Source organism: Xenopus tropicalis, chromosome 1 (assembly GCF_000004195.4).
Source record: "Xenopus tropicalis strain Nigerian chromosome 1, UCB_Xtro_10.0, whole genome shotgun sequence".
Lineage (NCBI taxonomy): Eukaryota > Metazoa > Chordata > Amphibia > Anura > Pipidae > Xenopus > Xenopus tropicalis.
This window is the reverse complement of record NC_030677.2, coordinates 175,647,069-175,719,157: the sequence shown is the minus strand read 5'-3', so window position 1 is coordinate 175,719,157 and position 72,089 is coordinate 175,647,069. Positions and strand designations below refer to the sequence as shown.

At 39.7% G+C, this 72,089-nt stretch overlaps 1 protein-coding gene across 1 annotated transcript; it reads right to left on the bottom strand.

Annotated features, from left to right (window-relative positions):
• Positions 1-26,034: 26,034 nt before the first annotated feature.
• slco4c1 (solute carrier organic anion transporter family member 4C1) lies at positions 26,035-61,721 on the bottom strand. The gene is made up of 13 exons (XM_002933444.5): positions 61,118-61,721; positions 48,118-48,381; positions 47,377-47,565; positions 38,879-38,975; positions 37,541-37,662; positions 36,928-37,043; positions 35,977-36,121; positions 35,014-35,209; positions 32,581-32,734; positions 30,774-30,958; positions 30,561-30,625; positions 29,650-29,787; positions 26,035-28,172 (listed from the first exon to the last, which is right to left on the bottom strand). Exons 1-13 carry the CDS (start codon positions 61,677-61,679, stop codon positions 28,054-28,056), a joined length of 2,352 nt encoding a protein of 783 aa, XP_002933490.4. The 5' UTR covers positions 61,680-61,721; the 3' UTR covers positions 26,035-28,053.
• Positions 61,722-72,089: the final 10,368 nt, after the last annotated feature.

Here is a 72,089-nt window from a genome sequence, read left to right as displayed (position 1 = left end):
GTATGGTTTGGATCAAGGACCACATCTGCATGTTGATTCTGCCCTCAATCTGACAGCCTGCATAGGAGTAGTTATGAGTTGATCATTGGCCCTAGGGCCAAATGATCAGATCAGCCTACTATTGCCCATCTCAAAGTGGGCAAATCAGTGAAAGGTCTGCTCCTTTGGTGTTAAGACATTAAGGTAAAGTTATGGTTCTGCCAGCAATAGAGTTACATTTAATAAAGCAATATGAGAATGAATAGCTCTGCCCTGCCCTTACAGTGGAAAATTCCCTGTAAGATTTAACCCAAGCTGTTGTTGTGGGTCTGCCGGCAGTGCAGATGGGAAGAGGTGCAGGTGACACAAGCCCTAATTCCCTATTAGCTGAGGGGCATCATGGTGCATTTCTCTGGAGCAGGGAGCCAAAAGCAAGGGAATCTTTATAAAGAAGAAGTCTTGGAAGGGGGACAAGCTAGTGTGAGATGTAAAACCTGTAATTGATCACTCTAGGGGGCTGATTTACTAATCCATGAATCCAAATAGGAAAAAATCGGATTTTTTCGTAAATTGTCGCGACTTTTTCGTAGCCATTACGACTTGCTCGTAAATTGTCGCAACTTTTTCGTAGCCATTACGACTTGCTCGTAAATTGTCGCAACTTTTTCGTAGCCATTACAACTTGCTCGTATATTGTCGCGACTTTTTCGTATTGAGCGCTCGTAAACGGCGGGCAAACCTTTGCGACTTTGCATGATTTTGGAAGCCTCCCATAGGACTCAGTGGCACTCTGCAGCTCCAACCCGGCCCAAGGAAAGTCTCCCATAGGGCTCAATGGCACTCTGCAGCTCCAACCTGGCCCAAGGAAAGTCTCCCATAGGGCTCAATGGCACTCTGCAGCTCCAACCTGGCCCAAGGAAAGTCTCCCATAGGGCTCAATGGCACTCTGCAGCTCCAACCTGGCCCAAGGAAAGTCTCCCATAGGGCTCAATGGCACTCTGCAGCTCCAACCCGGCCCAAGGAAAGTCTCCCATAGGACTCAATGGCACTCTGCAGCTCCAACCTGGCCCAAGGAAAGTCTCCCATAGGGCTCAATGGCACTCTGCAGCTCCAACCTGGCCCAAGTAAAGTCACGATACTGAAGCTTGAATGAATCCGAAACTTTTGTACTCGGCATGACGGCTACGAAAAAGTTGCGACAATTTACGAGCAAGTCGTAATGGCTACGAAAAAGTCGCGACAATTTACGAGCAAGTCGTAACGGCTACGAAAAAGTTGCAACAATTTACGGAAAAATCGCAAAATACCGATCATTACAGAAAAACCGCATTCGGACGCTTTTCGGATGTTCGTGAATTAGTAAATGTGCCCCTAGGAGTAAAAATAAGGATTTGGGTAGAAAGCAGAGTTGTCAGAGACTCCACCAAGTAGAGGAGAGGAGATCACCAATACCCTCCTCCAGTATAGGTACTCGGGTGGCTAGATTAAGTAAAGAGAGATTTTTATTTTTAGAGGTTTTCAGATTCGTAGGAAAAAAGTAAAAAACACAAAAAATGTATGGTTTTCATGTCCTTTTCATTTTTGTTCTGCAAATTAATTCATTCATACTTTTTCAATTCAGATCTTTTAATAAACAACTAGGCATTTGTGGTTGTAGTGGAAATTACTTTATTTGAGATTTCAAAAACCTCTAAAATCACAAAAATCTAAATGTTGATGTAGGGACCCATAGGGTTAAGCTCCCTATGGCTTTACTTCCCTACTTTTCCTTATCTGTACTGTTATAGGGCAGACCCCTCTATACTCAGGTTACAGTTTCTAAAGCTATCCCTTACAGGTTTAGCTCATTTAACCACTCCCCTTGGCAGACTATATAGTGTCTTGCACAAGGAAGTGTTTTCCTCTTTGGCTGCTGATCTGCTACCTGAAGCAGAGCTCCATCGAGCCTGGGTTCAGATCCGGCCCAGTAAGCCACTATCCATCCAAATTAAGTCGGGGACAGGGCCCCGTGAACGAGGAAAAGACAGTATAGCAGCATATTTCATAGCACCCTCTAGAAGTGGTGAGTTCAGACAGAATTATACAGAAAGAGCAGCCATTTGCTCCATCCAGGATAATAGCAAAGGAGTAGTCTTCCTAACAGGCATTACTGGCCTTAGATTAGGGACACAGAAGTGCTAGGGAAATAGGTTAGCAAATATGCCTTGCCCTAACCTCCAAAAGAGCATGGGACTATGCCGGTGAGCTTTCCTACCTACCACGCTGTTGTTGTTCTACCTGCCCAATCCTCTTGATGAGAAGGGATACACAGGGGAACATCATATTTCTGCTATTAATCCATTTTACATCAACTGTATAACTGCATACTGCATAACATCTATTAAGTGAGTATACTGAAATACCCTGATTACCTTTGTCTTGGACAAATAAAGTACTATCCAGTTATTCTGCAAGAGCTCCTGGCGTCCTATTACTTTAATCTATTGCATAACACCAGTGTGAGTTGTAGTTCAACAACATCATCTAGCCCTGACATAGCTCCCATATAGCGGAGGCCCATTCCTGTGCATTAAGGTCGCATGTAACACATGCTCTACAGCACGCTACTAGCCTGGGTTGGCCATTTTATAGCCAAATAGGTGTTACATTTGGCGCCCAACGTATTTGTGGGGCTAGGAAACACTGTGTGCACTGTGCCTTTAAAAATCGCTGACAGGCACTGCCGGACCCGAGAGGCAAAAGGCTAGCCTGCATCGCAAAATCTAAATTGTAATTGGCCGTGGGTTCGGTTTCTGGAGCTCTTAGACCGTTTCCCATTGGTTCCCTGCGCTGTCACTCAAAGCTATTACTGTCTTGGCGCCTTTCTAAGTGACGCGAGAAGTAATTGGCGCGCAGGGGGAGTTCTCGCGTGAAGGAAAGACCCAGACGCGAGACCTCAAAGGGCGGGTCAAGGGACGCACGTCACCGCCGCCATTTTGTGAGGAACTTTGGTAGGAGTCGGTCGCATCTGAATCTGCTCCTGACTGATTGCGAATCTACTGTAAGCGGCTGCTAAAGTAGTAATAGCGCATACTCCTCACTTATCCAGCTACGCACCACCGGTACAGGGGATCCTTCCGGAACACCGTGCGGGCTGAAGGTAAAGGACATCACCTCAGTGGGTCCGCGGCTGCGACCAAATAGGTGCTTGAACTTTACAAATAATTTACCGATACCCTGCCTAGACCCCGCGGCTGCGGGCTAGTGTACCAGGGAACAGCAATTAACCCACTGCGCCCAGCCAAGCCACATAGTGGGGCGGCTCTATTGGAGCGAGTGGGGCTGCTGTTATTTTGTAAAATTGTACCGGACTTGCGGCTGCATCCGGATTACTTGTACAGCACTTGGCTGTTATTTTGCTGCATTTACCATCTACCATGGCTGATAAAGGATGGGATGGATGGGAAGACCCGGAGGAGGGACCCTCCAAAGGTTTTACCCTTAAAGACCCCCCAATAATTGATGCCGATGCCCGCTACATCTGGGCTGGCACATATGGGGAACGATTAAACGGTGAGGGGGACAAAGTGATAGTTCCTTTCTGTGGGAGGTGTGGTAGCACTCTTATTGAGGAGGCTAAGGACTTACAGAGCTACTGCAGCCACTGCTACTATGAGTGTTGGGTGGGCCCATACCAAGAAAAAAGGCCACCCAGAGGTCGTCCAGTACCTGAGCCTATGATATTAGGGATCAGGAAGTTGTCAGTAAAATCTGATCTCTCCGCGGAGGCAGAGCCATTTACCCCCACATCTTCACCAGGAGCACGCAGCACTCCTTCTTCAAAGGCCCTAACTGAGGGACCTACCTCCCCACCTATGGGAGGCGTGAGAGATAGCCCTCGTGGTACCAGCTCGGGGGAGGAACCTCCAGCCATTTTGGAGCGAAAGTCTGTTGCTAGGGGGAGGGGCCGAGTACGGGCTTTAGCAAACAAGCCTTCCTCTCCACCCACAGAGAGCCCTCCAGAGGAGAGCGAGGAGTGGATCACAGATGGGTCCACTGCCACCTGGGTGGATCCCATAGATAACCCTAAACCAATACCAGAGCCAGAAAACTTCCCACAGGGAAGGGAGCTTAAGGTACCAAAAGTACCTCTCCGCGGAGCAGCGCCTGGATTGGATCAGAGCTTCTGGGTCTTACCCGGCCGGGGAGACCCCACAAAGATGAGGACCCTATCGAGGGTGCAAAGACTCATAAATACCCGCGTGAGAGAACTCTGGGGCTACTGCATGCCCTATGCCCCAGAGTGGATCTATGACGAGGTGGAAAAGAAGGTCCACGAGTGGGTATATGGTGAGGTTACTAGAAAAAATTACCTAGGACTCACCGGAGTTTTCAGCAATGATGTTGGAAAACAGACCCGAGATGTGGAGTTCATTGGAAATGTCATCCACGAGTGGTGGTACGGCCGTACCACATTAAAGCACTTCGTGAAGAGTTGCGGGAAGTTCCAGGAACCCAAGCTTTTCACCATAAGCGCAAGGCTTCCTGAAGGGGGGAGAACGGACAAACCGCACCCCAACTACTACCTATCCTACGAGGAGACCCTCAAGAGGTTTGGGGTACGTAAGTGACTTTCCACAGTGGCACCGGCTGGGCACTGTGAGAACTTCCCCTAGGGACTGAGCAACTGGCCAGTACCCTCATTCTGTTTTGGGATACATTCCCTATCTCTGGACTCACGTTATTTGAGCAAACAGAGAAAATTCTTTTGTTACCCCTCAGCGGTGGGTTGGTTCGCCTCCAAAGGAGGCACTGCTGAGAACTAGTTTTTGTTGTAAATAGTTGGGTGTAACCAAAAAGACTGCTGCGCCCCACCCCACTACAACTTCTATTTTCATCTGCCTGAGGGTAGGACCCCTTGCCTAATCCACACCACGAAGTGCATGTCGAGAGATCCATGAACACTGGGTTTGGGTGGAGGGCATGGACTTAATAAAGTTGATGGGTGGGATTGTGTCACAGTTTGAATGTTAACCCAATGCAACATTTCTTTACAGCCAAGTATGTGCCTGGGAACCTGGAACAACAGGAGTATTTCCCATGTGTGCACCGGAGTGATCCAACCGGACACTCAAGGTGTATGTAAGTCAGTAAAAGTTGCTGTATGTGCCTAACTTTTTCTTTACAGTTATCCAATGTACCCAGGTATACCTTTGGATAGGATACCAGAAGCGGATGTTGGTACTGTTTACATTTTTGCACTAAATTCTTGCACTATGTTTATTGCTTGAAAGTGTACTTATTGGTGTTTACCATTGCCGGGTCGGAATGGATTCTTCCCCCGGGTGAATGTAGGGACCCATAGGGTTAAGCTCCCTATGGCTTTACTTCCCTACTTTTCCTTATCTGTACTGTTATAGGGCAGACCCCTCTATACTCAGGTTACAGTTTCTAAAGCTATCCCTTACAGGTTTAGCTCATTTAACCACTCCCCTTGGCAGACTATATAGTGTCTTGCACAAGGAAGTGTTTTCCTCTTTGGCTGCTGATCTGCTACCTGAAGCAGAGCTCCATCGAGCCTGGGTTCAGATCCGGCCCAGTAAGCCACTATCCATCCAAATTAAGTCGGGGACAGGGCCCCGTGAACGAGGAAAAGACAGTATAGCAGCATATTTCATAGCACCCTCTAGAAGTCCCTCTAGAAGTGGTGAGTTCAGACAGAATTATACAGAAAGAGCAGCCATTTGCTCCATCCAGGATAATAGCAAAGGAGTAGTCTTCCTAACAGGCATTACTGGCCTTAGATTAGGGACACAGAAGTGCTAGGGAAATAGGTTAGCAAATATGCCTTGTCCTAACCTCCAAAAGAGCATGGGACTATGCCGGTGAGCTTTCCTACCTACCACGCTGTTGTTGTTCTACCTGCCCAATCCTCTTGATGAGAAGGGATACACAGGGGAACATCATATTTCTGCTATTAATCCATTTTACATCAACTGTATAACTGCATACTGCATAACATCTATTAAGTGAGTATACTGAAATACCCTGATTACCTTTGTCTTGGACAAATAAAGTACTATCCAGTTATTCTGCAAGAGCTCCTGGCGTCCTATTACTTTAATCTATTGCATAACACCAGTGTGAGTTGTAGTTCAACAACATCATCTAGCCCTGACATAGCTCCCATATAGCGGAGGCCCATTCCTGTGCATTAAGGTCGCATGTAACACATGCTCTACAGCACGCTACTAGCCTGGGTTGGCCATTTTATAGCCAAATAGGTGTTACATTGATTTATTACATAACCTTGTACTTTGGGGCTGGACCCCTGTGTGAGAGTACTACCGTTGACTGTAAAGCTGTCCAACATTAAGCAGATTTATCTTCTTTGGTAAAATGATAACTTAGCAGCTGACAATAACAGACCTTTTGCTACGTATGACAATTATATGAGTCTCTTTTTAGCGCAAGATTTTGAAGCCAAGTAGACAACTGCACATTTAGCCTTTGTCAGTTAGATGTTACCTTGCATGCTTCAGTGATTACATTGCCTTCTGATAATTGGCAGGCCGATGTCCCTATAAAATGATGAAAATCCTTCCCCGGTCATATTTTTAAATCACTAACTCACTGTGATTTAGCATGGAGTTTTTCATAGCAAAATTCTTTTAATGTTAGTGTTATAAAGTGGCATTAAATCGTTTTATCTATAAGTATGTACTGAAACATCAAAAATTCCACGAATCATGAAGTGTTTATACATTTTCAATTAAAACATCAGTAGAAAATATTTATCTGCAATGTCCATAGCACAAAAAACACACCGCTCTGTAGTATCATAAAAGATTATTGAGTTGGCTGCCTTAATTCCTTTCAGTATATGGCTATAAGATTTATTGGGGCCCTTGTGCAGCCTGATTTTCCATTTCCTTATTTTAAATGAGGTAGGGACTACACTGATTATAATACGCTCTGGTTTAGAATAGAATTATTGCGTGGAGGTACTGTACAGCTTTATTGAACTGCATTTACATTTTACACTAGGGCAAAGTCTATTCATACATAAACTATATGTAGTACAGAGTATTAGGTATTAAGGAATGTATTGCTGCATGTTTTCCAGTTTAATTGAACTCAGTTAATATGTTTTGTAAATGAATTTAGGATTACTAATTAATATTTCCTACAAGAAGTCCTCTAGAAAGTGAGAAGGTGCTCTAGAATCCTTAGGGGAATGCAAACTTCCAAACCAACATTTAATTTATACAATCTGCAATCCAGCTGCAAAAGAGTTCTTCACTTTCTCCATCATTTAAAATCCTGGCAGGGAGGAGGGGCTAAAACATTGATGTTACAAATTGTAACAACTTCTCCACAGCTTACAGACAGCATGCAGGAGCTATAGTACATAACCCACAATGCATTGCACTGTGATGTTTCTTTCCTTATTGACATTATGTGTGCAGGTAATTGTGGGATTTGGAGGATGAAGGCTGAAGGCAGGATAAAGGTTAGCATACCCTTTAAGCTTAGAAGCCTCTTCTGGTTCTAAGCTACAGAATGGCTTTAGGATTTCTCATAGGATTTCCCAGTAAAAGACAAAAATCACTAGAGCAGTGACCAAAATGTTTGGAAAGGGTTATATAATTCCTGGGAGAATTATCTTGAGAACCTCTGATTATTATTTTTTTTAAATCAAATGAATAGTTGTACAAAGTTAAGCTGCACCTGCGTCTGTCTCCTATACACAGGCCTAGTCTCACTTCTTCCTACCGAGGGACCTAGGGGCCCAGTAACCTTTTTCCTGTACCAAATGATTCATGTTGATTCCCCTTAGAAATAACCTCTGAGAAGTTATAAACATCAAGCAGTAGAAATATCCTATGTATATCTTTAGATTATATAATATCTTCCATTTCACAAAATAAACCTGTTTTTACTAATTTGCTGCCTTTTAAAAATGATACTTATCCTCATAAGATTGTATAAGACAGATCTCAGCATACAAAGCAATTCTCAGGCATAAGTCATTATTTTCTAGCTCAGCTTTGTTATCTAAATGGAGGCTGCTATCCCAGAATGAAGAAAACATTAGCTTACAATACTGCTGGAAAAAAATGTAATCATATTTAGCCGTGTATACACTTTAGGCATATTTTATAAATAATTTCTATGAGCCAGACGGTACTCCTGGAACACATCAACAGAAAATATGCAGTGGAGCTAGTATCCAGCTCAGAGAATAATGTATTACTTTACTGTTTGTTTAATATTTCATCTATGCCGCGCATAACTATATTTTGATATGCAGTCATATACAGTATGTTTTTCATGTACAAATAGGAATATAGTCCTGCTGAAACACATAATATTTCAATATCTGCTAGTAAAAAGGAGACAGGCAGTTTCCCTGCAAGAAAATGGAATAATATTTTAGAAATTAGAACTTTTTCTGCCCATAATTATAATGTAACCGTTTGCAGATATTAAAAATATATATCAAATACGGAAAATGAGATAAACATTTGGCATTAAAATACTTTGATAACTTAATTGGCTTCTTAATACTCAGATGAGAAATTGTAGGATATTGCTTCTCAGAATTTGCTGGGAGAATAACAAAGATAACCCGTGTTTTAGATGTCCTCAGGGGCAATATATCATCAGCCAATGGGCTTACTGTACATTGGAGAAATGTCCCAAAAATTAGCTTTTTTTTTACAATCCCCCTTCTGTATAATATAACTGCAGAATGTGCTCGCAACATAGTTTTGTAGTCAATAACTTTATTCTTTCTCATTGTAAATGGTATATACAGTATTGTATTACACAGAAACCCATTTACAAACACAGCCCATGGGGCTAAGTGCACTTTTTGGAGGCAAATCACCGTGCTTTCTCCCCCTGATGCAGAGTGCCAGCATACGCGAGTGGGCATTTACTAAGCCGCAACTTTTTCAGGTCGTGCTGTTTGTCACCGGAAAAGTTTCGGAAAAAAGTTGCGACCTTTCAAGTCAATGGCAGATGTCCCTTTAACAACTGTAAGCTCTTTCTTTGCTTCATGGTTTTAAAGGTTTTGGGTTTTTTTTAATGCAAAAATATGAAAAAATTGCAGTTTTTACAACTGTTCTGCAACTTTTTTTGGTTTCTGCTTTTTCAGTTCAGATCTTTTGATAAATGACTGTCATTCGTAATACAGGTATGGGACCCGTTTTCCAGAATGCTCGGGACCTGGGGTTTTCCAGATAAGGGGTCTTTCCGTAATTCGGATCTCCTACATTCAGTCTGCTAAAAAAAATATTTATACAGTGATTAAACCCAATAGGATTGTTTTGCCTCCAATAAGGATTAATTATATCTTAGTTTCGATCAAGTACAAAGTACTGTTTTATTATTACAGAGAAAAAGGAAATCATTTTTAAAAATGTGAATTATTTAATTAAAATGGAGTGTATGGGAGACATCCTTTCCGTAATTTGGAACTTTCTGGATAACGGATTTCCATATAAGGCATCCTATGCCTGTATATCTGTTCTTATGTCTGGCCTAACAACAGAGATTTATATGCCTCTTTGATGGTTAAACTTGCTGGCATAATGTTATAATTTTTTTTTTCAAAGGGTTTTCGTGTTTGTTTTAGTCCATTACAAAAGTCTATGGGAGATGACCTTTCCGTAATTCTGAACTTTCTGGGTAATGGGTTTCCGGATAAGGGGTCTGATACCTGTAATTAGTTTTTTGTAGTTTCTTGAAAATAAAAATGAGAAAATTTTGACTTTTAGTAGATCTGCCCTTAAGGCTTATTTTTAAAAATTCATTTTTATGTATGTTTTTTACTACTTTTATTAATTTTAATTAAAAAAAAAAAACGTTACCTTTTTAATAAAAAATCCGAATGAAAAAAACCTGATAAAAAAAAAAGCTAAAAAAACTTGAAAAACTCAAATTGACTACATAGTTATTTTTAAATAGTACAACTCCTTGCAAGCTTTTAGATGCGGAAGTTTTACATTCCCCCTTTCACATTTTTGTTGCTTAATAAATATCAACCATTCACATTTTTTATCGTTATTTAAATTCCTGATTTTTAGTAAAAAAACACAATTCGCAGGAAAAAAAATGCAAACGTTGCTAAATCTGCCCCTAATGGTGGCCATACACATTATAATTCTGATCTTTCCTGCGATCAATGGTTGCAGACTTGCCCTAACAGGGTGAAGCTAGGGAAGGGGAAGGATTAGTTTGTGCAATGGACTTCTTAGTGGGCTGCAGATTTGGTTTGGTTCATATACAGTAGCTAAAAATGTTTTAGATGCCCAGCTCCCAGGCCAAGACTAAATGGCATTGGCTAAGAAGTGGGACGCATATCTGAGAATGTTAGTCTTTCTGACTTTCTGGCTTTACATCTCCTCTTCAGATAGAACCAATTGCTGGCCTGAACACATACATGCAGATGGTGTACCATTTGGTGGTAAATGGGCCACACCGGCCTACATTTATCTGCCCCTGAATATCATGCTTTAGACTTTCACATGAAATATTATTATCATTATTATACTTTACTTATTTTGCTCCAATATATTGAAATATTGTACTAACTGAAAAATAAAAACAGTCTCAATGGTGAAACTATATGGTGGGATTCAATAGTAGGGTAAAAATTTAATGCTATCTCTATCCTTTCTTTTATACCATCCATTCCTATGATGTCATTCATAGAAGTTAATGGAACCCCTGGGCAGTCCTGGGATGGGAAGGGGGACATACCAATATATATACTGTATTTGGTCTTTGGGTCCCCATAGCCATATTAACCAAACAAACAATATGATGGCTGACCAAATACCTCTGGAACTGACAAACTATTATCATCTTTCTGCTCTAAAGGTAAAGTCATGACTGACAATCTAGGAAAATACATTTTGTAAAATGGTATGCGTTACAGATTAGTTTTCATACGGTTCTTGTTGTAAAAGAATGAGATGGCAGCTTTAAAGCTACTGAGAAAATCATATTTTCCACTGTGCTCTGTTTTGTTGTTTTGCTTTTGACATCAAACAAAATCACATACATATTGCCAGTAGCAATAATGGCACTATTAGTTGGTTAGTATTTCTTTGATTGTATCTGTTTTATTTTATTTCTTCTTTTTTTTTAGAGTAAGAGAGAAATAGAATGGGGTGTATAACAGGAGTGACCATTAGCTACATAAACCCACTCATTTACCCAGTACTCAGTCTGATTGGACCAGTTCATTTATACTGCATATTGAAACCCATTATTTGAAATGCAACCCATGGAGCCTACAGTAGCTGGCACTCCCTTCTCTGGTTAGATACTGTGCTGCCAAATGCAGGCAATCTTGTATTCATGGAATGAATATAGGTCTGTGCCTCATTCTGCTACTTGTAACCTACCATCCATACCCAAGAAGGCTAGACCTCATTCTGGATGGAGGGTCTTTAGCCAACCTGCAAAACTGCTGGATCCAAATTTCGGTGTATCCATGCATTGTCACTGCTTCTCCACTGACCACATCTTGGGAAAATCTACACCCTTACATTCTTACTTGGAGAGAACGGGATGGTAATTCCTTTCCTTACTAACCTCATCAATATTTCTTTTTTTTCAGCTATTTGACACCAACAACAGCCTTCCAGCGACATCAGTGCAAACAGATTTTAGTAAACAGCTTTAGAAGCTTAAGATAGCAGCTGCCATTTTAAGTAGCTTCCTGCCTGCAGTATAGCCATTAGAGCTCAGATCACACATTCCTATGGCGGGGGGGGGGGTGTTCTTAGCATTCTTATGGGAGGGGGGGAGTGAGTTTTATGAATTCTTATGGGAGGGGTGAGCAGGAGAGGGGAGAGAAAAGAGAACTCTGCAGACTCTGGCCATGGGAATTAAGGATGTTTCTGAAAGAGAAAGTCAGACACTGGAACATCATGTTTATAAAAAAAGAGAGAAGAAATCCTGTGATTCTTTTGATAGGGGACTCGGTGCAAAAATACTATAAGTGCTTATGGCTGTATTTACATACACCTTTCTGATAAAGCTTACTTAGTTTTTACCTTTCCTTCTCCAATAATAATAATGATAACAACAATAACATCACGCCCAATAAAGCCCACACAATTGCAGCCTTCCCCTTAATTGTCTAATGCCAGTATTTTTTAAATTAAAAGACCAAAAGGCTATAGGCACACCTTCACAACAATGGTGTATTTTCTGTTGCATAAATTAATGGCCCTACAGCAACAAATGTCAATAATGATAATGAGCATTATTCTTGTGTCTCTGAATATCATTTGGCTGCCTAACTATGTATGAAACCTGCACACACTGAGCAATTTGAAAAAGCAATTTTGAAAAAGCAATGTTGGTATGGGATCTGTTATCCAGAAACCAGTTCTAATCTAGAAAGAGACATATAACGCCAAGGGTCAGGGTCCAGAAAATGTATTTCTGAAGAGAAATAAATAATTAACAGGTACAGTACATTATGTATGTATGTAAGTATGTATGTATGTATGTATGTATGTATGTAAGTATGTATGTACTGTATATCTTACATTGTGTATTTATTTGATGCAAATAGGGCTTCGTGTTGGACCCCTGATTCATATGTATATGAGCCTTGGAGCCAAGAATTTCTTGCTTGGTTACACACTGTTTCCTTCTATGCAGCAGTGCAGAATATGCTGGCAGCTTAAACATTTTAATAATAATTATTATAACTAGAGAGGGAAACTTGAGAGCAAACTTAATGTTGGGTTGAAATCTGTTGTTGACTCCGCCCACTTTTTCTAACCTTCGACCCCAGTTATATAGTAAAAACCACTGTGCAAAGTATGAGGACCCTGGTTTAATAGTGTCTGAATGGCAGCAATTTAAATTTCCCCACTGAAAGGCAACGAGTGACATCTGATTGGCAGTTGGTGGCTCCGCCCACGTTTTCTAACCGCAGTTACCTAGTGACTAACTCTGCCAAGTTTAGGGACCCTAGGATTAATAGTTAAAGAATGGCAGCAGTTTAAATTTAAACCAATAAAAGTCAGACATAAGGCCAGACATAAGAACAGATATACTATACTATAATAAAGTACAGATATGGGATCCCTTATCCAGAAACCCGTTATCCAGAAAACTCCAAATTACAGAAAGCCTGTCTCCCATAGACTTCATTTTAATCAAATTATTCAGAATTTTAAAACTGATTTCCTTTTCTCTTTAGTAATAAACCAGTACCTTGTAAGTGATCCCAACTAAGGTATAAATAATCATTATTAGATACAAAACAATCTTGTTGGGTTAATGTTTTATTGATTTTTTAGTAGACTTAAGGTATGGAGATCCAAATTAGGGAAAGACCCCTTATCCAGAATACCCTTGCTCCTGAGCATTCTGGATAACAATGCTTTTGACAATGCTAGTTAATATTTTTATTTAAGAAGCATTTAAAATGATATTATAATTGAGATTACCCCGGATAAATCAGCTGGCCATGTAGGTTAAAGTGAGTGTAGCACTGGGTAGACTTTTACATAGTTGGCCAGCTTGAATATATTGTAATATATATTTAAACAAAACCCTGTTTTGTTTAAATGGGAGGGCATTTTTTCAGTAGCTTAATGATATAACATATTGATAATGGATGAGTACAGAGGCTTGTCTGTATCAATCAGGAATAGTCAGAAACAGGGAGTCAATAAACAAGCAGACAATAATATAGTGCACACAGGATTTCATTGGATGGAGCCAACAAAAAAGGTCCTTAGTCAAGACAGGGCTATAATTACAGCTCTGGGACCTGTTTTCCAGAATGCTCGGGACCTGGGGTTTCCGGATAAGGGATCTTTCCATAATTTGGATATCCATACCTTAAATCTACTAAAAAGTCATTTAAAGATTAAATAAACCCAGTAGGACTGTTTTGCCTCCAATAAAGATTACTGATATCTTAGTTAGAATCAAGTACAAGGTACTGTTTTATTACTACAGAGAAAACGGAAATCGTTTTTAAAAATTAGATTATTTGCTTATAATAGAGTCTACGGGAGATGGTCTTTACGTATTTCGGAACTTTCTGGATAACGGGTTTCCGGATAACAGATCCCATGCCTGTATTTGAATGTGGGGAAATGTGGCTCCATGAAGTACACTACTATCTCATGTCATGGCACTGCATTTTACGCCAAATTCAAATATTTATACTGCAGGGAAAGAAATCATGTGGCATTAGGATTTCCATTAAAGAGAGCAGAATTTGTGTGGCTATCATGGTATAAAAGCATAATGTATTTTCTGGGATCATGATGACACTATATTATAAAATATTCCACTTTTATAAATAGGTGAAACAGTAATTCAAGTTGGATGATGATCAAATCGAGCAAACTTCAGTGCTTCTTATTCATGTCAATGGGAAAGGGATCCATGGAGGTTAGAAGCATTTTACCACAAGTAACAGCAGTTAAAATGCCCACCGTGTGTCATTGCCTACATCCCTAGACTCAAATATTAAAACAGTAATTCCGGTGCTTGCACTTTATTCATGATAAGAGTGGCAGCCACTACTCACCGGCAATCCTTAAGCATGATGGGCGGGGGGGGGGGGTGTGCAATGCAGCCTCGCATTACTTCTGAATATTCGCAATTTACATTTTTCTTTCCTTCTTCCTATGACATTTTTATTGCCCTCATTTTTACCTCCTTTTGTTTATGTTAGTGGAATGAAAACGCTGCTGAACTAATATATAACCAGCATGTATCCATTACAACCGTAAAAGCAGAGTAATATAAATTAAGAGACTATGAAAGTGTTACAATAATAAGTTTTACTGCTGTATTGCCTTGCATATAAAACATTAATGTGACTGCTGGATGGGGCTGGTGGGTAAAGATTTATCTATAACTGGATAGCACAGTATGGCACAGGGCTTATTTCTAATTGCGTGGAACTGTCTTTTGTAATGTTTCACAGGTCTCTGTGGCATAAGGATGGCTTTAAGTTAGAGAGGTGCACAATAATTCACCTTAAACTACAGATTCAGTACATTTATACAGGTCATTACATATTAGAGATTTGTTTAGAGAGTGCTTACCACACATAAAGATAAATGGGCTCAAGAGCCTCTGAGAGTTATAAAGTTATTAAAATAAGGTGCACTTATTCTAAACGATGCAGTTATTAGCTGAAGGCGCAGCACACTCGGAGTAAGTGGAACACTGCTGACAACAATGATATTTTCAGTGCATAATAAAAGTCAGCTCAATAGGGTACATCAGCCACATGAAGGATATATGAGTTGACGGGTGTCCTTCACAAATACCATCTCATTTATCCTAAACATGATAGTTGTTGCAAGTTCATTTACATACCTTGAAACTTCCCAGTCTGGCTTCAGTAGCAACATCACAGCACTTTTACAGCTAAGAAATGACTTTATTTTAGGCAACCGCTTACTTTAGTTTGTCTCAGTGCCATTTCTGTTAAGTTAATATTTAAGAATGAGATTCTTAAAGGGATGCCCTCTGCTTGCTGGCACTATGCTCCGGACTTTGTGCAGGATTTTCCTCCTCCACATGGAGTGCGGCCATACCCTGCGCAGAAATGCTCTTTAAATGAACTCTAACGTGTCTGCTATTGTGCCCATTAGTGCTCTTGCACTTATGTCCAGGATCTATGTATATTGCCCCTATAGTTTATTTCTTTGGCCTCTCTTGGCTGAACTGACAACCAATCAGCCCACATATGGGACCAATGTTCACCAGATATTGATAAGGAGAACTAAACCCAAAAAATGAATATGGATAGAAATGTCACATGATATATACTGAACATAACACACCAGCCTAAAGTTTCAGCATCTCTACAGTAGTAATGATCCAGGTCCTTAAATGCAAATTACACTGGGTTCTGAACTGCCATGTACTAATAATCTGTATTATTTACTAATCAACCTTATATTGTGACATTTATATTCTATATATACAGTATATTGTGCATTGGCCCCTAAGCTCAGTAAGTGACAGCAGCACAGAGCATGTGTAGGGAATCAGCAGAAAAGAAGATGGGGAGCTACTGGGGCGTATCTGGGGGCACAGATCTTCCCTGCTAAAGGGCTGTGGTTGCCTTGGGCTGGTACAGAAGCACAAAACATAATGTACAACATTTTAATTTTTGCCCTCTTTAGTTAGGCTCTGGAGAGGCCATTGGGATAGGCTCATTGGCCCAAGGGCTGAATATTTGAATCAGCCATATCTGACCTACCACTTCCAAATCTGTATACATCTGATATGATTGCCAAATTTTAGCTCAATATACAGGACCGGAACTAGGGGTAGAGAGAGTAGTTTGTTTGTTTTTAACCCTGGTTTGCTTGGCCTAAAATAGCATTTAGCTTTAAAGGAGAAGGAAAGGCTAAGTCACTTGGGGGTGCCAAAATGTTAGGCACCCCCAAGTGACTTAGAACGCCTACCTTGTACCCCGGGCTGGTGCCCCCGTACGGAGAGAACAGCACCAGCCCGGGGCAGCTGCCGGCGCTTCCTGCTTCCTCCTCGCATGCGCCGGCCCATGGATTTCGCCAGCAGTGCGCAAAGGAAGGAGGAAGCGTGTCTACAGGTACCCCGGGCTGGTGCTGTTTTCTCCTAACAGGGGCACCAGCCCGGGGTACAAGGTAGGTCATGTAAGTCACTTGGGGGTGCCTAACATTTTGGTACCCCCAAGTGACTTAGCCTTTCCTTCTCCTTTAATAACCCGCCTGCCTCTACCCCCTCTGGTGTGTCTTGGCTCCTGTGGAGCACTCCCCACCCCTCTCTTGCTGCGAGTACCTTCATTTAAACTGTTCCTATGCTCCTCCTGTTAATGATCTGTGGCTTATGTGCTGTAGGTGGCACTTGCATAAGTCTGATGGCAGCTGGCACAGGTACAGATTTGGTGACAAAATGGATTGGCTGCTGTTGGCACAGGTACATATGGTTGGGGCAATATCATTGGTTTTTGGGCTGCTGCTGGCACAGGTACAGATTTGGGGGCAATATGATGGGTGCTTGCACTGATACATAGTAGCAATCTAATGGCTTCTGGCACTAGTGCATGGGGCAATCAGGAAGATGGTGTTTAATTTAAATGGCTGGATGATGGCAGCTGGCACATATATCAGCTCTATCTGGGCCTTGGGTGGGGGGGTGCTGACTGAAGCCCTTGCCTAGGGTGCCAAAATACCTTGGCCCAGCCCTGCCAATATACCATTTCAATTAATACTCGAGAGTGCTTTGATCTATCAAAAGGTTTTTATATCAAACAGAATAGTAATACCACACCACATCAGAGATGCTCAGCTGACAGAGAAACTTCAAAAACTTGTGCTATTGCATTGAACAGCAGTAGGGATGTAGGCTGGATTTCTCACTTCCATACCCTGCTTTTAACATGTTATTGGCACCACAGACATAAACCAATAGGGCAAAAATGCTTCCCTTAGTATTTCATACTGCTATTTTTCTCTTCAGTCCATTAAACCCTGATGTAGTTTCTGCACACTACTCCTTGCTCTTTAATAAAAATCAGCCTATTTTTGGATGGGGAGATGTTCATCCGATGGCCATTAGCTTGAAAAATATTTAGCCATCATAAATTACCATCATGTAATGAATGAACATTGCAGTTTCAGTTTGCTGTTATTTATGACAAATATTTATCATTCTCAAGCAGAACTTTGTTATCCATCTACAGAAGTGACTGGGCAATCCTTCTGCTCAGAGCTGATGAAAGAATCAATCACTATAACGACACCACTAATCTTTGTCCTTAGCATTAAAAAAAAAAGAGTATTTCCACTGTAATCTCAAGCAACTGCAAGGAGGCAATGTTTCATATATTTCATAGTATTACAGGAGTTAGTCAGCAAAATCTTATTTAATTCCAAAACTTCGGTGAGAATTTTATATAATAATAATAATGTGACAATTCTCATGAGAATCTGTCTGACTTCAACGCAGTTAATTATACTGCACCATGTACCTCATTCCACAAGATAGCTGAATATTTTAACCACCTATTTTTTTTTAAGGTAATAAGTGATGAATAGTTAATGTGCCATTGGGTTGTTCATAAAACTTTTGGACAACAGATAAATCTGGCATTCTGCTTGATTTTGTCATATTTGATGTATTTATTATTATTCTTCATTTATATAGTGGAAAATATATTTCACGGTTCATTCGATATTATATAGTGAATAATGTACCCCCTGTTGTAAAATATAAGACTATGTTAAGTCAACGAGGAGTAACATGACCATATACAGATCATGAAACTATGAGGTGACTTCTAATATCCTTATATTTTACAACAGGGGGTACATTATTTATTATAATACACCAGTTTCATTGAGTCATGTGACAGAAATGACATCACTAAGCACCAATTATAACCAATGACATCACTTATCTCAATTTATAGGGATATAATTTACAAAATATTCATGGCTCTTGAGTCATTCATTATCATCAGAAGTGTGAGAAGAAAGTGGAGTACCCAGAGCAAACCAACTTAAGCTGGGGGAAACATATAAACCCCTTGCTGGTAGTGTGGCTTGAATCAAAACTAGAACCCCGTCACTACAAGGCAGCAATTCTAATGACTGTAGTTCATCTTTAAATACCAATACCTTTGGCATTACAGAATGAATTCAGGCACTAAAAAAAAAAGCATGGCTTTACAGACTCTACAGTAATGGTTCCCAAACTGTGGGGATGGCCCCTGGAGGCCTTGGAGCAGTTAAAGGGGGGAACCCAGCTTGATGGCCAGTTGGGCTAAGAGTTAGGAACAATGACTATTTGCTTTCCTAGACAAGCCTGAATGAACAGATTTAGGGCCAGTTAGGGTAACATTTGGGATGAAAATATATTTGCTGTCCAAGATATTTTTGGATGTAGGGCTAAATACCTGATATCCTGATATTTTCCTAAACCTGTAACCTATGAGTGCGCTTATGTGACAGTTCCTTTCTCAGAGGTAACCATACTAGGACGAAGTATGTCACCTACAGCGCATTTCTAAAATGTTCCCCAAAAACTGATCAGTTTGTAGAATGGACAGATTCTTTCTTATGATTTACTTTATAAAAGCAAATTGTGGGCTGTAGGTAATGATACATAAAGGAATTACATGTTAAACTCAGTTAGGAGAGAGATGTCAGACCGAACCTTTTCGGTAAGTTGTACTTTATTTAAAGCAATGATAACAATTTATTCTGTCAGTAAAATAATGGATGTAAAATGCACTTTGAAAGAGATATTAACAGATTATATGAGCAGCATTAGAATAAAAAATGCGGTGTTTGTACCATATACAATTACAGAAATGCTATGGCTTATGTAGCAATATAACAGATGCTTTTCACTCTGTTAGGGGGCCACTTAGACTAAGATTTTCTTTTCCAATTTGGATTTTTAGAGCTAAAAGTCGCCGGAAAAAGTTGCAACTTTTTTGAGATTTACTATGTTCTTTTAAGAACGCTCTGATGTTACCAAAGATGCCTGTTCTTATCTATAATCTCTAAAATACTTCTTTGCCAGCAGCTCAATTCTGTTGTGTAAGAACACACTCTCCTTCAATGTTAAAAAAAGAAACAGTAACCACCCTTCTCTGGTTCGGTTAACCAAGGGATGGAAACCTTAGCAAGACACTAGTATTAATACTCCTAGAACAACAATGATCCAAGGACTGGTCTGTTTGACTTTATGGAGTGTAGTAAGGAATTCCTTTCCACTACCAGGCATAGTTCAGACAAACTTTTTTTTGCCATTCTGTGGCTCAACTATAGAATTTATTTGAGCAACTTGATGGACGTGATTTTTTTCCAACCTGAACTACTATGTAATTATGTAAGTATGTAGAGGTAAACATAGGGAATACTAAATAACTAACACCCCCTACACAAGAAACACAAAATATTGTTCGGTATCAATCTTTACTGATGTAATTATGTATGTATGTATGTTTACATAACTTTATTTATAAAGCTCTAAAAGGGTACGCAGCGCTGTACAATCTTACAATATACACAATTACACACAGGGAGGACAAGTGTTATGATAATTACAATAAAAAATATAAATACACAGACATTAAGTGCCATGTGGTATGAGACACAGTAGGAAGGAGGTCCCTGCCCCGTAGAACTTACAATCTAAGTGGTTGGGTAACATACAGGCACAAATTGGAAGGTAAGAGTTCACCAGGTATGGGTATTTGCCCTTAAGCGCAAGGCTAAAAAAAATAATGATTTAGTACTCCAGAAGGTAACAGCTGAGATTTTTCTTAAAGAGAGTTAAAGAAGTTAAACATACAATTATATCTAAAAATATCATGTAGTGAGAGGCTCCTGGAGTCAATTCAGGTAGTATGTTGTGTTCTAGCTAAGGGGTGAGGTTGTGTTTTAGTCATTGTATAACGAGTTAAGAAAAACTGGTAATTTTAGATCACAAATAAAACAGGACGTCTATTCCAGAGTATTATTATATATTATTTATATAGCGTCTACATAGTCTGTAGTACTTTACAGAGATAGTACATAGTACATAATTTACACCAGTCTTTGCACCAGTAGAGTTTACAACCAAGGTCCTGATATTACAACATTTGTTTAAAAAGCACAACGTGCTAATTTGTTTTTACTATATTTATTACCTGAAAACAAATTATACTGATAATCTTACCACCTGAAAGTGACTTGGTTGGACATTGTAATACAGAGAAAGAGAAAAGGGGTTCTTTATAAAGGATACTACAAAGAGATAAAATGGACTCAAACTTAATCATGCATTGATGCAATTCACAAGGGTATTTTTATCTATAAATGCTCACCCTCATCCTGCAATCAATGTCAATGAACCTATTCTTCCAACTCTAATAATGTGCACACATAGACGCAAAAAAAAAATGGTAGAATTACTATCAGCCTGCATCTTCTGCTAATTCCAGGGAAAACTAAATGGGTTGCAACCATAACTTTGTGGGTAGTGAAGCCAACACTAACGGTGTGAAAAAGGAGCATATTTGTCTGTGTACTGGTGAAAGTTACAGTATGGTGGGCAACCTCTTTTTTACCCCAGTTATGGGTAAAAGACATTTCACTGCATTTATAATTAAGCCCAAGTGTCTATCTTCTGGAATTGCATTAGATCAAAATAGGTGTAGCATCTGTTATAGATGGCATCTATTATGAATGGGCATCACAACTGTACAACATATAGTCATACTTATCAGCCGCAAAAGAAACCTACGTATGCCTTATGTTCTTGAACCTTTGCATTTTAGCCTATTTATTAATGACCTAGAGGTGGGCATTAAAACTAATATCTCTGTCTGTCTCTGCTGATGATACTAAATTGTACAAAACTAGAAGCATTTTGCAGAGTTAAATTAGAAAACTGGGCAAGTGGAAAATGAGGTTAAATGAGGTTATGCACTTTGGTAGAAATAATATAAATGCAAGTTCTACACTAAATGGCAATGTGTTGGGGGTATCCTTAATTGAGAAGGATATGGGGATTTTTTGGATCACAACCTGTGTAACTCTAGGCAGTGTCATGAAATGGCTACTAAAGCAAATAAAGTACTGTCTTATATTAAAAAGGCATTAACTAGAGGGATGGAAAAATAATTTTCATAGGTCTTTGATATGGCCTCACCTTGAGTATGCAATGCAGTTTTGGGCTTCCGTCCTAGGTTGTCAAGGTTGTCTTCTCTAGAGAAAATGCGTTTGTGGGGGGCATGATTACTCTGTACAAGTACATAAAATGACATTACAGACAGAAAGCAGGGGATCTTTTTCCCATTGAAAAGATTAGCGCACCAGAGGCACCTGTTTAGATTAAAGGAACAGAACTTTCATTTGAAGGGGGTTCTTCACGGTGAGGGCAGTGAGGTTGGGGAATGTCCTTCCTAGTGATTACTGGGGTAATTTGGAGGGGTTGAACTTAATAGCCTTTGTGTTTTTTCAACCAAAATTAACTATGTAACTACATTTAGGACCCTAAGCCACAAGACCTGTTTAATTAATGTACTGTATAATAATTTTAAAAAATAATTCACAGTGGACAATTCTAAATATTTTTTAGAAGAGAAAATACTTACTGAAGAAAGTAAGTAGCAAGAGGATATAAGTACTTAATACCTGATATCTCTGATCACATTACAGGTATCGGACCCCTTATCCGGAAACCCGTTATCCAGAAAGCTCCGAATTACGGAAAGCCCGTCTCCCATAGACTCCATTATAAGCAAATAATTCAGAATTTTAAAACTGATTTTCTTTTTTTTATGTAGAAATAAAACAGTACCTTGTAATTGATTCCAACTAAGATATAAATAATCCTTATTGGATGCAAAACTATCCTATTGGGTTTAATTAATGTTTTATTAATTTTTTAGTAGACTTAAGGTATGGAGATCCAAATTACGGAAAGACCCCTTATCCGGAATACCCTTGGTCCCGAGCATTCTGGATAATGGGTCCTATACCTGTACTATAATAACACATAAGTTAAAAACATTGTGTTTTTATGTGCTTAATAAAGCTTTTTTTACATATTGTGCAAAAAAACATAGACATGCAAAATGCAGTTTCATTTACCCAGTTCAGGTTCAGGAATTTAATTGTCAGGTTTCAGGAATTTAATTGTCATGTCAAAAAGGAGAAAAAAAAGATGAAAACAAATGCCAACATCAAAGCCATTTCATGTTTGTGAGGAAGCTATGGTACCTGCTCCAAGGGAGTGCATTGCTCACATAAACTGAACATGATTAGGGAAGGCTTACAAACCATCTAGGAGTTTCAGCCTGAGAGATAAATTCACTGAATGCAGTCACACAAAAGCAATGGTAATGCATTTGCCACAGGAGCCATGTTAAGGCATTTGTGTTACAAACATGTAGGCAATCTGTAATATGTAAAGCTTCTGAGAAACCAAATCATAGAGGCATTTGCAATGAGCAGCTTAGAAAGCTTGAGCAAATCCTGTAATGGGCTGCTAGGCCTGACAGGTACGAGGAACCAGCAGCTGCTGAACATTTTTTACAGTTGACATAACCTGTTAATGGTAGCCCTGCGCTGCTTTGCTTTTGAAATGTCATTCACAGAACAACACAAGGAAAGCAGAACTCCTTGCTGCAATCTACAATCAGTGCTTTAACTATGCAATGGGTAGTGATGAGCGAAAAATTCACCAAATGTGCTGAAGTCAATGTGCGACAATTTCTTCCGCGTGACAATTTTTCTTTATGGCAAAAAAATGTTTTCTTACGTGCATGACTTTTTTTTTCTCCCTGCGAATGCATTAAAGTCAATGCCCATTTTTTCTCACTCCTACAGCGCCACTTTTTAGACGGCAACAAATTTTTTATGCACAATTTTTTCTTACGTGTGACAATTTTTTTCTTACGCATGCAACTTTTTAAGCGCTCAACTTTTTTTCTCACTCCATATACATTAAAGTCACTGGGTGTTTTTTTATTGGCAAAATTGTTGATGCAGTTTGGCCCCCCCTACTGCCTATGACTATTTGCAATTAAGGGGCATATTTATCAAAGTGTTAAATAAGAGCTCACCACATTGTATATTGTATTACTATTTCTACACAGTTATTCTAATTCTGCATTTGTTGTTTACAGCAGTTATATAATTAATAGTCATAATTATGCTTTCCCCCTAAATGTCTATCCTTATTGTAAAGGCACAGCAATGAAGTCATGCATTTCATAGCCTACATAGTAGTTATATAGTTGCAATGTACTTAGGCAAATATATTGTTTTAGAGAGGTAATTTTACCAAAGTAAAATTTTCAACTTCACCCCAGGACAGTTTAGCTCAATTTCCTTAATAAAAACTGCACGTGCAACCCCTGCGGCATTACTTACACCTCTCAATATTATGTTGCTTAGTTGGCCCACGGTTAGAGGAGGCACTTAAGTAAAGGAGACTTAAAACTAAACACAGTTATACAGATTGTGGTGATTCTCCTACAATGGAACAGCCCAGTCACTCCTTCTCAGTGGACCCAAGCCTGAACTTACAACTACTATTCTGCCATGCTGGTGTGTGTTTGTATTAGTATACATTGCCATAGATAAATGATGAGCAGAGCAATTTTAAGCTGTCAAGGAGGTCACTTCTTAATGCATGACCCCTCTTTAGATTTCTGCATGACACCCATGTGTGACTCAATCCCATGACCCCAGTATGGATGGCTCCAGGGTCCAATTAACCCTCAGCTCAGTACCTGAACACCCCACGGTTTGGGGAGAGGTGACCCCTCAGTCACCAGTTTGCCAATTTTTGATCGGTCAAGCAAATTCATTTCTTAACCAATCAAGTTGGTGACATGCAAGTAAACTGATTTTCTGCTCTTCAAGCATGGGTGGGAGGGCAGGTTGGAAAGCATTACTGTTGTATCACTAGACTGATGATAGAATAATAGATATTATATTAAACAGGACCCTTAACTATATTTAGTGCAAAAATAACTGCTTTTAGTCTGTTAAAGTACATAAAAAGCTTGTTTAATACATTATAGAAATAAATGGTGGAAAATATCTGGAAAAAAACATAGACATTCAAGACCATCTTAAGCCGTTAGTGGTTTCATCCAGCATGCTCCTGAAAAAAAGACAGCACTGACATCTAGTGGAAGAGAATGGTGGGAACACAATTAAGAAAGTGAAAACCTTTCATTTATTTTGAAAACAAATCTAACTACTAACGGGGGCACCCACACATTTTATATGTGTAGCATAAAGAGGCGTAACAAAATGTGAAATTCAGTAGGAGCGTTGATTCGAGCTGTATTAATTATGTTATGTTTGAAGATAACATTGTAAAGATCTGTTACTGCCGCAGATGTGTGTATGTAGTAAAGTGAGAAATATAAGTATAGAAATTTTCACCAATAAATGTATCCTCCCATTGTGTAATATAATGTGAAGATAAAGGTCAGGCTCCTAATTAGGGAATGTATAAAAGGTGCCACTGAATAAGCTGCATACCATATATCCAATAATATCACATGAATATATATTATAATAACAATTAAGCACAAACAGAGCCATGAATGAATGTTTAATGGCCAGTATGAAAACCACTGCGGGGAAAATCATTAATGACAGAAAAAATCATGTTTTTTTTGACTAAGAGTGAGATGCTTTAACAAACCTGAGCATTATTCTTTGCAAATGTGTAGGAAGTTCATTAAACTGTCTGTGCTGAACATTTTTGTCTAGAAAAAAACAAATTACAAATTTGCCCTCATCTCCCAGTTAAGTTCTAAGTGGGGATGTAACAGTCAACTTCCCTTACTGTGGAAAGTGTAACCCATCACCTGTGTAAGGAATGTTTTCCCATTGGCACAGGGTTGGTGTGGGGGCAGTACCTAGGCATAAAAGATGATGGAGGTATTTTTTTCTCCTTGGAATCCTTTCAAATGAGGGGGTGGATGTGCTGAAAAACCTGAAACAGAAGGCTCTCATAAAGGAGAAAACTGCACTCGAAGGAAGGCCCTGTGAATGAGGACCTTTTAGACAGGGTGAGCTGGAAAGAGCAGTTGTGTGTTCCAGTGAGTAGTAGAGAGGAGTAGTTCTCCAAGCAACAACCACCAGACTGTAGGGATTCTAGTGCTTAGAACCCCAGGAAGTATGTGAATTGCTTTGAGGCAATACTGAAAGTTCCTGGAATGCAAAAAATCAAAACGAGGGAGGAGGGCATCGACTTGGCCGCCTCAGGGTGGCACCGAGCTGTGAGATGGAACACAAACACCTGGCAGTGTAATATATGTATATACAAAATACCATATATAAAATACAAACACTTTATTGTTTGTTTTCCTTGAGAAAGGTCACAAAATGTGAAACATTGGGATTTAAATAAAACCTTTTTTGATTTTTTGCCTGTTGAGTCCAATGCTTTCTATCTTTATCACTATTTGTATTTGCACCCAGGCAACTGTTTTATTATATATTTATTATATTTAAGTGCTCCGCATAAAAAAAAACACATAAGACATGTAAGCAGAATTAAATACAACTTTATTATAAAAGATTTTTTTTTTACATCTTAATATACAATATTTACATCACTGCTTTACTTTTCTCCCCAGGGGTTATTCATTTTTGTTTGTCAGATCAGAAGTTGGAAAGCGTATGAAATACGTACGCAATTACTGTATATTCTGGCATCAATATTTCTGCTTTACATGGGGCTTTAAGTTTTTAGTTTTTGGGGTGAGGGGTTATAAAAAAAAGTCAAGAATCACCTAAATAATTATTTAAATTCCAGAGGGGTTACTGTAAGATGCCATAGACAGTCTGGACCTTATCCCATCCCTGAATTCCTCTGTAGGGAACACTCTCTTAATTTCTTCAAAAAGAAACTAAAAGATCCTGCTTTCTGGTCCAATCTGGGCACTTTATGGCCAATGCCCAAACCTTTGTGCACTTTTTGTGACTGTGTGTGCTCCAATTTGTGCCTGTATGTTATCCACCCACTTGTATGGATTGTATGCATGTAAGTGTGTGTTTCCTTGTAGCACAATATAAATAAAGTTATACATATATCTGAAATATATTTACCTTTGCCACATTAGAGAGGCAGACATTAGGGAGGGAGCTTTAACAGATTGATACTTTAAAAAAGTATTGTAGGGAAGAGGGACCTTGGGCATTATATCACTTAAGATGTAAGATGTATAAAAGATAATAAATGAGCTGGTTGTTCTGTTGGCTGAAGGATCTTTTGCAGGAATGGGCTGCACCTCAATGATGATGGTGCAGGATGACTAGAAGGTTGGAGAAGAGTTTTAACTAGACAAACCATTAAAAATCATAGAAAAAAGAATGAGCTGTGAAGTTATGGAATTCTCCACAAAATTGGTTGTATTGGCAGATACATTAGATTGTTTCAGAAAAGCTCTTTAGCAAATAAGACAATAAAAGGTCACTGACAGTTAGTATAAAGTTGGTCCAGGTACTGGTCTCGTTGCCCTTTTGGAATTAAGAATGTTTTTTCACTTCACAAGCAATTATGGGACAAGTAGCTTTGCCTCTTACTGTTATTCTCACTGCTAAATCAGGTCACTATATTTACCCAAGTAGTTTGCCCCTCCATATCTTTTAACTTGGCTAAATCCATCTGTACTGAAGCTCACTAATTACCAATAACTTGCATGTATGGGTCAAAATAATCACCTTCCTCAATCAATACAAGATCAGAGATTATTGGGATATTGTTCCAGCTGAGTCATTTGGTTGGCTAAGAACAACATAGCTTCACGGATTTGGTCAGCTAAATGTATAAGACATAAGTGTATGCATTATGATAACAGCATTAAAGGAATAACAGTTGCACTGGGATTTTTTTGGAATTGGGACGGATCTTTTCAGAGTAATAATAAAAAAAAACACACCCTAAGGGGCATAGGAATGAACAAAACATGGGTGAGTTTTTATACATTTAGCTCTAAACTCACATTTTTATAAATGTGTCCCTAAGGGGCAAATCTAACTTTTCTCATTTTTTATTTTTTAAAAATACGAATAAACTAATTTCCATGAATGTCTGACATTTACTAAAAAGTCTGAACCGAAAAAGTATGTGTGGGAAAAAGTCACAGAAAAGTCGCAAATCCATGACTTTTTCAAACTGTCACACAAAAGAAACTGATAAAAATTCAAAAACCTCTAAAGTTTCAAAGCAAAGAAGGATCCTCGAGGGAAGGGACGTCTGCCATTGACTTCTACATGATCTCGCTGGTGAATTGTTGTATTTGAATTTTAGCAGTATTATCTAAAAAAAAACCCTTTTTTTTGGTGACTTTTCGTGTTAAAAAATCCGAATCAGAAAAAAATTCTGACCATTAGTAAATGGCCCCCTTAGTGTTGTGCTACATTTATCTGTTACAAAAATTCACAATTATTTAATTACTCTTTTATCTTGACCTTGTTTCTTTTTCCAGAACTCCGGTATAACTTATTAACTCTGTTTTACTTGGTATATCCATGACTACTTGACTTTTTTGGCTTGCAGTTTATTTTACAATTCACAATGATTCTCAAGGGAGTCTTCCAAAGTTTCTGTACCCTTTGATGGAGGTTTGTAAACGCAGAATGCAATAGAAAGAAATGCAATAGTCAGCACTTTGCAAGCTGCACCTAGAATATGAGAAGGAACACAATCAGTTTCTCTGTGCATTCCTAATGAAAAAATATAAAGTTTGGCACAAAAGCAAATGTATCCAGTCTTCCCCCAACCTACTACAGGCCAGATATCCTGAAGCCGGAAGGCCATCTCCAATAGACTCCATTTTAATAAAGGTGTACCTTGTACCCTGATGGATACTAAGCTGTATGATTCCATATTGTGGCAAAACAATCCCAATTGGGCTTATTTTATGTTTAAATAATCTTTTAGTGGAATTAAGGTATGGTGATTCAAATTATGGAAAGATCCCTTTCTGGAAAACCACAGGTCCTAAACATTCTGGATAATAGGTCCCATACCTGTACTTATAGCAGTTCTTGAATGTGACAACTTGGCACTTATCATGGCCTTTGTATTGTTATTGTTCTAATTGTATAACTTTTTAGTTCATTACTCAATCTAATCATCAGTGAAATCTAGAACTTTAACCACATGCAAAGCATGGCAGACCTCATATCCTCGAGCCCTGAAAAGCTATATTGGGGGACCCAATGATATTATGTATACAGAGCTCAGGGACTCTGTTTACTATCTATGTGGTATATCTGCATCTAGCAAACTATTTATTTGTTCTACTGCTAAGTAGCATCAATTAAATTCCTCCAGTTGAGTTGTAATTTAGTTTCCTTACTTGCCACTAGGTTCAGGGAGGAGCACTTGAAAGGAGAGTAAACTCAATAAACTTGAGAAAACAAATAAAAGGTGCACCTTCAAAGTCAAAGTGAAGATTCGACTTTAATCATAACAAGAGCATAAAAACATCAAAGCACAAGGCATGGGGGGGAAATGGGAACATATGATGATGCATCAATAACCTGATCTTTGTTTCAGGATAAGACATTATCCCTCATATGTAATAAAAGGCACTACGTTTGCACAGGAGCAGTAACACATGGCAACCGGTAAAATGTTTGCTAAAAAGATGTCCAGTAAATGCTACCTGCTAATTGGTTACTATGGTTTACTATTCCTGGACAAACTAAGGGGCACATTTACTAATCCACGAACGTCCGAAAAGCGTCCAAATGCATTTTTTTCATAATGATCGGTATTTTGTGACTTTTTCGTGAATTGTCGCGAATTTTTCGAGCGCTGCATACGAAAAAGTCGCGACAATTCGCGAAAGTCGTAATGGCTATGCAAAAGTCGCGACAATTCACGAAAGTCATAATGGCTATGAAAAAGTTGCGACAATTCACGAAAGTCATAATGGCTATGAAAAAGTCGCAACAATTCGCGCAAGTCGTAACGGCTACAAAAAAGTTGTGACGGTGACGAAAAAATCGCAACAAATACGAAAAAGTCGCAAAATGTTCGTTTCCAATCCGTTTTTTTCCCATTCGGGATTCGGATTCGTGGATTAGTAAATCAGCCCCTTAGTGTGTCTTATTACATGACCCCATATAATATTTAAACATAATTACTTACTGATGAATACTAGATTCAATGACATTTCTGAGTTTTTGTAAGTCCAGCATGCTCCTTCTACTCCACACTCATTTATATTCCATAAAATACAACTACTGTCTATTACGACCCCAAACACAATTGGTCCAGGGATAGAACCTAAAAAATACAAATGTTAAAATATGGCAGAGGGAGTAATATTTGTGCTCATGGTGAATTGTTATAACAAACGTTAATAATCCTGTCAATTGTAACTTTGTTTTAACAATAATGAATGTTCAGGCATCCAAACACCTTCTCCATACATGTTTTAAACAAGTGCCCAGTAAATGCTATTGATTGGTTGCTAAAGGGGACTAGACCTGGTCTAATAGTGAGCTGGCTTCTGCTTCAGTCAGAATTTAAAGTGCAGAGAATATAAATATTCATACATATTCTGCTTTCGATGGTACAAATAAAAACAGTATACAATTTTTAATTACATGTATATCTGAACATTGCTTAGAACAATATCTTTCATTATACAGAAACCAGTTTTAGGAGGATATTCCCTTTAACACAAATTACATTCAAATCTTTTAACACCTGCCAATATTTTTTTTTAAAAAGTTTTTCATTTTCATGTGTCTTATGGGACATTAAAAGACAAGAAAATCCTTCCCTCTGCTACTATGCCCAACTTCCACAGTGTAGGTGAAATTAGAATAGATGATATTGCATAAGTATATGGTCAGCCAGCATGCTCCAAAAGCAACCAGAGCAAATATGGTCTAAGGGCAGTGACACACGGCAAAATTCTAGAAAATACTGTGCCATAATACTGGGAACTGTCTAAAAACACTCAAATCGCATTATCACTCACAAATGTATACAAAGGCACTGTGTGTCATCACCCTAACACAGTGGGAACAATTAGCAGTATAAATAGTTACCTAATAGTCGGATTAGGGACCACTGCACCCCAAGGGCAAATGATCTTTGTTTGTCTGGCACACACCTAAAAGAAAGACAAGGAAAAAAATAGTTTATTTCCTTGGTTTTATCATTATATAGCTTTTTATATTGTGTTTATGCTATATACATTACATTAATCAATACAAATAACTGGAGTTTAAAGAAAACAAACCCCCTCCTGCTTTTCTTACCTTAAAATTGCCATAGTGATTGGCGTTGCTGTCATAAAAGTTGCGACAACCACAAAAAAGAAAAACACCATAAATGTTATCAGGTTATTACATTTTGCTTCACATTTTCCTTGTTCAGCTTGTGATGTAACATTTACTCCAAATTCTCCTGTGTGGCTTGCAATGCACGAACAATTACCGTATATCTGTGCAAAAAGAAATAGGTCTCAAATATGTTACTGGATTACAGGTAAATGTGGGTAATTGTGACTGGGCTGCCGACTGGTGAATATTACAGTGCTATATTACGGTGCTATAATTTAACATATAAGGGCTCATTTACAGTGCCCACAAACATCTACTGGGGGACTTTACTTGAAATCAAGTGTGGCCTGCATAATAAGCCCTTGTTACACATATTTGAGCCACTGTGGTAGTTTATTAAATTCCATAATAGGTGGTCTAATTGCACCCATACCAGGCTTGAAATCAAAAAAATCCCTGGAAATATCCAGTATAGGGTATCCAAGGGCTTAAGCAAGTCTGTTAGTCGAATTCAGGCAAAAGATTGTGGCAGGTAACCAGCGTAGTCAGGAACTGATAGCTAAAGCCAAATAGTAATTAATATGTGCCAAGGAACCTCACAGTGAAAGACCTATATTTGGCAATTAAACCCAGGCCTTCTGTAAGTCACGTGATGGCACTTCCCTATGCGTCGCACCACGGTGACCATAGGCGGGCCAAGCTGACCGGGCGCCCTAGGCTACCCAGTTGGGCACTTCCCCCCCCCCCAAAGCACAAGCGAGGGGGGGGAGAGGTGCATGGGGGGTGCGATCCAAACGGTCATTTTCTCCACCGCTAATGACAAGCAGCGGGGGCAATGACAGAGGAAGAGGACTAGGGGTAGGCAGGAGAGGCTCCTGCCTGGCGCCCCCCAATCGTTGCGCCCTAGGCAGCTGCCTACCCCTAGTTCCGGCCCTGACGGTGACTTTGCAGGCATGGTCACCACCATCTTGGGCTAGAAGAGGAGTGCTCCGAACTGGAGCACTCCTGACACTTTTCTTTGTTTAGATAATGAAATATGTCCCTATAACAACTTTCTGTTGTGTCCCTGTTTAACACAGTGATGCTCTTAAAGCTGCATATGCCATTGTGCTGTATCCCCAAACATGACATGTTACTGGGCCAGAAAATGTGCCCGTACTTATCAGATTCCAAGCAACAAAGCTGCTGTATCTCTGAGGAAGGGAATGTGTTCCCGAAAGTTTGGTCAACTGTAAAGTGTCTTTAGCACTTTGTAATAAAATTTAGATCACTCCGTTTGCTGCAATAATACAGGTATTGGCTGTCTAATCTGTTCTTGAGCATTCTAATGGCCTGTGGCTGGGCCAGAACTGATACCTTCACCCATATATATATAGTTCTGTTTTCATTCATTCTTGTTGTTTAGTACAGCTGCTGTATTTTGGACCACCATCAGGGTCGTACTCTAGTCAGAAGCACCATGACAAAAGGGGTGCCAAGAAATATGAAGATCTGCATAGGGGTTTCAAAGAGGTTGCAGCTTGTGAGGAGTGGGCAGGGATTGTGCAAGCCATGGCTTTGGCATAATGGGTAGTGGCCACTACACATTATAGACATAGCAGTGTGCAAGGCATTTTTTACATGGTGCCCCATACTACTTGTTGGCAAGGCCCACTGCCCAGATAACTGGGGGGCTAATAAATTTAGCCAGCTGTGGGGGGCATAAGGGCAACAGCTGTTGGACCTGGCTGTATTATCACGTTCAGGTGAAAATACTTGGAATTTTTTTTTGTATTTAAATTACCTTTCCTTTATCATTGTATTCCACAGACGTACACCCAGCATAGCAGCTAGAGAAATACTGCACTCCATCCGATCCACAAACTGGGTCATAGAAAAATCGAGCACAGCTACAGTTGCTGTTACATGGGGCATCTAATTCTCCAATCTTTCCAGTCCTATGAGCAATAGAAAAGGGAGACCAATATTACAGGATATACTGTATACCTGTTCTCTAGTTTAAGACTGTTAGAAAAATAAAATATGCAATGGCATAATTTTATAACAGCTTCAAGAAAAAAATTGTGAAATCATTGGTTTAACCATTATCTATTACTGAAAATTAAATATTAATAGAATGTCACAAAAAATACAATTTTGCAATGTAACAGGCTTCATTAGATAGTTAGTATACAGGTATAGGATCTAATATCCCTAAAGCTTGGGACCTGCAGTTTTCTGGATAAGGGATCTTTCCATAATTTGAATCTCCTGTGAAAACATTTGTTTTCACAAATTAGATTTCAAGCGCTAAAAATCATGGATTATACTATTTAATTAAAAAAGGCCAAAATGCTAAATGCCCATAACCTGTACTGCACATTTTCATTGTACATAGCACATTTTTTTGACAACTCTTGATGATAGCCTTTCTTTATAGATACGTTTTAATAAATATGATGTGCACTGGTACAAACTATAAAGCACTTTCTCTCCACATGCAGATGAGGAGCTATGGGTTTGCATACCCTATATTAAGTACTGTACTGTTTTTGTACTGTGTTTTCCATTATTTCATATTCCAAAGATTAAATGGCAGAGACCTTAATCTTGTCACCAATCACTATGTAAATGTAGCCAGTTTATACTGAAGTACAGGCTTCCAGGCTCATGCTGTATTACAGCTCTCAGCATGCCCTGACCAATGGCAACAGCTTGGGCATCTCTGGTTGAAGTTCAACAAATGACCCCTTCAGCTGCAGGCACTTTTAAAACTGACTTTAAGAGGGGCCTGGATGAGTTCTTGATCAATCAGAATATCCAAGGCTATTGTGATACTAATATCTACAGTTAGTACTAGTGGTTGTATTTATAGTTTATGTATGTGAGTGTTTAGATTGGTAGGTGTGGGTTAAGTGTGCTGGGTTTACTTGGATGGGTTGAACTTGATGGACACAGGTCTTTTTTCAACCCTATGTAACTATGTAACTATGTAACTATTAAATGCCTGCATATTTTTAATGTGAAAATCCTGTAAGAGTAGAGTGGTTGTCAGATCATGGTTTGATAACTGTACACCTATAAAATATACAGGTAAAGCATACTGCATAACTAATTGGCAATAATTCCAGATATATACTGTACACTACGGGGTCCATTCATGAAACCACAATTTTTTATTTTTTTTTTGAGAAAAAATCGTATTCTAATTTATAGAACTTTTCACAATGTCCTGGATAATATTGTTAAAATTCCACAACTTTTTTGTAGTTTTCGTTAACCTCCACAAAAAAGTCATATTTTTGACAAAGACTACGGCCATTTCAAAATTCATTTAAGCTTTGGTATTGTGAATATCTTTTGGCCAGGTTGGATCTGTAGAGTGCCATTGAGTCCTATGGAAGGCTTCCAAAATCATACATTGAAGGTTTCAAAGGCAGAAAGGTTTTCGCATCGTTTACGAATGTTCAGATCCGAAAATTTCATGACTTTCGAGACGCAACCACAATATTTTCATACAACCAAGAAAATAAATTTTGTGACATTTTCGAACACCAGAAATTATTGTGGGTACTCAGAATTTTTTCCAGTTGTGATTTTAAACACCCAAAAGTCGTGGTTTAATGAATGGGCCCCTATAACTCTTGGGGGCAGATTTATCAAAATGTGAGTTTAGAGCTTCATATATAAAAATTCACACATGTTCTATTCAATCCTATGGGATTTTTAGAAGTGGATTTATCAAATTGCGGGTTCTTACTTTCACCCATTGATAAATACATTTCTAAAAATCCAAAAGGAATGAATAGAATGTGGGTGAGTTTTTATGTATTAAGCACTAAACTCACATTTTGATAAATTTGCCCCTAGGGGGCACATTTATGAACGCTATTTGGATTAAGGAACCATGTAAGAGTTTGGGAACTCTTGCATGGTTTTGGGATACAAATGCGCAAGCCTGAAGGCTCAAGCATTCATAAATGTGCCCCTAGGTGTACTAATTACTAAACAGCCATACGCTTTATATTTTAAGGGTGCCCAGTTTGATCAAGAAACCCTGTAAATACATGGCCCTTTAACATGACCAGACCTTCCATATAATAAAACTATGAAGTTGCTGGTTGCAGGGTTGCACAGAAAATAATGAATCCAGGGCTGTGCATTATATTTTATTAAAGTAGTGGTCTGGTCATCTGTATATTTTTATTCCTTTAGGATATCAGTTTTAGTCTCTTACCCATTATACTGCACAGATACACCTGCGAATGGATCATTACCACATCTTGCAAAAATAAAAACGGATGCCAGCGCCAGTGAGATGACGGTTATTATAATTGAGAACTTAATTATATTTTTGCAATCAAATTTACATTTGGAGACAATTACGCCTCCTAACACTTGTCCAATTGCCGCTGCTGGTATTAGGACACCACCTGGAAATACAGGAACAAATGTGATTCAATCAAATTCGGACACTTCTTCGTACCACTATATTTTAACATAGCATGTCAGTTGGCAGGTTTTAAAGCAGAGATTATCATTCTACCATTTTCTAGACAATGATGGACAACAACCCTCTGTATGCCAGGGAGGGTTATTGGGTTGATAATCTCTGTATTAAAATATCACTATTACTGTGTTTATACCATACATATATGTTGTACAGATAAATATTCACTTTAACCAGAGAATCTCCAGCCCCAGTTGGTAGCTTACTGACCTGTGATTGGGACAAAATCATGACCTGTCTGACCAACATCTGGCTAATCCTATCAGGCAAGTTTATAAATACCAGGTGATGACCACATCAGATAAAAAACCAGCCAAAAAAGCCAACAGATTTGCTCATTTGGTGACCTGGCCAAACAAGCAGAACTACTTGCGTATGGCCAGTTTTAAGCTCATCCTCAGCTAAGTATTTGTATTATTTATTTTCCTAGATGTTTACTTTTGGAGTCAGTTCTTAAACTAATATTACTTTTTTTATGTTCAATTATTTTTATTTTACCATGGCAACATAATTTTTAGTACTTTTGTGTATTATGAACTACACAACAATCTAACTGGAGACAGATGTGGAAAACCAAACAATACAACACTTGACTTGCTCTTTGAATACCTGTTCCTTATTTTAAGCAGACTGCCTTTATATAAATATACATCAAACGTTTTCAACTAAAGATGAAAAAACAACACTTACCTCCTAAGATAGCTGAAAAACTTGAGGTCAATGAAAACTGGTTTTCAATGAATTTAGGAAGGAATGCTGCAAAGGCGGTTGTGATAAATGCATCAAAGCAGCTTGCAAATGTTAAGGAGATAAGAACTGGGTTTTTCACCAGGAGCTAGTAAAGGTAAAGGCATTAATTATTATCTTTATTTTGATATATTTCTACTAATTAAATGCATATAAAAAGAAGAATATTTCAGGCACAATAAGACCCTGTTCTGTAGAGGTTACAGCAGGCAGGTTGGGTAGGGTAGTTTGGCTAATATTGACCATGCTAACCAATTGTCTGGCAATTGTGACAGACCATCCTGAATACTCTGTCCAAGCTCAAAATTATACCCTTCTTTATAGCATAAGCATGGGGTATACGCAGGAGAAAAAAAGAGGATATGGTCATCATCAAAAAGAAACAGAAAATGCTACCTGTCAATCCTTTTATATATGCTTAGGAAAATAACACACAGTTCAGCCAACCATTTCACTGTGAGACCCCACATTCCAAAGAAATTTAAAATCTACAGGTTTGGCCCACTGGCAATTCAGTTTCAGTGTGTGACTGTAAGATCCCTGGAGCTTAATTATCTGACCATAGTACACCTCGAAACTTTAGACCATGCATTCTTTTCACATCACATTAATGTTGTTCATTAGTCAGGTTCTCAGTGTGCCTGCCACCTTATTGTTATACCCTTGAATTCTGCTCAGCATGGTACACATGTTTATGTACTGTAGCAAAAGACCCCTCTCTTCAACATGTTGAATAGTACTGAGAAGATATAATGCAGGTCCTACAAATACATTTATGGAGTATTTTGCTTTATGGAGTCTTTTGCTGGAGGGGAGCATAAACAACATTTGACCACCCCACCCACACTTGGACCTCCCTTGCTTAATATACAACATTATTTGTTGCAGACTTACCAGAAGTGCCAAAGGGAAATCTTTAAAACTTTTACCAAGATTTTTGCTTTCCACAATACTTTCACTTCCATTGTTATGAGCTTGGGAAATTCTTTCAGACTGCATTTTTTCTGTACCTGTAAAGTATAGAAATAATGTCTGTGGTACTAATATATTTGACTTGAGGGCTTTTGCAATACTGATTGATTGGTAAATATCAAAATCGAGATTTTTCATTAATAAAAATGCCCCACGGTCTGCAAGGCAGAGATGGCATTGCAGAAACTGGCTTATTGTGTACAATGCAACAGCGAATCTCTATGGGCCTGGGACATCAGAAGTTACTCTTTACAAAAACAGAAAGCCTTATTATTACCTTCATCAAAAGAATACAATGAAATCCTAATTTCAAAATGCTAAATATGGCTTAAACGTTTATGTGAGATAACTAATTAAGCTTTGGTAACAATTATCCCTATATACATTCTAACTATTCTATGATGAAGAGAATTATACTCGCTAGAACCCCATATTTACAATACACAGCCCTCGACTGCACCCTATACAACTGTTATTCATATTTTAACATTTTAAAGTACTTTATTGTACTGATCCACAAATATGAAATACATACCAGGCAGATGTTTTGGGAAACAAGAGAAAGGTGCAATCAGTAGCCAAGTCACTAGGCCACAAATTAAAAATCCAATCCACCATGCCCCAAGCCAACGTGGGTCAGTTTCAGTAATATTTACGCTTGAAATAAAATAAGATTCATTGAGTAAGTTTGACATATTTGATTCAAATTTATTTTCCAACAAAATCCTATTGTCTGGATTTAACATTAAATTGTGTTTCGGTATGAAATATATCTATAGTAATAAGTCAAATCAACTGGACTTGCTGTGTCTTTCTTGAAGACAATTCGCCAGTCTAAACTGGCTTTCTCAATTCAGAATGACTTGTACAATGTTCCTGGAATAAATACCCAGGAATGTTGCTCCAATCAGCATAATCTGTTTATCATAAGCAGCATGGGATCAGAGATCTCATGAAGGGGAGGTGTTAACTGTATTTACATGATTGGAGTTTTGAACTTTCCAGGGAGAGGTACCAAAACAACATTGCACTCCACGTACAGGCACCTCTCCCTGGAAAGTTTAATAACACCTCAAAGCTCCAATCATGCAAATACAGTTAACAACCTACCATTATGAAATCTCTGATCCCATGCTGGTTATAATAAATAGATTATGCTGATTGGAGCAACATTCCTGGGTATTTATTCCAGGAAGATTGTACAAGTCATTCTAAATTGAGAAAGTCAGTTGGATGGCTGGCAAATTGTCTTAAAAAAAAACACAGTAAGTGCAGTTGACTTGCTGTCGCCAAAAAATGTGCGGCAAATGCGTTTCCATTGATTTTTCGCAGATTTGCTCATCACTACTATAGATATACCATGGCCTGAATAAATGAGAATATTCACAAACAGTATTAAATATATATATATATTTTATACTCACTCCATATACCATATATGTATATCTATGTATATCTTATATACATTCCGATTGACCAGTTCACTATTGGGTAACAGTAAATAGGATTTTTCCACTTTATTTATACAGATAAAAAGTTTAAACATTATAAATTTATTTGCATAAATGCTTCAGTTAAGTAAATAATTTCTTTCTGTTATCACCCAACATGTAAGACTACCCCAAATGCTTAATTATTACATTTTAAAAATATGCTTGCTACTTTGTTTATTGTTATGGAAGAGAATATTACTTAGCTTTATTTAAACATATGTACTTGCCTAACTCTGTTCACTCTGTTGTCCTTACTATCCTAATTTCTTAACCATTCCACAACAAATTTACTTCTGCTGTATATTATATGTCCATTTTTTAAATATTAGCATTTATGTAAAAAGAAAATGTGAATAAATGTCAAATTTGTTACAACTTACCTTTGTCCTTTATCAATATCTATGTATATGTTTAAGAGCTGTCCTCCTACTAAGTATCCAATAGCGGGGCCCACTACAGACATGCCATAGGCTATTCCTGAAAAATAAGCATTTTATATTTATTTTTGCCCCTTATTATTATAGCAGCCAAAATGCCGTATTTGTTTCAGTGCAGACAATAATTGCCTGGTTTGGTAAAACCCATAGGTGATTAACATAGTGGATTACAGATACAGACTGTTGTTAGGGCTACAGTGCTAGAAATGAAACTGGAAATGAATGTTTAACTGCTCAAAAACAGGTTAAAACTTCAAGTCGGGAAAGTGTTGATTGACCAGAAAAACAAAACTGCTAGGAATTATCTGAATAATCTGAATTTGCTAATCTGAATTTGCTAAATCTGCCATATAGTTCTTTGTTCTCTGTAAATAAGGTTGTAAGCAAAAGATGGGGGGTGTATTTTTAATATATATTGTACCATTTCTCTGTAGAGATGTAAAATAGTTAACATTTTTGTTCTCTCTAACAGGAAGTTACATAAGTATAGTACTTGGAAATCAAATGGCAATTAAATGGAAGAACCAGAAAGGTAAGGGTGTACACTTTTAATTGCCGCTTATATTAAAAGGGGTGGTTTACACTTAAAGGAGAAGGAAAGTCATTATGGCATTTTACTGCCAATAGATTTGCCACATTAGTGTCACCTAGAACACTATATTTATTCTTCAGAAACCATTACTATACTTGAGTAAACAGTTTTAGAAGCTTTCTCCATTTGCTTAAGATAGCAGCTGCCATTTTAAGTAGCTTCCTGCCTGCAGTCTAGCCATTATAAATGAGATCACACATTCCTAAGGGAGGGAGTTCTTAGCATTCTGGTGGGAGGGGGAGCGAGAGAGGGGAGAGAGGAGAGAACTGTGCAGACTCTGGCCCGGGAATTAAGGATGTTTCTGAGAGAGGAAGTCAGACACTGAAACATCATGTTTACAAAAAAAGAGACAAGAAATCCTGTGTTTCTTTTGATAGGGGACTCTGTGCAGCATTACTGTAAGGCCTTTCTGATAAAGCTTACTTAGTTTTTACCTTTCCTTCTCCTTTGAGCTTAATTTTAGTATGCTATAGCATGTCCTATTCCTTTTGAAATTGGTCTTCATTATTTTTTTTACAGTTTTTTAATTATTTGCCTTTCACTTCTACATCTTTCCAGCTTTCAAATGGGGGACACTGACCCCATAGTCAAAAAACGATTGGTCTGTGAGCTTACAACGTTATTGTTATTATTACTTTATATTCCTTATCTTTCTATTTTGGCTCTTTTATATTCATATTCCAGTCTCCCATTCAATCCACTGCCTGGTTGCTAAAGTAAACAAGATGCTAGTAACCAGATAGCTTCTGAAATCCCAAACTGGAGAGCTTCTGAACAAAAAGCTAAAAAAATTGAAAGACCACAAAAAATAAAAATGAAAACCAATTGAAAATTATCTCAGAATATCAATGCCTATTTCAAACTAAAAGTTAATTTAAACCAATTTTGTATAACTGAAGCAATTCAGTGGTTAGTAGTGTACTATAAAACAGAACAATTTTTTTGTATTTTGTACCATATAGAATACAACAGCATGTGCTTCGGTCTTCTGAGCATTTTTTTTTTCTTAAATAAGTAATGTGGAAGAGGACCCTATGTCAGACCACCTTAGTAAACTGGCAACATTAGGGTTAAGTAAAGGTTTGGACAAAAGATAATATATTGTGCTAATATTAATGGTGCCCATTATTTACCTATGTGAGGTCTCTTTTTAAGTTTATTACATCAGCGTCTATGTCAGGACAAGCCGGGCGCGTCACTGGAAGAACTCGTAGAGGAAGGACCTCTCCTACACCTCCCACTAAGGATCACAGCCACTGAGGATGGAACAGGACTTGAACCAAGTGGAGGAGTGGCAGGAGTGCCGGACCGGAACGTCAGAGCAAAATCGGCAGGCAAAAGCGAGGTCGGACAGGCGGGAAGTCGGTACAGGCAGCAAGTTTTCAAGATCGAGAGTCAGGCCGGGTCAGAGAGTCAAATAGGCAATCACAGGAAACAAGCTTGGCGTCTTTCACAAGGAAACGATCAAGACGCGCGCCGGCGTTAACGCGCACGCGGGCGTCACGCCGCACGCCGGCGTCAATACGTGCGCGAGCGACGGAGCGCGCGCGGCCGTCGGAACGTGCGCTGGCGATCGGACGCGCGCCTACCTTAGGCGAACGACCAGGTACCTGACAGGCCCGAATCAGTTGAGGAGCATGGACATTGGTTGAAGATTCCCAGGAATTGTCCTCAGGCGTATAGCCCTTCCACTGGACCAAATACTGCAAGCGACCTCTTCGATACCTGGAATCGAGAATAGCTTGGACTTCGAATTCTTCAACACCCTGTACTGTCACTGGCTCTGGAGGTGCCCCAATACGACCCGGAAACGGATTCTCCACCACTTTCTTTAGAAGAGAGACGTGGAACACAGGATGGATTCGAAGGTTAGTAGGCAGCTTCAATTTAAAGGTAACAGAGTTAATTTGCTCCAAGATTGGGAAGGGACCCATAAACCTTTGGCCCAACTTCTTGGAGGGACACGATAACCTGAGGTTACGAGTGGATAACCAAACGAGATCCCCCAGCTTGAATTCAGGACTCTTTCTCCGTCTCTTATCGGCATATCCCTTGTAATTCCTTTGAGCCTCCCGTAAAGTCTGCTGGAGCAACTCGAAATTATGCTTTAAGAACGAAAGTCTATCCTGAGCTGCAGGAACCGTAACCTCTGCTAGGCCTGGCAGAGTGGTAATATGAAATCCATAGTTAGCGAAAAAAGGAGTCTGTTTGGAGGAGCTATGTACCGCATTATTGTAAGAGAACTCTGCTAAGGGTAAGAGCGCCGACCAATCTTCCTGAGAATAAGAGGAAAAACATCTAATATATTGCTCTAACGTCTGATTAGTACGTTCTGTTTGCCCATTCGTCTGAGGATGAAAAGCAGAGGACAGGGCGAGCTCAATATGGAGTCCCTGACATAACGCCCTCCAGAAGCGAGACGTAAACTGCGACCCTCGATCAGACACTATCTCCCTGGGTAAGCCGTGAAGCCGAAAGACCTCTTTAATAAATACTTCTGCCGTTGTGGCTGCAGATGGTAACCCCACCAAGGGTATAAAGTGAGCCATCTTGGTAAACCCGTCAACCACTACCATGATTGTGTTAAAACCCCCCGACTTGGGCAGTTCCACAATAAAGTCCATGGAAATTCTCTCCCAGGGTTTCTCAGGAACCGGGAGAGGTTGAAGTAACCCCATTGGTCGGGAATGTGTATCCTTGAATCTGGCACATGTTTGACAGGAAGTAACATATTTCATACAATCCCTTGACATGCCGGGCCAAAAAAAATTCCTATTAGCAAGTTCTAGTGTCTTGCGAACCCCCAGGTGGCCGGAAACAGGATGATCATGGACAAATCTGAGTACCTCGAGGCGCAGGTCTTCAGGGACAAAAATTTTATTATTAGACATGAGGTAATTACCACGACGATCCATATGTGTAGGTAAATTGTCCACAGACTTGGAGGCGTTCTGGATCTTATCAAGCAAATCGGCTTGGAGAAGGAGAAAATTGGAGGCATGAAGGACAGTGCTGGCGGCAGAATCATTCTCGGGTGCAGAAAACAGACGGGACAATGCATCCGCTTTGCCATTCTTGGAACCTGGTCTAAAAGTAACGTGGAAGTTGAATCTGGAAAAGAAGAGTGCCCATCTGGCCTGACGAGGTCGGAGTCTTTTTGCTGAGCGTAAATATTCCAAGTTCTTGTGATCTGAAAAAACTAAAATAGGGTGAGACGCCCCCTCCAACAGGTGTCGCCATTCTTGGAATGCAGATTTAATCGCAAGTAGCTCTCTGTCTCCCACATCGTAATTTTGCTCAGAAGAAGATAACTTTTTAGAGAAAAATGCGATAGGATGAAGTAGGCTCTGTACATCGTTTCTTTGCGATAGCACAGCTCCGATGGCATACTCTGAGGCATCCACCTCTAGAACAAACGGCCGTGTAGGATCTGGATGTTTGAGAATGGGAGCGGAGGTAAAACGATTCTTGAGATCCAAAAAAGCCCGCTGAGCCTCAGAAGTCCAGCAGAATCTTTTTACCGAGCTGGTAAGAGCAGTGATAGGGGCGATTATCTTAGAGAAATTCTTGATGAACTTTCGGTAAAAGTTGGCGAAGCCCACAAATCTTTGTACAGCCTTACGACTGTTGGGAACGGGCCAGTCTAATACCGCAGAGACCTTGCGAGAGTCCATAGACATTCCGTCTGAGGAAATGACAAAACCTAGGAACTCTATAGAGGATCTTTCGAATTCACACTTCTCCAGTTTGGCGAAAAGTTTATGTGCTCGTAACCGAGAGAAGACTTGTCTGACGTGGTGTCGGTGTTCCTCCAAGGAAGATGAAAATATTAAGATATCATCGAGATAAATAATAACGAAAAGATCCAAAAAGTCTCTGAAAATATCATTTGCAAAGTGTTGAAACGTCGCTGGGGCGTTGCATAGCCCGAAGGGCATCACTAGGTATTCATAGTGCCCATATCGGGTGCGAAAGGCTGTTTTCCACTCATCTCCTTGTCGAATGCGGACCAAATTGTAGGCCCCCCGAAGATCTAGTTTTGTGAATACACGTGCTGAACGTAATCTTATAAACAGTTCCGAGATGAGGGGTAGCGGATATCGGTTCTTAATGGTTACCTTGTTCAAATCTCGGTAGTCTATGCAGGGGCGTAAGGAATGGTCTTTTTTCTCAACGAAGAAAATACCTGCCCCAGCAGGAGAGGTAGACGGACGGATAAATCCTTTCCTAAGGTTCTCCTCAATATAGGTCTTGAGAACTTTAAGTTCAGGTTCGGATAGAGGGTAGATCCGTCCGAATGGGATCGCTGCTCCGGGAAGAAGATCCACCGGGCAATCATATATCCGATGTGGAGGAAGTACATCCGCTCCTTTCTCATCAAAGACATCTAAGAATTCGTGGTAAGGTTCTGGAACCAGTTTGAGTCGAGGATCAGGGGTCACAACCAGCAATCTCCCAGGAGCCAACTCAGAACAAGGACAATGCTCAGAGGGAAATGTTATTTGATTCGAGTCCCAATTGATGAGAGGGTTATGAGTCTTTAACCATGGAAACCCCAAAATGATAGGATACAGAGGGGAAGAAACCACGTTAAACGATAGGGTTTCGGTATGCTGTTGAATTTTTATTAACAAAGGAATAGTCTCAAACAGGACTGGACCAGAAGAAATATTAGATCCGTCAGCCAACTTCACCGTTAGTGGGCAGGATCTGGGTCTTAAAGGAATGTCATGAAAACGGGCGAAGTCTCGATCGATAAAGCAACCGCACGCCCCGGAGTCAATCAACGCAGGGGTCTGGAGCGTCTTTCTTGACCACTGCAAAATAGTAATAACTGACATAAGAGACAGTCCATCCACAGCTTCTGCACTAAGAAGACCTGGTATAGATCTCTTACTTGTGGGTCGCACCGGGCATGTGCGGAGCAGATGACCAGAGGCACCACAGTAAAGGCACAAGTTCAGGCGACGTCTGCGTAACCTCTCTTCGGGAGTCAGAGGGGAACGGATGAGCCCGATTTGCATGGGTTCAGCAGCCCCAGCCGATGACGAGGCCGTGGTGGATGGAGCCAAAATGGGTTTAGGGAATAGAGGAGCTTTTCTAGTCTCCTCTCCCTCAAACGTCGGTCTAACTGGACGACGACATCGATGAGAGAATCGAAGTCTTCGGGAATCCCCACTCGGGCTAACTCGTCCTTTAGACCTTCAGACAACCCTATTCTGAATTGATGCTTCAGTGCAGCTTGATTCCATCGGGTATCTGCAGCGTGGCTACGGAAGTCAGTAACATATTCCTCAACTGGCCGTTTACCCTGGGACAAAGATCTGAGTGCGGCTTCAGCTGAGGCTTCTCTTTGGGGGTCATTGTATAATACCGCCATCGCCTGGAAAAAAGCAGCAGAGTCACTAAACAACGGACTTTGTTGTTCCAGAAGACGATGAGCCCAAGTCTGTGGCTCCCCGGACAGGAGTGAGATAGCGAACCCCACCTTGGACTGCTCAGTTGTATAAACTTGGGGGTTAAGTGTGAATTCCAGCTTGCAGCTATTCATAAAAGCCCGGAACTTTTTGCGATCCCCCAGAAAACGCTCCGGCAGAGAGAGCTTAAGCTTGGCAATTGGCGGCTGGGCAGCAACAGGTGGGGGTGCAACAGGAGCATCAGTAGGATCCCTGGGCAGGGGTTGCAGCTGGGCTTGAACTTCTTGGAAGCCTGCCTGTAGTTCTTGCACCGCTCGAGTGAGGGTCGCCATCTGCTGGGTAAGGAGCTGCATAGCAGAAATTTCCTCAGATTCTTCCATACTGGCGAAGTGATACTGTCAGGACAAGCCGGGCGCGTCACTGGAAGAACTCGTAGAGGAAGGACCTCTCCTACACCTCCCACTAAGGATCACAGCCACTGAGGATGGAACAGGACTTGAACCAAGTGGAGGAGTGGCAGGAGTGCCGGACCGGAACGTCAGAGCAAAATCGGCAGGCAAAAGCGAGGTCGGACAGGCGGGAAGTCGGTACAGGCAGCAAGTTTTCAAGATCGAGAGTCAGGCCGGGTCAGAGAGTCAAATAGGCAATCACAGGAAACAAGCTTGGCGTCTTTCACAAGGAAACGATCACTTCGCAATGCTGGTAGGCCTTTGGCGTCCTTTTGAGCGCAATGCGCCTGCGCTGGCGTCAAGACGCACGCCGGCGTCATGACGCGCGCCGGCGTCATGACGCGCGCCGGCGTCATGACGCGCGCCGGCGTCAAGACGTGCGCCGGCGTCAAGACGCGCGCCGGCGTTAACGCGCGCGCGGGCGTCACGACGCACGCCGGCGTCAATACGTGCGCGAGCGACGGAGCGCGCGCGGCCGTCGGAACGTGCGCTGGCGATCGGACGCGCGCCTACCTTAGGCGAACGACCAGGTACCTGACAGTCTATTAAGTCAAGTGTTATACTACCATGGAAACTGTAATTTCATTGCATCATACTAAAAGAAAATAAATATTGTTTTACTTAACTGAACAACACACATTTTCAAGTCATTTTAAAATCTAAGTAATGGAATGTATCAAAAAGGGTGATTTTATTAAACTGTTTGTTTGCAAAATATTGCTTGCAAAATATGATCTACTGATCACCAGATAAGATCAATTAATATATCATAATGTACATTTTGAGCCCCCATGCTTTGTATGTTTGCAAATGACTAATTCCTCATGGAAATAATTCTCCATTGTTAAAAAAAAATGAACAAAAGTATGACTGACACATACTCTCACTCTCTGAACATAAAAATATTCTCACCTATGTATTACTTCCCCCCCAACTGTCCCGCTTTTGCAGGACAGTCCCGGTTTTTATAGCGCATCCCGCTGTCCCGGATAGTTCAACGAATGTCCCGCATTTCCGTAATAGATTAAGGAAACGCGGGACATTCTTTGAACTATCAAGCACAGCGGGACGCGCTGGCTGTCGCCGGGCATTCCGGCTTCTTCTGCGGCTCTGCTTCTCATACGGCGGCAACAGGCCCTTTTATAGGATTGCGCCCCGTGCGTACGTGTGACGTCAATACGCATGGGGCGCAACCTTAACCTTATAAAAGGGCCTGTCGCCGCCGCAGAAGAAGGAACGTCTATGGGGGCTACTCTGTAAGGGGGTTAATGTGTATGGGGGCACTGTCTATGGGGGCTACTGGGGGCACTTTCTATGGGGGCATTGTGTATGGGGGGTACTGTCTATGGGGTCAATTGGGGGCACTCTCTATGGGGACAATTGGGGGCACTTTCTATGGGGGTTACTGTCTATGGGGGTTACTGTCTATGGGGGCACTTTCTATGGGGGGTATTGTCTTTGGGGGCACTGTGTATGGGGGGTACTGTCTATGGGGGGCACTGTGTATGGGGGGTACTGTCTATTGGGCCATTGGGGGCACTGTGTATGGGGGGGGCAAAGCTGGCACATAGTTATAAGTCCCTGACTGCCTTCTCTTTATATTTGTATTTTATATGTAGGAGTTGCTATATTGTTTTCCTTAGGTAGTACAGTATGAGGGTCTAGCACATTTTGCGTCTGATCCCGCCAACTATATAAAAGTATTTTTTTTTTGTTAAATGGGGTGTGGTAATTGGGGCATGGCCACAAAAGTGGGCATGGTCAAAAAATTTGGCAATTATTGTAAAGATTGTAAGATTTCAAAATATATATACCATAAGCTGCATGGTTGTTAATATTTCTATTAGATAAAAATGAAAAATAATTAGTGCTTGTACAGTAATACTGGCTTGAACTTTTTTTAGCAATGCATTAAAAATGTACCTGGAAACAAACAGTCACCTTAATAACATTAGGAAATAATCCATAGTGTGCATTATTTACCTATGTAGAGGGAGGATTTATGCGGTGGAAGGCTGTCGTCAAAATAAGCAGTTCCGAGCGTGTATAGAGGAGTTCCACCGACTCCCATAAGAAGCTGTCCCAGAACAAAGACATACAAAAAATAGGACTGAGAAGATCCAGCTGAGCAATTCTGTAGGCTGCTGGAGTTTCCGGATACTTCACAGAAGTCTATAAAACAAGGTAATGTTAGTTCAACATTCAGTAGGAGAAAACCTCTCAGCATTTTTTTCTCTCCTATCTTTCTTCCACCCTCTACTTCAGTTTTATTGCTTTTTTCATTTTTTTTTCTCTTATCTTTACCTTAATTATTTATTTTACTCTCTTCCTTTCCCACCCCCTTTACTCCTCTTTTGTATCTAACTTTCTCATTTTTGTCTCTTTTTTTGAAAAAAAGTAGATCAGAGACAGGGAATATACCCCTGCCTCAACACAGACAAAAAATTCCAAACATATTTGTGCATGTGTTGGTAAATTCATGTGTTTTGGAGAACCTAATATGGTGGCACAGGGTTCAAATTTGCCATAAGTGAATGTAAAAATCTGAATGGCCACAAACTAGGGTGGAAAATTGTAATAATACAAATCAGAAAAACACATGGTTGCCACACTGAGTAAACAGATGCACACTGTACACCGTAATAACACACCATTTTTATCCACATATACTGGGTATAGTTTGCTGAAATTTGGACATGGTAGAAGATAAATAGGATAACTTACCACTGACTTTGTTTCCATATTCATATATACCAGAAAAAAAGTTTGGTATTGAAAAAACTAGTGATCCCAGTCCAATCATCAAAGCTGAAAATGCAAGCCATCGAGGTTTATGCCCTCTCTGCCCATAAAAAGACACAAAAAGTGAAAGAAGGCAAAATGCAATGTCATAGCTGGCAGCGATTAATCCAGTCAGGGAACTGTTTAAGTCAAAGCGCTTCTCTATTGTGGAAATAACAACATTCACCAAACCATTTACCGCAGTGCCTGCAAAAAAAAGTGGCATGAGTTTGAGTGTCATGTTTACGTTCACAATGTTTTAAGGAGAACTAAACTCTAAAATGATTGTGGCAAGAAATGTAATCATTTTTATACTGAATGACCTAAAGGTTTAGCAAATTTATAACAGAAATGTTAAGTTGTCACAAAGTTGTCACAGGAGCTCAGTATGTTTTGGACAGCTGTTGAGAAGCCAACCTAGGGGGTACACCCCCTCCTAGAAACTGATTCTACAGGGACTGTCTATTAAATTCTGATGCTAATTGCACTGGTTTTTGGAGCTGCAATGTCTACCCTGTATTATAGTCAATACAGTATATTGTGAGTTGGTCCCTAAGCTCAGTAAGTGACAGCAGCACAGAGCATGTGCAGGGAATCAGCAGAAAAGAAGATGGGGGCTACTGGGGGGCATTTTCTGGGGCACAGATCTTCCCTGCTAAAGGGCTGTGGTTGTCTTCATTTCCACCATATTTCATTGTTGAGCTTTTTTTCTCCTTTAAATAGCTAACTATATACTGGTATGATTAAGTTTATGCAGTGCTGGCCACAAATTCTGGGCACAATAAGGATCAATAAAGCAGTTCAGACTTTTTGGGTTCCATCCCAACCTTCTGTGGTCCAAAACTTGCCCAGGCCCCTTTCACTCCTAACAATATAAGTGAAATATTAACATGTCTTAGTGGAGAGTTTAACATCTCCTAGTGGAGAATGCCCATAGTTTGGCACCACTGATTTACCATATTACGGTTCAGGTATGTTTCAGACCGATGGTTGCACATTATAATTTTTCACATTTATGCCCTACTAAATAAGATTTCACTACTTGGGTACTATTTGTGGTCATTCATATGGTAAGATGGATACAAACTTCTATTGATGAACATACTTTCAGTTTATGTTCTAAGTACTAAGATTTGTGAAAGTGGCACATACATATACAGAGGCACTCACAACTCAGTGGTGTAAAACCCCTTACTGTAGGGCTGCACAGTCTCCAGTGATTTCTTTGGAGACTGTGCAGATTTGCAGCCCTACAGATTTTACAAAATAGACCCATAACATTAACCCATGGGTGGTTTGGGAACATGACTGGGTGTGGCCAAGGCAAATCAGGGAATGGCTAAAAATCTTCTGAAATCTTCATGTAAAATGTTATCTCTGTGTATACTGTGCATTTTCCGAGGTCCAGCCCTGCCACAAACGGGTTACTGACTGTAACTAACGCTGCTGTTTCTCCAACAAACATTTGCCAAAAAATCTCTGCTGCCAAATATACAAGCTCTCCTGTAAGATTTGCCATAATTCTTTTTACCCAGTCATCAGGATGTCCAGGCAACATGTAATCCAATATTATGGATTGACTCCAATGGATATATGAGAACAATGATAGAGCAAGACACTTAATAAACAATTTTGTTTTTCTTTCTTTCCCAAGTAATAAATATTCTGTAGTTACAGGTACAGTGCTTCTGTAAGCCAGATCTACTGAAAACCAGCATACAACAATATGACAAACAAATAATATGCATCATATAAAGCTAAGGTTTAAGGACACCATTAAAAAACTTCCTTCACCGTCTCCTTGCTTTAAAAATAGTGATATTGTTCAAATGTATCTAGCAAATCTACACATTATACCAAGGCTTTGCCCAGACCATTTAGATATGGGGACACCAGAGACATCAACCCAGCACTTGGCCCAGCAACGTATCTGTGCATTCCCACTGGTAAAAGTGATATCATTGTGCATGCCCACTGGTGAAAGAGATGTCATTGTTCATGCCCACTGGTGAAAGTGATGTCATTGTTCATGCCCACTGGTGAAAGTGATGTCATTGTTTATGCCCACTGGTGAAAGTGATGTCGTTGTGTATGCCCACTGGTGAAAGTGATGTCATTGTGTATGCCCACTGTTGGAAATGATGTCACTAGACAAGCCCACTAGTGAAAGTGACATTATTTAGAAAAGTTATTTAATTGTGAAAAAATGTTCAGCTGGAACATTTTCCTGTATTTGTTCTAGTACTTTGTACTAGTTCTGGGTTTTTTTCTGACAAAGAAAAGAATCCTAGCCACTGTTGAACAGCCATTCCAACGCACAAGGTAAGGAGTTGCATCCTGCATATTTCATCTGCGGAACGCAGTACGTCGGGGACCCAAGTGTTTCCAGAATGAGCACTAAGGGACGTGCTCTTGCGTACCTTAGTGCTCTTATCCCAACATATTTACCCTTTTAATATATAAATAAACAACCTGAATGCCTGGCAGCTGCTCCTCTTTTTTTGTAGCATTAATAGCATTAATTGTGTATACCACCCCTATATTAATCCAGTATTACCTAACTGGTACTGCTAAGTAGGCAGCATTGTATTGTATTTATCTGTATTGTATTGTATTCTTGGAATTTAAAATCACAGCAAGCAGTGAGGCGCCAATTTGTAAGCACTGTTATTCCGGCAAGGCTTGTTGGCAAGCACGTCATCCCAGGATCTTGTGTGTGCGCCAGAATGGGGGACCTAATGCCCATTCACTAGATACACTATTATAGAATAAGTGCTGAATGGAAAGTTAAAGTAATTGCCTGCCCCCATGCAATACATGATTGAGATATTTAGATATATTTATGGATGTTTTAATAATAACAAATAATGTAGGTTTCATGTTTAATTTGATAAGGACTTTTAGATTTTTATCTAAAAGTTGCCTGGGTGCTTTGTTTGTATGCTTGGTCAAACTCCCCTCTTTTTAATGCAGTTCGGGGAAAGAACAGTGAGGCACCCATGCTCTCCTCTGCTTGCTCTCCTCTACACAGCTTCCAGTAAGTCCATTTTCAGCACAGAGCAGACTTTTTGTGCAAACATGTATGCACTTTTTCTTCAGCTCTAATACAAATGTTAAACATAAGATGTCTAACATTTCTCTCATAGGTACATGATCCAGTGATGGTAAAACATGAGAATTTGCTAGCACACTGTGGCCATTCTTTGTGCCCACTCACATTAGTCTCTGGTCCTAAATCTTCTCTCTCTCTCTCTATTCCCTATCTACCAGAAATTGTGTCACTAACCAGGGATACATTACCAGCTAAAAATATTCATTTCTAATTCCAGTTTCTAATTCAAGCAAACTGCTTAATTCTGTTCCACGAAAACTACAACTCCTTTCATCCCACCATAAAAATTAAATTAGACTACTGAAAAAATAAAAAAAAGTTTCCTAGACACCACAATTCAAATAAAGGACAATAATCCTTTTTTGGAGATATTCATCTCCAAATATATAGGGAACTCAATTGTAGGAGGAAGCTCACAAGGAAATTTGGGGTAACTTTGAAAAACGAAGCGTTGCGTATGCTTTCTCTCTGGCGATTTTACTTGCCAGTGGGAAAGCATTTTGGAGAGATTTGTCTCCTGCAGTATCCCAGATTTAACTATTGATGACAAATCTCCCCACAGGCCTTGTACAGCCAGGCAATAAGATAAATTGGTATTTGTTCAGACCTCATCGACATGGATTAACATCTAAGGGCTGTGAGACACGGGGAGATTAGTTGCCGTGCAACAAATCTTCCTTGTCGCGGATGACTAATCTCCCCGAAATGCCATCCCACCGGCTAGAATGTAAATCGCCGGTGGGATGGCATATGCGGCGGCGCGATTTGCCGAAGTTGCCGAAGTTGCCTTGAGAGGAATGCCCAAATAACAGATAACTAAACCAAAATACATACAAACCAAAAGCAATAACCAGGTCCCCCTTGTGGTCACATATAATCCACAACTAGAGGCCTTACACAGAATAATGAGAGAACCCCAACCCATGATACAGTTTGATGATTGGCTGAGAAATATATTCCCAGAACCTCTCCAGCTGACATACAGACATCCCCCCAACAAATTGTACAAAGCCCCACAAATGATGCAGGTAAAACCTGCACTCACACGTACACTACAGGCCAGCTGCCTATACCACATCACCAGCAGAAACACATAACAAAGGGATTATTGTCCTGCAAGATATCCCGTGTGGTCTGCCTTATCCTGTGTGTGAAGTGCCCAACTGCAGGGTTATATGTGAGGGAAACTGGACCCATCTTGATTGGTCACAAGTTACAAATATACAACCAGAAACTGATGGATATACCAATGTGGAACATTTAGAGCATGGACCAATCAGCTTGTCAGACTGGGTATTGATGCCGGGGGACTCAGCAAGAAAGCTTCTGTATGAGTTAAGCCTACTGTTTTAGTCAATGCTTTATTGAAGGCAAACTATACTCTTTGAACATTGCAGGTCTCTATAAAATATATCACATAAAACAACCCATATGAAAGCCCAGCTTCATCTAAATAAACAGTTAAATCTACTTTTCTAGCAGAACCTCGCTCTGCCTTTTACTCCCACACTTCTTCTTGTTAGAGCTGCATTATTTCCTGTCATGTGATCTCTCAGGGAGCACCCAGCCCAGCACTAAATGGTGGCTCAAAGGAAATGACGGTAATATTTACTTTACTTGCTATATATATTCCAGTTTGGTTATTTAGGACATGTCAACCCAAAACATGATTTTTTTTGCCTAATAAAAGAAAACATAATTCTAAGCAACCTTCCAATACAAATGTGTTGAAAATGGTTAGTGCTTTAAAAGTTATTTGTAAATGCAATCACTAGTTTAAGCAGCATTTGCTCAACTCCTGGTTATGACTATTGAAACAATGTTGTGAAAGCAAGACATGTTTGTCAGTCTGCTGCCTTGTGTTACACTGTAAAAAGTCAGAGCCCCAGGGCAGAGAATAAGAAAGGACAGACAAGCACTGCTTGTAATAGCAATAATATATACAAATACATTTAAAACTATTACAAATTTGTATTGAATGTTTATTGCAAAGTAGTATACAAGTATGTTTTCTTTAATTAGGCAAAAAAATATTTTTTGAGCTGACATATCCCTTAACATTTTTACTGCCAAGCATGTATCACATTTTGTAGCCACTACAAGTAGCTCAATGTGTCATAGCCCTAAGTCCCCTGGGTGCGATATTTGGAGTTTAACTATTTACATGACTGGGTATTGCACCCAGGCATCTGAGCTCCTATTTAACATGAGTGCCAGCACCACACATTCTCTCTCCATTTCTCTTTATTTATATATATATATAGAACACAAAATTGGGTACTAACTAGTGCTGAGATATATTTTTCGCCAGACATGGATTTGTAGCGAATTTCCACATTCTCTAGGCATTCCGCCATTGGCGGATTATTTCTCGAAAGGGGCGCAAAAACTCACTGCAGAAAAATTGGACGTGAGTCAAAAAAAATTGTTGCGAGCATCAAATAAATGGCACATGTCAAAAAAGTGTCACACTGAATTTATTTTCCTCGTTTTGCAAATTTTTCGCTGTTATGCGATTTTTTGCAAAGTTTCACAAATTTTTCGGCATCACTAGTACTAACCCAGGATCATAGTTATCATATCATAGTTATATAATTAGTATAATAAAAGGCAATATTTATTTGTTACAATGCCAACTTTAAAATCATTTTAAAGGAAGAGGCCCCACCCTGAGATCTTTCAGTCTGCAGTTATACAAATCACCATACTATTAAAAATAGCCCAATGCACTCAACCTGTGTGATTGTTAGATAAACATATTATAATGGCAATAAATTGTTAAATCAATATTAAAAAGTAAGCAGGGCAATCCTTGTGTTTCCAAAAAAGATAACTTTCTTATAAAGAGTGTGATATATAAATCCTATAGTAGGAGTGTTGTGTTTCCATAGGGTTCAAATAAACATTTGCTGTGCCAATATTGGTAGAGTGTAGAGTCAGGAAGGATTTTATTCCCCCCTCTGCGGCAAATTAGAGAGGCTACAGATGAATATTTTTGCCTTCCTCTGGAAGTTAGTTAGGCAGGTTACATTAGGTTGAGAGATGTGTCTTTTTTCAACCTAACTAACTGACTATGTTATATTATACTATGCCTGATCAGGGAGCTAAGCAGTCATGAAAGCTTGCAATTTATGATCTACTAAGTTAACCAATAAAAGATATAACCTACTCTATATATTCAGAACTGGACAATAGTTGAATGAGCAGCAATGAGATCCAGCCAGTGAGTGGGCTGCTCAACCAGAAATTGTAGCCATGACATTATTTTTGTCACCTTAAGGAAAAGCATATCTTATTTTACTCTCTTCTCTTCACTCTCTCTTAGTTTAAAGGGGAAGGAAAGACTAAGTCACTTGGGGGTGCCAAAATGTTAGGCACCCCCAATTGACTTAGATCGCTTACCTTGTACCCCAGGCTGGTGCCCCTGTTAGGAGAAAAAAGCACCAGCTCAGGGTACCTGTAGGAAGCGCTTCCTCCTTCCTTTCTCTTCTGCCGGCGAAATCCGTCAGCCGGCGCATGCGCAGTGGAGTGAAAAGCCGACTTTCTTGTTTAAGTTCGGCTTTTCACTCTACTGCGCATGCGCGTGCAAGCGAAAAGGAAGGAGGAAGCGCTCGCTGCTTGCTACCCCGGGCTGGTGCTGTTCTCTCCGTACAGGGGCACCAGCCCGGGGTAAAAGGTAAGCGATCTAAGTCACTTGGGGGTGCCTAACATTTTGGCAACCCCAAGTGACATAGCCTTTCCTTCTCCTTTAAGCACAATATATATCAAGATAGATTCATATTTAGAGAGGTATAATTTACTGTAAAGGGTTAAAAATGCATTGCAGTTCCATACTGGAACCTGGATATAAGCAGATTACCATTGTAGGGTCAAGCATTATCCTGAATTGAAATGTGACTCCTTTTTCTGAACCAGTATGGCAGGAATTATGAGTAACTGGTTGTACTGAATAGACTTCAATACCTTAATTCTCCAAAACACTGAGAACTTTGTAAGTGCTAATTAGGCACTGTAATAGGAACTTCTGCAAACAAGAATAAGGGATATAATCCTAAAGTGAAAATAGGTATTGTAAAGCATCCAGGCTGCTCTAAATTGCCTTGCTTTGCATTTTTTATAATTTGCCATGCTTTTCTATTCTCCTTTAAAGGAAAAACAAACCTCAAAAACAAATCACTAGAAATAAAATTCCTTGTGTTTTTGTGTGGGCTTCTTTACCATGCTAAGGTCACCAAAGCCCTTTTGCTCTGAGTATCTATGCACTGTAAGATACCCCCAGTGGCTAACCATCTTCTTTTTTGTTAATTTCCAGCAAATGCTCTCAGATGCCATAGTTTCCTAACTCACAATATACATTATGCATACAATGATACCTACAACACTAGGGGGCACATTTACTAATCCACGAACGTCCGAAAAGCATCCAAAAGCATTTTTTTCATAATGATCGGTATTTTGCGACTTTTTCAAGCGCTCAATACGAAAAAGTCGCGACAATTCATGAAAGCCGGAATGGCTATGAAAAAGTCGCGACAATTCACGAAAGTCATAATGGCTACGAAAAAGTCGCGAAAAAGTCGCAAAATGTTCGTTTTCCAATCCGAATTTTTCCCATTCGGATTCATGGATTAGTAAATCAGCCCCTAGGTTAACCATACAGCATACATACATACATACAACAACACAACAATACAAGCTGAACCTGGTAAACTATGTATAAAATATAGCATTTTAAGTCATAATGGTGTTAGGTTACAGTTCTTTACTTAATATTTGCACTCTGAATTTTTAAAAAATTACAAAAAAGTTATCATAGAATAATTTAAAACATACAAACCAAGCAATTTATCGATTTCTATATTTGCTCTACTGAACCCTATTTCTGCGCTGATGTGCTTACTTACTATAGCACATTATATGCCTCTGTTTTTATTAGTTTTCATAGTACTTGGTACTTCTCTTTCATAGTGACTTTGACAGTCTGCAGTATGTTTGCAGTGGCACTTCTAATAGTATATTTGTTTTGACAGTGTGTGGGGATTAGGGAAAGGTAACTGAGCAGTGGCTAGGTGAGGCAGAACAAATAGGATGAGAGATGTGCATATCTGAGATTGGTATTCATGTAGCTAAGACCTGTAGGTCAGGATACAAACTTTATACAGACTTAAACTACAGGTAACACGATATAATAAATTATATGAGGCTTTGAGTATCCATTGATCACTAAGTAATCAAGGTTTGCTGATCTTATAATTGAAACAGGTATGCATTCCTGTATTAACCCATAAAGATACTCCTCTGTTATTCTTATGCCAGTGTCACATGTCAAAATCTGCCCTGTATGTACATTGATTGGCAAATTGTTCATAGTGCTACTACATACCTCCCAACTGTCCCAATTTTCTCAGGACAGTCCCTCTTTTGACAGCTCAACCCGCAGTCCCAGATTCTTACTGAACGTCCCTCATTTCCCTTTGATCTCCTGCACTGAATGCTAAGGTTAATGCCACACAGGTGTATTCTCAGCAAGCCAAAAAACGCTTCCCGAGAATACGCCCTGCTACTGTAAATTTAGCCTACCTTGTGCCTGCACCCGAATGAATAAAATACAGTCGGGCGCAGGCACATGTAGCCGATATCTGCCAAAAACGAGAGACTTCATATGTTCGGCAGCTATCGGCTACATGTGCCTGCACCTGAGCGTATTCCATCCATTTGGGAGCCAGTAAGCATTTTTTGGCTCGCCGAAAATATACGCCATACTCATGGTGTGGCATCAGCTTAAAAAAGATACAAATTTAATGAAAAAGTAGCTTTTGGCAGAGAGCCCAGAATTCTTAACGCGCTTCACCTGCACTTAGAAACATTGTTTCTCACATTTAATTAAATAAGTAGCTTTTGGCAGGGAGCCCAGAAAGTTAAAAAGCCCCCCTGCACTAAGATACAATTGTAACTAATAGGCTAAACAGGTCTCTTGGGGGAACTGAGACTTGCAGCTTAAAGGGCAATTTCAGCTTTTTTAACAAAACTGTAATAACACATAAAACAAGACCCCAAAACCCCAGAAATGTGTTCAATAACCTGCCAAATTTAGTCAAATGGGAGCGCTTCTTTTTGTCCCTCTTTCTATTTTCAAAATAGTGGGAGGTATGCTACTAACTGGGCCGGAACTAGGGTTAGGCAGGGTAAGCACCTTCCTAGGAAACATTAAAGGGGATGCACAAGGGGGCTAGATTCTTTGTGTGTGCAAGTGGGGGGCTGGGTGATTTGTGTGTGCAAGCAGGGGGCTGGGTGATTTGTGTGTGCAAGCAGGGGGCTGGGTGATTTCGAAGTAGAAGAACTAAGGTGTCAGAGCGGCAAGATGGACTATTGGGGTGCAGGTTTGAGTAGCATTTCCTTGGGCAGCGATACTACTCAGCCCAACTCTACATACTAAAGAGGGGTAGGAGGCAGCAGATTGTATGTGACACTAGCCTCAGAAGAAAAGATTTTAATCTCACATCACTAATATTTGTCTTGACTGTGAAGTGTTCAAAGAAGCACATGTAGCAATAAAAAAAGAGAAAGACTCCAATATAAGAATGTTCACAGTGAAAATTAAACCAACATGATGGCAGTACTGCTTTACCTGCAAGGTTGCCCAAGCAGTGGCCTTCCAGCTGGTGGATTAAACTTCCAGAGCTCCAGGTTGGACATCCCCTTTATATAAATAATGGGCCCAAAAAAGTCTGCTTCACCCCAGAGCCTAACACCAACACCAGTGCCAGCTAAACTAGAACAAGAAATTATTTTTTAACACAACAATGAGAGCAGATAAGTAGAGGTACAGTAACAGTATAGGGTTTAATTAAATGGGGAGAGGTGCAACGACTCCTAAACAATAACCAAAACCATACAGAACACCTTAAATCTGGCAAATAAATAATTGAAATACTGTCTGTACCAGAGTTTTTCTAGTTTTGGTCTGAATGAAATTTGCCAAACTACTTTTATAATGTTGCAACTTAAACCAGAAAAATGTGCAAACAGAGTTAATGATTTATTATCCCCCTAGTCTAGATGGGGAAGTAAGGTGAGCAGTCAGACCTCATGTCCAGAACATAGCACAATAACATTACCCATCCCATTTCTGTTTTACAGATGCTTATGTCTTTTCAAGGTTCTTCTCTTTAGTTGTGACTGCTCCTTAAGAAGTGTACAGTTACTTTTCTAGATAACCATTTGTGAAACTGACAATTTATATATCTAAATTAGCCCTTTTACGAGGAAAATAAATTAATTAATTGGAAAATTGGCTCAACTTTAGGCAAAGCAAAGCTGATCATGTCTGAATATTTAAATAAGAAAAACAGTTAAAACCAACAGCTGATGAGTACAGGAAAGCAGTTCATAGAAATATTTTTTCATGAGAAGAATAAATTACACCATTAGACCAGAAGTATCAGCATATCTATGTAAGCCACACCGGCAGGCCGGATTTGTGGTGAGGCCACAAAGGCCCGGGCCCAGGGCGGCAAAAATTTAGGGACGGCATGCAGTCGAGCCGCTCCGAAGTTTCGCTACCATACGGAGCAATGGGGACCTCTTCCCAATGCTCCGTATGAAGTTTAAATTGCCCCCCGTGCACATGCGTGTGCTCTCGGGGGGGTGGGGAAAGTGAGTCGCGAACGCGCATGCGGGGGGACGGGGGCAGTGAAGGGGGTTGGCCTCGGGGGAAAAACTAATCAGAAATCTGGTGCTGCACACCGGTGTTTAATTAACTATATAACCATTGAATATCTACTGTCTGTAGAATGGGTCATATTAAACAGTTTACAGACTTCAGGACTTCCCTCCCTGAAGCCACAAGGTTTGCTTCTCCTACTGTCATGTGTGCTGTTTTTATGTATAAAAACACATTTTTTTTTATAAATGTGCCTTTAAAAAACAGCCTGCCCCTTTTGAAAGATTTCTGCATTATGCACAGGTCTTCAGCATCACTCTCTAAATCTCCGTTGTCGTGGGCGACTAATCTTCCCGTAATGCCATCCCACCGGCTAGAATGTAAATCGGCAGTGGGATGGCATACGCGGCGCCGCGATTTGCAGAGTTTCCTCTCAAGGCAACTTTGGCAAATCGCGGCGCCATGTATGCCATCCCACCGGCGATATACATTCTAGCCGGTGGGATGGCATTGCGGGGAGATCTCCGCAACAACAGAGATTTGTCTCAGCGCGACTAATCTCCCGGTGTGTCACAGCCCTAAAGGAAGCAGAGCCTTCAACTGCTAGCAGACCCAGAAGTTATAGGGAGCTCTGTGGGGTACTGACTGATAAGCACTTTCGTTATACATTTATGATATGTATAATGTCTTAAAGTGCCCATACACGTGAAGATCTCCTCGCTTGAAGCAGTCCTTGATCCAACTAAATCTTTTAACCTGTCCGATCGTTATCTGGCCAATTTTAGGCCAGATATCGGTCGGGCATGCCCCTTGTTCCTGCCCCTACACGGGCCGATAAGCTGCCCAATCGGTCCAAGGGAGCTACATTCGACCCATGTATGGCCACCTTTAGTCCTATTCAGTGTTTAAGGGGGCCCTAAAATGGTTTTCCTGTGGGGTTCCATAACTCCTAATTACACCACTTTAATGACAAAACAGCATTTCTTTGTCAGAACAGAGAACTCATCATACCATATTATAATCAGAGATTCAAAAAATGAACATTCAGGTTAGCCCTATCTATATATAAGCTATATATTCATATGCAATTCAAAGTTCTATTGGTAGCCTCCTCCTCCCCATAAAATGCTGCCATTAAGCAAGTTATATTTAAACAATTTTCTTAAAAGTAATGAATTTAGCATTTGCGATTCAAATGACAATACAGAATTATCTGTCTGCAAAATTAATGTGTTCAGTGTATTTGGGTTTATTACGGGACATAATTTAAAAACTAAAAAAAAATGTAATTCTAAGCAACTTTCTTATATACAATCATTAACAATGTTTAGTGGTTTTATAGTTAAATTGAGCTTTCAAATGAAAGCAGTACAGGTATTTGTCAGTCCATTTTTATGCTCTGGTTCCGACTCTTGAACAATGCAGCTGGTCACATCTCTTTCAGGTCTATTAATCAACTGTCTTCAGCTACACTGTTTTATGAGTCAGAATCTGAAGTGTAGAGAATAAGCAATCAGACATATACTGCTTGCAATAGTAACTGCATTTACATGTAACTGAAAAACCAGCCCGCAAGTGCAGTGGCCAAAAAGCAATTTCAAGTGCAATTTTTTTCCCCAGAATTCCAGCATCATTGCAGTGATGCTCTTGATGCAGTTGCACAGCCCCTACGCAACTGCATCTGATTTGTCAAAATACTATGAAGACTGATGCAGGGAGCTGTGGGAACCCCAAAACTACCACCTGGTCATAAGGTGACGGTAGTTCCAGGGATACCCTGCACCAATAGACACAGCAGTGCATGATTCGGAACAGAAGGCACAAAGGACGGATTGGCACAGAGAACAACTATGGGGAAATGCAAGGAACACATTTTGACGCAAGTACTTTATAAAAGTGATTTTACCCACTAGTGACTGTGGGGAAATTGCAGGGACCACAACTGCACTTGCGCATACACATAAGTATATTTGTCTTTTATTCAAAATAAGTTTTATGTTGGGTTCCCCTTTAATAGGAGTAAGGACCACAAGAAGTAGTTGCCCACTAACTGGCACTGCAGAGTTAAGTAAAGTGCCTGGAATAATACCCCTCCTCCTCCCAGTGTTTTGGATTCAGGTGATGCTGAAGCGTCTCTCCAGGCAGCGCTATGCGAGGAATGTGCTTACCTTGCATGACGGCCAGAAGGCTGTACATAACCAAGTAGCCCTTGGGATTGTTGCAGCACTGCACACAGCTTGGGGTGAAGCTGCCCCATCCACATGGTCCTTCTTTATACTCTTCCCCTGAAGCTACGGCCAGTGATGGAGAGGATTCTGGCTCCTCCACTTTTTTGCTATCCAAGTCTTTTAGCCCGACCTCACCGGCACAGGAAAAACTTGGGTTTTCCACTCCCTCCATGACATAGACCTTGCAGCTCAGCCTGGTGTGAGAACCTCTGAGTCTATTCCCAGAGTGGCTGTATAGGCACCCCTGCGTGACACTATTGTGTGTGCCTGCCTGGGTGCCTCCTCCTCTGCTGGCTGGCAAGTGAAGCAAGACTGCATGATCTCCTTCAGACATGTATTGGCACACAGGAAGGTGGGGGCACCTTTTCCTTAGAGGCAGAACTTCACCTTCCAAAACCAGGCGACACACCCCTTTCTTGTTAGTCATGAGAGGAATGTTGTGACACACCTTCCCAGGTACTATCTCCTGCCCCAGAATACCACACTGCACATTTATTATCATTTACCTGAGCCGAAGCACTGCTGGCTTGTATCTGTGCGAGGCGATACTGTAACCAACTGCTGCTGTTGCTGCTGCTCTGTGGAGCAATCACACTAAAACCACAAACCACTGTAGTTCTCTAAGAAACTTTCAGCATTCTTAGAACTTTTGTCACACAGTATTCTTTATGGATTATATATGCTTTTGTGCAGGTATTAGCTGAAATCTGTTAATGAGATTATTCTGTTAGCTATTTAGGTAGTAGTCTTTATGTGCTGCATACTACAGTTGTGTGTGCCAAGTGCCCTCCTTACCTTAAAGGAAAACTATACCCCCAGAATGAATACTTAACCAACAGATACTTTATATTATGTTAAGTGACCTATTAAAGAATCTCGCCAAACTGGAATATATTTATATGGGCTTCACCTGGTTTATCCCGACTTCCTGGCAATGTTTTGGATACAGGAGAAGCCATATAAGTCTACTTGACAACTAGGGGTGGGTCTGTCCATTGGCAACGGTGCCAATGGTGTGTGTGCGTTTCCCTTAAATGGGAATTATTTGGGGGCCTGCATTTTTACTTATTAGTGTGATTTTGGTAAAGTTTAAATAAAACACGATTTCCACGTTTTACAAAACTAATTATGTGTCTGTGTGGTTATTCTTATAACAGTGCTATGGGAAGTTTGTTTTTAGTGTTGTTCTTATTTTAGTGACAGGAGGGTGGCTATACACTACAGGCCTTATGTGTCGGACATACAGTATACTGGCAGAAAAGAAAGCTGTACTTCCCTTTTACCCAAGCTGAACTCCCCTTCTGCAATGTCACTGCACTAAAACTGCTGTTGTATCTGATAACTCTGTTACAGTGTACCATTTCTTTTGCTCTTGCATGATGGGTAAAAAAATTCAATTTGAATCTAATATAGGGACCCATAGGGTTAACACTCTCTATGGTCTTATCCCTACACTTCCTAGTTTGCTGTTACTAAGCAGAATGATATGTTTCAACTTTAGATATTTGCATCCAGGCCAGTTAAGGTGGCCACCCATGAGACTCCTGGCTATTATTCCTCATCTCTCTCCACTGTGGTGCTACACTATTCTGCTTATATTGCAACTGCATCTGATATTGTACTATACCTCAGTGCTGTGAGTATTAACCCTGCATATGCTGTGTAGTCCATCATTAAAACAGGTTCTAGTTCATTGCAAAAGAACCTCTGGCGTCCATAATTCCATCATATACACCTTTGGCAGTGGAAAGTTGCAGTTCAGCAACATCTTATATATCGCATTTCTTCCCATTTGTGAAGGCCTATCCTGCGTGTTTGAGTCACATGTACCCGTGGTCATACCCACTAGCTGGACATTGGCAAATACTCGCCAAAATAGCGTTACATATTATTGAACTTTGCTCATCACACTTGCATATGTAAATATACATTAATGGACTTACAAAATGCACTAAGATTCTACTTAAATGGTAGGGGAAAAGCTGCTTTTTACAAATGTTGCTGCTTTAGACATTTAAGTTTCAATTCAAGAAACAGCTAGTATTATTTTGCTTGTATATAACTTCTGCTAATTTTTATAGTCTTGCATATAGTAACATACTGATTTAGGTTAAAAACAAAAAAAACACGTCCATCAACCTTTTGGTGAAAACCTGTCTAACTGCTATCTGATCCAGAGGAAGGCCAAGCCCCCCATCTAAAACCTCTCCAGTTTGCCTCAGGGGTTACAGTAATTTCAGTAACCCTGTTGTCAGAAAGACATGTCTTCCAGTAACGTAACCATCAGGGAGCGGGCCGGGTACAGGACATACAGCTCCCCGCTCCTGTGAGAAAATTTTGTTTGGGGTTCCCTGCCCCCTCCAAACGCAATTTTCTCACAGGAGCTCCTGTGGGCCACAAGGTGGTGCTTGCCCAGGTGCAGTTGGAGACAAACATCACCAATGATGTTGCCCATAAGAACCAATCAGATTTTTGTTTTCCAACTTGTAGGTAATCGTTCAAACCTAATTACTGATTGGCTGCTGTGAGCAACATCACCGGTGATGTTTGTCTCCAATATTAATAAATACAACCCTATATATAGAAGATAGGGGACAGGTGGAGGACTGAATTAAGTGGTGGAGGTTAAATTGGGTCAAAAAATAAAGGGGAAAAATAAAAAAGCTGCTAATCCATTGATCCTAATGAAGCAGTACTAGTATTGACTGTGCAGCTGGGTGCTTTATTTACTTTTTCTGGATCATTGGCTGAGAATTTTGAAGGAATGAACTTTGATCTTCTTTTCATCCTTACTATATAACTATGGTTATGAATTAACATTGCCCCTAGGTACCATAAAAACGGACATTTGGACAGTTACAAAGCTCACATCATGACTTTGGGAGCATATAATGTAATGGTGAAGAATTGTTCCCAACTGTCTGCAAACATGTTTATAAATACACCCCATATTGTGTTATATCAGTTATGATTACAACCTTGCAAAAATTCCAACTCAAACTCTAAATGAACCTTAGGCAAGTCCAGACAGATTTGCAAATGCAACCAATAAGGCTATTAGAAATGTCAAGTAGAAATGTGTGCTTTATATTATTTTGCTACGTATTGAACCATATGAACATATATTGACATTTTGAGCTGCAATTGTGAGGAGTTTGAATACACGCTGCTCCAATTTTACTAATTTTGCACTTCTATTTAATCTTAGAACTTGTTACACATGAAACAGCAAGCAAAAAGTACTAAGACCAAGACCCCATCAAGTCACCTCCCTGTTATGACTGAAGACAGATATTGGCCCAGTTGCTACCAACTTGACTGCTCTTACAAAAACAATTTCTGCTGAATGTTATCCACCTTTTTACCTGTACGGATGTTTTGGTTAAAAAAAACTCACATCCATCACTTCTGTGGAAAAGTTGCTTATGTACACAAAGGAAGTGAAAAATAAATAAACACAACATCCAGTAGGTTTCACAGAGGGTAAATAAGAAGATCTTATGTACACTTTATCCTAGAAACTATATGGATGTTTCAGCCTGTGCTTAGCTTAATGAATAACTGTGTTGCTCAAAGACATCAGCATAAGTATCTTGCGGACTATCCCTTCTAGAAAAGAGTTAGAGCAAGAGTTAATAATTAAAGAGTGAAACTGTTTAGTGTTCCTAAACAGTCTTTCTTACAGAAAGATCAAATGAAGACAGATTTTTAACAGAAAATGATTTACAACCCTAGACCCATGTCATATGAGGTATGACAAAAATGGTGATGCTACCTACATGTGATAAATTACACCTGGGCTACTTAGGGGTATATTTATCATACTGTGTAAAAAGTGGAGTAAAACATTACTGGTGATGTTGCTCATAGCAGCCAATCAGATGCTTTGCTTTTCCAACTGTTTTAGCCCCATGTGCCGCCTAAGGTGGCCAAAGCAATGCTTCCCCCCTTACCCCGGTGCTTAACTTTTTCAGCGTTGGAGAGGGGTGAGGGGGCCGCATCGCTCTAAAAGTTACTGGGTGTGTTTTTTTGGTAACCTGTGGGCCTATGCTGCCTGTGGCAAATTTCTCCACTTGCCTCATGGCTGAAGTGCCTCTGCTCCATATGAACAGACAACTAGGTTCATGGTTCAGTGTTTTTTTATGCTTGAGTTTTCAGGTTGGTGTAGTCTCCTCAGTTGTTACTTATCTGGCCACACTGGCCATAGGTGCCACAGGAGATTAGCTAAGGGGCCAGGCCCAAAGCCAAAGGTGGCTGTTACTGGCACAAAAGCAGATCCAAAGCAGAATCCAGTTACTGATCTGATATTTGAAATTGCCTTACATGACATTTTGCAAGCAAGAAATATGGGGGATAGTTTATTAATTGTATTTTACCAGTGCGGTTATCTTTGTTTTTATTTTCTAACTTGCTGCTGGTAACTGCAATGATGCCATTTAGCACCTATGTCAGTGAATGAGTCCTATGGTCTACTGACTTTTTCCTTCGTCATCTGACAGAAAGCTGGGTCCCAAACAGTATTGCAGCAATGCTCAGTATTGGCTATAACAGTCTTTCTGCCCCTGCTGTGGTCTAAAATATATTCAAAAATATTTTGCAATGTTCTGCAGAATTTCCCTATATACTCTACCAAGAGTTGTGGCTAGAATTCTTGCCTAATGTCCTCATAGTTAAACTAAATATAAGAGGAAGTGGGTTGTTGAGTATTTTTAAATATCTTTCACTAAATAGATTAGCACACAAATTTAGTTTTATCAAGGACGGCAAAGATCTTTCAGTTAGCTGGCTTACAAGGCATTTAACATAAACTGACTTTGATCTGGCAAACTTTATATACAGTATCATGAAAATTAAAGTAGCTAATTAAAGGGGAACTCCATACATATTTGTAAAAGTAATTGGTTTTTTTTGTACCTTTCTATTCTCTGCACTGCAGGTTCTGACTCTTGAAACAATGTAGCAGAAGCCACAGACTTGTGAAGAAGCATGCAAAGCCTTGTGGAAATTGGAGTTTTGGTTTGTACCCTGACCTAAAACTGATAAACAATGGAACTTTTGTTTAAAATGGTCCCCAAAGACCCTTTTGTGTTGCATCCCTTCATTGTTGCATCTCTACAGGCTGCTGTACTATAGTAAATTACTTTTCTCCTCAGGATCCCATAACTCACTTTTTTTGTATTTGTTCTTTTCTTCGTTCTATTTAACACTAGAATTACTGACTTTTTTATTTTCTGGTGCAAGGCCCGAGGTGTTATTCACCCCTGCTGAGATTTTCACAGGTCTTCTGCTTGATTCTCCTCAATTTTTTGTTGTACAAATCACCCATTTCCTGTGAGGCCTGGCACATTTGCATTTGTTTACTCAGAGTAGCTCAGATCCAAGGCACATCCAAACCTTCAGAAATGTGAAAACAGAATGAAAAGTTGCTACTACAATGACATGAATACAACGAAAACTTGCTAACACTTCAGTCTCCAATGTATGTTTGCACACAAATGTAATAAGCTGAATGAAGTTATGGTCCATGGTCTTTGACATGTTCGTACACATACAGAATAAAATGATGTCATTTCATTTTCATTGGCCATCAATGAATTATAACACCAAAAGTGAGTTTTGTTTTTGTGTGATCTCTCCAGCTTTGCATGTTCTCTCCTCTGCTTATAAAAATAGGGGAAAAAAAATTCTGTCCCTCAGTTCCAGGTTCATCTCTTCATCCTTCTGCCTTTTGTCTCAGTGGTTACTCTCCCACACAGTCTGTCTGTGTGTTTCAAAGTCTGTTTGCAGCATTTGCAGACCCAATGACCATCGTTCCTGCATTCAGCAATGGAGTTCCTTGACTCTCAGCACAGTTCTTGGTGAAGCGTGTCCAGATGTCAGAAATCGCAGCAAATCTGTCTTTATTGGTCCCACAAGTGGAAAATCTGCATTGTCATTGCAGAAAAGTGGACAGTGCAAGACAAAAACAGCTAAAATAAAAACTGTACCTAGAGTACAGTGTAAAAAGTGCATTATACAAACAATCTGGAGTCTTAAATATGGACACGTGTATTGAAAAATATTGGTATATATATATATATATATATATATATAAACAGATAAATATATGTATGTATGTATAAATAGAGTGTATGTATATTATGTACAGGGTGGATATATCTTTATGGACAGACACGCAGGGGGAGATTTACTAATCCACTAACGGTCCAAAGGCGTCCAAATGCGTTTTTTTGGTAATGATCGGTATTTTTTGCTTTTTTGTGGCCGGCGCGACTTTTTCGTATGTCCTGCGATTTTTCATTGCTGTCACGACTTTTTCGTATATTTTCCGCAACTTTTTTGTCGCCGTCGCAAAAAAATCGGATTGGTTTTTCCGCCGTTTACTATTGATCAATACGAAAAAATTGCTACGCCAACAAAAAAGTCGCACAAAATACGTTAAAGTCACGACGGCGACGGAAAAGTCGCACAAAATACGATAAAGTCACGACGGCGACGGAAAAGTCGCGACAAATACGAACAATCGCAACGGCGACGAAAAAAGTTGCAAAATTTTCGTTTCCAATACGATTTTTTCCCTTTCGGGATTCGGATTTGTGGATTAGTAAATCTGCCCTGCAATGTAGTGACAGGGATTGACAAGAACTAATATTGCATACAAGAAATATTGCACATAGAAACTACCATGGTGTATTGGATGCAGGCCCGGATTTGTGGAAAGGCCACAAAGGCCCGGGCCTAGGGCGCAACAGTTTTTTTAAATTTGGCTCCTATACGGAGCAGTCGGGACCTCTCCCCACTGCTCCGTATGGGAGTTTAAATGCGCACTCGTGGGGGGGCGGGGGCGGCCTCGGGGCGCCGACAAGTTAAATCCGGCCCTGATTGGATATGTGTGGAGTCAGCTGCAGGGACTTTGTTGTAGAGTCTGACAGCGATTGGAAGGAAAAACCTTCTGAATCTCTCCTGGTTGGGGAGCAGTGAGCAGAGTGTGGAAGCATTTGCCCACCTCACATCCCCCACAACCAGAGAGTTCTGTTGCTAATAAATGCAAATGTGCTAGGCCTCACAGGTAATGGGTGGTTTGCATAACAAAAGCAATAGAACAATGGAGCTAACGGCATGTTAAAGGAACAGTAACACCAAAAAATGAAAGTGTATAAAAGTAATAACAATATAATTAAGTACAATATATAGTATAAAGTATAAATAAGTACTGCTGCCCTGCATTTCTACAACTGGTGTGTTTGCCTCAGAAAGACTACTATAGTTTATATAAGTAAGCTGCTGTGTAGCCATGGGGGCAGCCATTCAAAGGAGAAAAGGCACAGGCACTTAGCAGATAACAGATAAATCCCCATTATATGGGGCTTATCTACTGGTTATCTGCTATGTAACCTGTGCCTTTTCTCCTTTTTTCCAGCTTGAATGGCTGCCCCCATGGCTACACAGCAGCTTATTTATATAGTAGCTTTTCTGTAGAAAAAAAAACACAATTTTTTTGCAGAGCAACAGCACATTATATTTGAATTACTTTAAAACACTTTAATTTTTTGATGTTACTGTTCCTTTAAAAAACTCAACAGGGCTGCTAGTAGGTGTGAGGTCCAGGGAATGTACGCAAATTTGCGCAGGCCTAGTAAATCTAGTGTTAATTTGTCTATTTCCTGCATTATGTCTTATTTTTCAAAATAAACAAACAAAAAATATTTGTATAAGCATCACATTATGAAATACACTAAAACCTCCAATTCACAGTGATGGTTTTCCACATTTGCCTTGGATATTGTACAGACTATATTATCATAAATACAGAATTATGCTGGTTAACATTACCTGCTTTCACAGACTGACAGGTTATGGTCAAAGTCTGTAGAACATAGCTCAAGGCTCCTCTAGTTAATTTATTACATAACTTCTGCAAATGAAAAGATAGCGTAAGAAAGATTATCTGAAAGATTAAGTCGTTGTCCTTGCCCCTATTTGTTGGCATTGTAAGTTGATCCAATGGTTGAATAGGAAATTGGAGGTTTGCTTACTAAAGCTAGACAATTGACAGGAACATTGAAGAACTTGAACTTGTGACATGTGATAAGCAATATTATATACTTGGCCGAAACATAACTCGTTAATATGTACAACTGACTTTTGCATAATCACGGTTACACTATTTATGTATAGGAGATACAGAGAAAAGAAAAAGTGTAGATGTTTGTCTTGGAATGTGCTGAAATGCATAATGAAAGTGCAGTGGGGCTGTGGAGCAAGTTGTTTTACTTACAACCTCTTCCCATACCATAATGTACCTGGGTTTTTTCTATCTTTATGAGTGATGTACTTGGCTACCACGCTTCTTCCTTTTGAGCCCCCTCATGTCTTTACCCATCCCTCTTGGCACCTGATGGAGTGGAATCCCCTCACTTATCAAGTACAATTAAGAAATAAATAAATTAAAAAAAATAAATAAATTACTATTGCAAATGTGGTGCTGTTTTTGCAAATTGTGCCTTTATAGCTCAATTGTTACAGCTAACGGCAGGATTTTTGGTCCTTATCATGTAGTTTTTGGGTTGAATTTCTTCATTTAAATGCCTACTGCAGTTGCTGGCATTTGGATATAAAATATGTATTACATTTGTTATTACTATATAATATAATATTAAGTATATTGAGGTTATAACCATTATATAACTGTAGGTACATAGAGTAATCCAATGGTAATAAATAAATTGTGGCTTAAATAAAACTGTGACCAACCCTTACCCACGCAGTGCTGGGGTCTGTTTACCACACATATTTCTTCTGCTTCTTCTTGTCCTGGTCCTCACTTGAGTTTGGGTAGAGGGAGTTAGTCTTCATGTCTTCAAATGGAATAATACAAAAATCAAGTTAGTAGGACAGTAGAACAGCATATTTATAGTACATGCTACGGTAGCTATTAAACTTCTGATAAAATGTATCCCTATATACAGTATGTGTGTATGTACCAGTAAAAACCTTATATTATTACCGGCACAGGAGCTACTGTAAATAATGAAACATGTCTGTAAAGCACCCTGTAACTCTTAGTAAGTACTTCATTCTCAAAGTGTCGGTCACCAAATTATAAAAAATTTGTAAACAGGACAAATTCACAGAAGGCATCTTATAGTTTTATGGATTTGTCGTAATGCCACCACATTTTACAAAACTGTTGTAAACAAGTTAAAAAAATGTTATTGCGCTGTGAAAATGTATTTTGTGTGCCAAAAAAAAATTGTTACACAGGCTTAAGCCAAATTAACGTATCCACATTTTTTTCCCAACGTATTGGTGGAGACATTTTGGCATAAAAAATATCTGTAAAAATGTTGTGTGTTTTGACTAAATAGCTTTGTACACAATAGCAACTCCCAGTTTTTAATGACATTTTTTGACAATTGTCGGTAGAAGCAGAATTTGAAGGATTATTGGTCTGTGAAGTTGGTACACAAACTACATTGTATATGATATTTTTAAACATCCTTCTTTACGGACACTTTTGTGAATAATAATAATAATTAATTTTGTGAATAATAATAATAATCATAAGATCTTAAGACCCCAGTAGTTCAGCAGATCCTGGTGATCCTGTTTTTGATCTAACATCTTGTGCATGTGCGTAGGGAGTAAGTCTCATAAATATCTTGGCCCTTGCAAGTTTTTTAAAAGACTTACTCACTTACTAGGGATATATTATTAAAAAGCTCAAAAAATCTGTAAATGGGACACCCACTATGGCACAAAGCTAATGTTGCCAGGATAATATTAATCCCCAAAGAAGGCAGAGACATCAGAGAACTAAGCCCATACAGGCCCATATCACTCTTAAATGAAGACATTAAAATAATATCTAAAATAATGGCTTACAGATTACAACAGATACTACCGAAAATACACACCGAACACCAAACTAAATTCCTCAAATGCTGACACCCAGTCCAAGCCCTTAGAAAAATACTGACAGCAGTCTACCAAAGCAAACTAGAAAACAGAAAACAGGAAATGTTAACAAATTAAGATGCTAATAAAGCCTTCGACAGAATATCACATGCAACTATAACTCAGATAGATTCACCATAGGAAGAGGAACACGCCAGGGATGTCCCCTATCTCCCCTCCTATTTAACTTAGCCATAGACCCCCTGATAAGACACATAATGAAAGCACCCAAACTAAAAGGAATCCAAGTAGGCTGAACAACCCTTAAAATAACAGCATTCGCATATGACATTTTACTATTTCTTAGCCAACCTCAAACAGAAACCCCAGCAATCCTAACAATAATACGAAGATTTGGAAAAGCAGCAGGTTTTCAAATAAACCTAGATAAATCAGAAGCCCTACAACTCACTCAATCAACATCTATCAACTGGCCCACACATTTCCCCTTCAAAAAAGCCAAACAAAGCATAAAATACCTAGGCATAACAATACCCTAACACCAAAAAAAAATATGCATTGAACATAAGGAAAACAATGATATCTTACAGCAAGAAACGCAAGAACGGAAACATATCAACTTAACTTTCTTTAGCAGAATACATTTTATTAAAATGTTTCTATTCCCAAAACTATTATACCCCATGCAGATGTTACCCTATTTTATTAAAACTACTGATCTAAAACGTCTGAATAACATCTTCAGAACATTCATTTGGAACAAAAACGCCCTAGAATAAGTCTCACTAAACTGGAACAACCAAAACACCTAGGAGGACTTAATTTCCCAAACATGAAAGAATACAATGAAGCAACTCACCTTAGATCTACTGGAGACTGGCTACTAAATAGAGATCTCTATACAACAACATCACTGGATCAACATTTAATCGGAGAATACTCTATAAACTACCTTCTACACACACTCTCAACAAATCTTCCACAAACCACACAA

Excerpts from the sequence above, each read along its gene's own strand:
- slco4c1 (XM_002933444.5), bottom strand. The coding sequence starts at position 61,679 with ATGATAATAAATGTGCAGTGTGGTATTCTGGGGCAGGAGATAGTACCT. Across the intron at positions 48,382-61,117 it reads CCTTCTGGCCGTCATGCAAG|GCACTGCGGTAAATGGTTTG; the intron begins GTAAGCACATTC and ends TTTTTTTTGCAG. Across the intron at positions 37,663-38,878 it reads GATATTGATAAAGGACAAAG|CGTAAATATTACTGAAACTG; the intron begins GTAAGTTGTAAC and ends TTTTATTTCAAG.